Genomic DNA, 72,089 nt, shown 5'->3' with positions numbered 1-72,089 from the left:
GCTCTCGTGAAAGCGGTTGATTCAACATGAGAGAGTGATGAGGATAAACAACAAAGACATTGATAATCTCTTCAAAATGAGCTTTAATTGATTGACATCGATCGATAAATTAAGGAGCTAAGATAGTTGAAAGTCATACATTATCAGGAAGTCAGAGGTGGCTCCAAACAGCTTGATTTCTCGTGAACGCAGTTGATTCTTCATGGGAAATGATGAGGATACACAACAAAAACATTGATATTCTTTTCAAAATGAGCTTCAATTGATTGACAACGAGTGACAAACGAAGGAGATATAATATTTCAAAGTCATACATTATCAGGAAGTCAGAGGTGGTTCCAAACAGCTCAAGTTCTCGTGAACGCGGTTGATTCTTCATGGAAAATGATGAGGATACACAACAAAAACATTGATATTCTTTTCAAAATGAGCTTCAATTGATTGACATCGATCGACAAACGAAGGAGCTATGATAGTTCAAAGTCATACATTATCAGGAAGTCAGAGGTGGTTCCAAACAGCTCAAGTTTCCGTGGAAGCGGTTGATTCTACATGGAAAATGATGAGGATACACAACAAAAACATTGATATTCTCCTCAAAATGAGCTTCAATTGATTGACATCGATCGACAAATGAAGGAGCTATGATAGTTCAAAGTCATACATTATCAAGAAGTCAGAGGTGGTTCCAAACAGCTCAAGTTCCCGTGAAAGCGGTTGATTCTACATGAGAAAGTGATAATGATACAGAAGAAGGACATTGATTTCCTCTCCAATCTGAGCTTCTACCGATCAAAATCGATGAACAAAAGAAGGAGTTATCATAGTTCTAAGTCTTATGAAGTCAGAAAGTCAAGGTGGTTCCATTCAGCTCAAGTTTCCGTGGAAACGGCTTATCCTACATGGAAAAGTGATAATGATACATAAGAAGGACATTGACTTTCTCTCCATTCAGAGCTTCTACCGATCAAAATCGATGAACAAAAGAAGGAGTTATCATAGTTCTAAGTCGTACGAAGTCAGAAAGTCGAGGTGGTTCCATTCAGCTCTTGTTTTCGTGAAAGCGGTTGATTCTACATGGAAAAGTGATAATGATACAGAAGAAGGACATCGATTTACTCTCCAATCTAAGCTTCTAGCGATCAAAATCGAAAACAAAAGAAGGAGTTATGATAGTTCTAAGTCGTACGAAGTCAGAAGGTCGAGGTGGTTCCAAACAGCTCAAGTTCCCGTGAAAGCGGTTGATTCTACATGGAAAATGATGAGGATACACAATAAAGACATTGATATTCTCTTAAAAATGAGCTTCAATCGATTGTCATCGATCGACAAACGAAGGAGCTATGATAGTTCAAAGTCATACATTATCAGGAAGTCAGAGGTGGTTCCAAACAGCTCAAGTTTCCGTGGAAGCGGTTGATTCTACATGAGAAAGTGATAATGATACAGAAGAAGGACATTGATTTCCTCTCCAATCTGAGCTTCTACCGATCAAAATCGATGAACAAAAGAAGGAGTTATCATAGTTCTAAGTCGTACGAAGTCAGAAAGTCAAGGTGGTTCCATTCAGTTCAAGTTGCCGTGGAAACGGCTTATCCTACATGGAAAAGTGATAATGATACATAAGAAGGACATTGACTTTCTCTCCATTCGGAGCTTCTACCGATCAAAATCGATGAACAAAAGAAGGAGTTATCATAGTTCTAAGTCGTACGAAGTCAGAAAGTCGAGGTGGTTCCATTCAGCTCTTGTTTTCGTGAAAGCGGTTGATTCTACATGGAAAAGTGATAATGATACATAAGAAGGACATTGATTTTCTCTCCAATCTGAGCTTCTACCGATCAAAATCGAAAACAAAAGAAGGAGTTATGATAGTTCTAAGTCGTACGAAGTCAGAAGGTCGAGGTGGTTCCAAACAGCTCAAGTTCTCGTGAACGCGGTTGATTCTACATGGAAAATCATTAGGATGGACAAGAAAGACATTGATATTCTCTTAAAAATGAGCTTCAACTGATTGACATCGATTGACAAACAAAGGAGCTATGATAGTTCAAAGAAGTGATTCCGGATTGAGAGGTTTCTTGGGGCGGTGGGTATTTATGATGTCCCAGGCTGCTTTGCGGTTGTTATCAGCAGACATGACAATCTCTGAGGTGAACTTTCTTTTTGTCATGCCAACCTGAATCCTGTACTCTGTTTTAGCTACTGGTTGAACCAGTGGTTTTTATCTTCAGGCATCACTGTTGTCTTGTGCTTATTTATTTATTCATTTATCATTTACAATCAAATTATGATGAAGCAATAGTAACCTCCAAATTCTTCACCTGGGCTAGAGTTTCATCAAACCATGGCCTATTTGCAGCTTGAGTTCCTCTTCTACTGTTTCTTGAATGCTACCTCATTGTCCTTGGGAATACTGTGTTGAAGACATTAACATGACCAGCCAACAGCATATCCAGCATGTATTCTTACTTTGTGAGACCAAAGACCTCTACCAGTTGATGGCCTCAAGCTTCCTGCAAGAATTGGGAATCCTTTCTTCTCTCACTACTAAGGAGTAGCTGAGTAGTTGCCCTTCCACGGTTCCCATGTTTGGTTTCACTTACTTACTCCTCAGCTCTACAGGTCTTTACAACTTTACAACCCTTGGCCGGCCTCCCTGTGTTTGGTCAGTCTTATGTAAACTAGCTTGAACAACAGCTGCGATGTGATCAGATATGAAGGGATCAACCACTCTGGCAGTATACTCCTAGGAGTTCAAGATGGTTATCACAGTGTCCAGACAAGCATCACCCCTGGTGGGACAAAGATAACCTTAATAGATTGACGAAGATATCTCTCTCCTTGGATGGAACTTCAAGGTGTACTTTTTGTGTAGTTGAGAAGTTGATATTGTGGTAATTATTCATATTGAATGAAAGAGACTAAGAAATTGTCAAAAACCACAGATTTATTGATACTTAGAAAGACCGGTTTCGGTTATTACACCATTGTCAATCTCTGATAAACTCTGATAATCTCTGTTTATCAGAGATTGACAATGGTGTGATAACCGAAACCGGTCTTTCTAAGTATCAATGAATCTATGGTTTTTGACAATTTCTTAGTCTCTTTCATTCAATTCAAGGTGTACATTGAAGACAGTTTATTATCCTGTCTTGCTGCCTGCTCAAAATGATAATTTTGATAAAAATAGTCCAAATGAGATTATGAAAACATTTTATAACGGTTTTTTGTCAATAGGTCTTCTTTGTTAGTTTCAACTGCAAATCCTTTCTTCTCTCACTACTAAGGAGTAGCTGATGTAGTTGCTCTTCGACAGCTTCTGTGTTTGGTCTGGGATTGTCCCAATCAGTATATTTTTGACAATAGGTCTTTAATGCTAATTTTAACTGCATTGACAAAGTTCAATATTCATTTCCTTTATCATCAAGCTGAGTAGGCTTTTTCGCTTTTTTCGTTACCATATTCCATGTGGCCTCGTCAAGTTTGGTGAGTTTCTAAGGCTAAGTTGTTTGACATAATCCGTTCAATCTAATAGAATTCATAAGGACGGCAGAAAGTTGTCCATCCAAAAAATCGATGTGTGTGTAGCAGCTAGACTGAGTGCCGGTTGCACAAAAGCTGGTTAAATTTTAATCGTGATTAATTCTATGAGAACCATTCAGAAAAGCCTCCTTCTCTGATTGGTTCTCGTGAAATCTAACCACGATTAAAATTTAAGCGACTGCTGTGCAACCGGGCCTGAGATGTGAACGCATAGCAGTGGTGCAGACAACTTGCTACAAAAAACTTTGAAAGGTGAGAATAATCTGTATAGTCTACAGCTGTTGTAAACGTTAACACGTTTATACGATAAATTGTAAACTAACTAATATTTTCTGTAATTGATGTAGTTGTTTTAGTTTTTTGGGGAAATGAACATTTATTTATTTATTTATTTAACAACCTGTGTGTACTCTGGTCGCTAAGCAGGCTCGCTTCGCTCGCCGAGTTCAATGTTTCCAACCGTGGTGGGGGTGGGGGTCCCAATAAAATTGGGACATCGTTTTTTGGATTGATGTCCTGAAATGATAATGGCATCAGAGGACGGTGGTAAGGACAAAGGAGAATGAAGGACACTTTCTCTTGAAATGATGACTCCCCTGTCAACAGACTGTATCATATTGTGGTGATACTGTATCGTATTGTGTTGATACTGTTGCATACACGATTTTCTCCCTTCAATATATCATTGTGAAAATACAGCATAAGAAGATATGTCATGGTTTTTAGAACTCATTCAAAGTTTGGAAGTTTTGTATCAAATTATGGTTTTGTGTGTATGAAGTTGAGATTATACTGTATCATATTGTGATGATACTGTATCATATTGTGTTGATACTGTATCATATTGTGGTGATACTGTATAAAATATGGTGATACGCCATGGTAAAGGACCGTTATGTTGCAAATATGACTGTTAACTGAAGCCGATAGTCCTAGTAGTTGTTTTGGTGAAGCTATGTGACGCTGGTAGTCTCTCATACTGTGCCCTTCACAGTGCTCTCACACTCACAACAACACACTAATAATAGACAGTAGTTGTCAGTAATCGGAGAAGGAATTTAGAACATAAACGACCTATACCATGGGATATCTTCTTAAGCCATCTTTCCTCTATGCTATAAATAAATTACAAGTGACAAGTGAAAGAGAAAACACAGTCATTCTGTTCTGGAAATTGAAACACAATCATTTACTAGTCATGAAAATAACATACAAGTATATTAAATTATCTGACATATTTTGAAGGAACCAATTCTTTTCAACCTATGGATTTAATCAATGTACCTAAAATACAAAAGTAATCTACTTTTTGAGAAAAAGACTTGAAAGTTGCTCAATTTAACATGGAGAAGATGGGAAGAATAGACTTTTAGAGCACCAATGACGTCACACCGATCATATCTGTCTCTGATCATCAAAAGATCAAGATGCGTGTGACCAGTAACTTATGTATTCTAGGTTCCTTGGATTTAATAATCTTATGTTTGTGTCCTGTTTCAATATGTTGCAAAGAAGTTTATTTATTCAGTTTATCATTCAACAAACTGAGGCGATCAAGCTGGGACGACAACAGACTGTGACATTCTCCATTTCACTCTGACATCAAAGTGTTCCTCAGTAGACCGACAAAGACCGCAATTTCTTGCGACACTGTTGATGCTGACCTCTCCTGGCATGCACCTCACAACAGTTCACCACAAACACACCACGCTTCGGAAACATTTTCCTGCTACCAAATTTCTTTAAATTCTTCGAATGTTTGACAATTTTCCTCCTATCAAAACTCCGCACCAGGCAGAGGATCAAAAAATACAGGATTTCCACCACACTGATCAGACTAAGTCCCAGAAACGTGTCCAGATATGTTACTGAGGATAGTATGAAGTCTTCAAATGTTTTTGATAAAGAGCGTACTTGAGGGTAGAAATAAATGTCTCGGAAAACTGTGTAAAAGTAGGTCCCGGAATTGTTTACAGGTAGGAACTCTCTGTGTCCAATATTGTATTCAATTTCCTCACAACTTGATAAACAACTGCATTGGTCCAGTGATACGGCGTCACCTTGATACACTTCCAGCACATTTTTGATACACTCCTCACTGTGTTGCAAGCAGATCGGAGTATCCTCACTGCGAGGAAGCTCAAAAGATACACAACCACACTTGCGTTGCATGGCATCTGATACGCAGTCCTGGAGACAGTTTTTGAAGGTGTAGTGTGCGAAGAATTTTAGTTTTTTCTCTGTGGGTAGTAGACAGTCCCGTTCAGTGTAGGGTTTGTCTAACAGGTCTTGGTCGAGGTATAGATGGTTGGGGTGTGGCATAGAATTTACATCCCCACTAAATCTTACCTCAGGAAGTCTGCACCATTCACCCCTTGCAAAGGGTATTGCCCAGGGACTGTGGAGAGAGTATACAGGATAGGCCAGATGTGAACGCACCCTTACCACATCACTGTTTTCTCCCAAGATGTTCCCCAACTCATCTTCACTGACCTGTCGATAGATATCATTCAAATGCGACACAAACGCTGGTAGCTTGAACACGATGTTTTTCGATTTGTTCTCAACTAAAACCAATGGCAACCCATTGAATTGTCCCTGAGGTTTCAGCTTGAACCCTTTCCTCAGAAGTGTGTCATCTAGATGGTAGTGGAACGTAGTCGGGGAATAAAACATCGAAGAAGGAACCATGTTGTAAGTGTAGCAAACACCATTGAAGAAATTTATCTGCGGGATTTTTAGGTGGTGTGTGCTGTAAGGGGTGGTCACAGTTTGTATCAACGTTGGGGATGATACTATTAATTTCTGGAAATAATCAAGGAGTTTCCTGTTTGTAATTGTGTAGGATTTCATGTTTTTCCAAGATGAATCAAACACCAAATCTGTGTACAATGGTGTAGGCCTATTTTTGTTTCTGGATGATGAATGATTATGACCCTTCACAAAATCTATGTGGGATATTGAATCTCCTTGTATATCCTGTGTATTTTTGTTGTACCAAGATGAATGATTATGTCCCTTCATAAAATTTGTGTACAATGTTCCATTTTTGTTCTCCCTAGATGAATTACTATGACCCTTCACAAAATCTTTGTATGATGCTTCATTTTTGTTCTTCCCAGATGAAATATTAAGATTCTTCACCAAATCTGAGTAAAATCTTGTAGTTTTGTTTCTCCAAGATGAATTATCATGACCCTTCACAAAATCTGTGTGTGAAGCTTCATTTTTGTTTCTCCAAGATGAATTATGATGAACCTTAACAGAATCCGTTTGTGATTCTTTATTTTTGTTTTTCCAAGATAAGATCTTATCAGGATTCTTCACAGAATCTGTGTAGGATTTTGTATCCCCATGTACATCCCTGAAGACCTCATGGAACAAACCCTGTATTCTGAACAGGTAGCTCACTTGATACACTTCTTGGAGCGTATCTTCCCTTCCGTTGCTTCTCTGTATCATCACTTGCAACGCAGTTCTGTTGACCAGAAAATCGCCACAATACGTGAAAGCCGGGTTCGGCAATGCAGCAATGGAATGAGGTTTGTTGTCGGTGTTGATGACAATGGGTGATTCCCGCCAGGAAACCCACGAGTTTTTGAGCATCCTCAGTGCAAATGTGCTGAAAATTGCCAAAATAATCGCCCAGAACACTTTTTCGAACCGGCTGCGCTGTTTGGAGCCTAGATACTTGAGTCCATGGAGTGACGTCGAGGAGAGGAAGTCGTTGATTACACTCTTGTCCAGCCACTCTATATGTTTACTCATCGTTGCTCGATTCTGATTCACTTTTTCAATGCTTTTAATATTGTTGAATGTTTCTTAGATGACACTATCAATAGTTTTCTTCTATTGTTTCTTGTCCAGCCACTCTATATGTTTACTCATCGTAGCTCGATTCTGATTCACTTTTTCAATGCTTTTAATATTGTTGAATGTTTCTTAGATGACACTATCAATAGTTTTCTTCTATTGTTTCTTGTCCAGCCACTCTATATGTTTACTCATTATTGCTCGATTCTGATTCACTTTTTCAATGCTTTTAATATTGTTGATTTTTAGATTACACTATCACTCTATGTGTTTACTCATCGTTGCTCGATTCTGATTCACTTTTTCAATGCTTTTAATATTGTTGAATGTTTGTTAGATGACACTATCAATAGTTTTCTTCTATTGTTTCTTGTCCAGCCACTCTATATGTTTACTCATCATTGCTTGATTCTGATTCACTTTTTCAAAGACTTGAAATATTGTTGAGAGTTTTGTAGAGTAGTTTAGTTTCACTCAAATGGTTTTAATGATTTTCAACAAAAATTGATTGGAGAGTAGAATATTTATTCTGTGTTTGATCACTTATCTACAGTCGTCAATACCACTCATTAACTTAGTCGCCAATCACTGATCACTAATCACTTATCAATATGCTATTAAACTGGGACAATGTTGAACTATGGTGCAACCCTGGGATGTTAATCAGTTGCTTACTTTATAACTTGAAATTTCTCACTAGAGAATATAACGTCATAGTCTTCACAGCATGACAAACGTATTACTAATGAATTTAATAGCAGGAAGCTTCTAAAGTTCTTATTTCATTTTTCCATGAAATAACTCGACATCACGTGACATATAAATTATCATGTTGCTATACCCAAAGGAGTGATAATGAGTCACAGCACGTATTCCTATAGTGAGGTCCACGTTATAATGGCAGTATTTGATTAACATGATGTTGCTATACTTGTCTATCATTCAACAAAGCAGATAGCAAACGTATCAAATCATAGTGTTGTGTATCAAGTTGAGATGATACTGTATCATGTTGTGGTTGTTCTTGTTCTATAGTGAGGTCCACGTTATAATGGAAGTATTTGATTAACATTGGTTTTGCTAACCTTGTCTATCATTCAACAAAGCAGATAGCGAATGTATCAAATCATAGTGTTTTGTATCAAGTTGAGATGATACTGTATCATATTGTGTTGATACTGTATCATGTTGTGGTTGTTCTTGTTCTATAGTGAGGTCCACGTTATAATGGCAGTATTTTGATTAGCAATTGTATTGCTATACTTGTCTATCATTCAACAAAGCGGATAGCGAACGTACCAAATCATAGTGTTGTGTATCAAGTTGAGATGATACTGTATCATGTTTGGTGATACTGTTTCATGTTGTGGTTGTTCTTGTTCTATAGTGAGGTCCACGTTATAATGGAAGTATTTGATTAACATTGGTGTTGCTATACTTGTCTATCATTCAACAAAGCAGATAGCGAATGTATCAAATCATAGTGTTGTGTATCAAGTTGAGATGATACTGTATCATATTGGTTCAATACTGTATCATGTTGTGGTTGTTCTTGTTCTATAGTGAGGTCCACGTTATAATGGCAGTATTCTGATTAGCAATTGTATTGCTATACTTGTCTATCATTCAACAAAGCAGATAGCGAACGTATCAAATCATAGTGTTGTGTATCAAGTTGAGATGATACTGTATCATATTGTGTTGATACTGTATCATGTTGTGGTTGTTCAAGCTCTTTAGTGAGGTCCACGTTATAAAGTCAGCAACTGATTAAAATTGGTGTTGCTATCCTTGTCTATCATTACACAAAGCAGATAGCACTATCCTCTTCCACTTCCCAGATCGTTTTTGAACAATGTAGAAATATAATTAATCAACACAATATGTAATCTCGATAATGAATGAACAAATCGCTTTGCTCTGTTGCCAGATCGTCGTTTAACAATGTAGAATTGATAATTAACAAAATATTTCATCTTAATTATGAAAATTCATTATGAAATTATAAAGAATATTATGTTTAGTTTAATAAAATATGAATGATTATTTCAAACGAGAATGAACAGTTGATATTACATCAATAAACCTGTATCAGCTACCGTGTATAGAAGGCATTGACAAGACAGAGGATCTACACTGCCATTATAACGTGGACCTCACTATGTAGTCATTAATACATTATTTATTTTCTGTCCATATTCCAATACTATAAAGTTTCACTTTATACTGTCAGCAACATTGGTAGAATGAGAAGCAATAAGCAGTGCTGAGAGATGATACTGTATCATATTGTGTTGATACTGTATCATGTTCTAGTTGTTCTTGTTCTATAGTGAGGTCCACGTTATAATGGAAGTATTTGATTAACATTGGTATTGCTATCCTTGTCAATCATTCAACAAAGCGGATAGCGAACGTATCAAATCATAGTGTTGTGTATCAAGTTGAGATGATACTGTATCATATTGTGTTGATACTGTATCATGTTGTGGTTGTTCTTGTTCTATAGAGTGTTAAAGGAAGGAAATGTGACACCAAAAATATTGTAAGGTACACTCCCTTGAAACATTGCGTTATTTGAGAACTGTGGGAAATAAATTGCATGGTCTGTTCCAACACTGGTATTAAGTTGCTTGACATCTATTAGCTAATGGAGTTGGGAACGATATTTACAACTTTAATTTCTTGTGAAAGCCTTATTATAATTTACCTAGAAAATATTGAGTGAAATGTGGCCCTATTCTTTTCAAATTCTTCCACGGAATGAACAACGTTTTCAAATTAAGAAGTAGCCTATTTATTTCATCACAACTTTAAATCATGAGTTTATCTCAAAGCGTCATAAACTCAACTCCCCATTTATCCGTATATTTTATTTCATTGAATTATTTTATACACAACATGTTCTTCCTGATAATGTATGACTTTAAGTATCATGACTCCTTCGTTTGTTGATCGTTTCCGGTTGGGTTGAGCTCAGTTTGAAGAGAATATCAATGTCTTCCTTCCGCATCTTCATCAATTCCCATGAGTAGAATCAACCACTTTCACGTAAACTTGAGCTGAATGAAACCACCCCTGACATCTTGATAATATATGACTTTCAACTATCAAAACTCCTTCGTTTGTCGATCGATTTTGCTCGGTTGAAGCTTAGTTTGGAGAGAATATCAATGTCTTTCATTCGCATCTTTATCAATTTCAATGAGTAGAAACAAACGCTCACATGAACTTGAGCTGAATGAAACTACTCCTGACTTCTTGATAATATATGACTGTCAACTATCATAACTCCTTCGTTTGTCGATCGATTTTGCTCGGTTGGAGCTCAGTTTGAAGAGAATATCAATGTCTTCCTTCCGCATGTTCATCAATTTCAATGAGTAGAATCAACCGCTCACATGAACTTGAGTTGAATGAAACCACCCCTGACTTCTTGATAATATATGACTCTCAACTATCAAAACTCCTTCGTTTGTCGATTGATTCTGCTCGGTTGGAGCTTGGTTTGAAGAGAATTTCAATGTCTTCCTTCCGCATCTTCATCAATTTTTAATGAGTAGAATCAACCGCTCACATGAACTTGAGCTGAATGAAACCACCCCTGACTTCTTGATAATATATGACTCTCAACAATCAAAACTCCTTAGTTTGTCGATTGATTCTGCTCGGTTGAAGCTTGGTTTGAAGAGAATATCAATGTCTTCCTTCCGCATGTTCATCAATTTCAATGAGTAGAATCAACCGCTCACGTAAACTTGAGCTGAATGAAACCACCCCTGACTTCTTGATAATAAATGACTTTCAACTATCAAAACTCCTTCGTTTGTCGATTGATTCTGCTCGGTTGAAGCTTGGTTTGAAGATAATATCAATGTCTTCCTTCCGCATCTTCATCAATTTAAATGAGTAGAATCAACCGCTCACATGAACTAGAGCTGAATGAAACCACCCCTGACTTCTTGATAATATATGACTCTCAACTATCAAAACTCCTTCGTTTGTCGATTGATTCTGCTCGGTTGAAGCTTGGTTTGAAGAGAATATCAATTTCTTCCTTCCGCATGTTCATCAATTTCAATGAGTAGAATCAACCGCTAACATGAACTTGAGCTGAATGAAACCACCCCTGACTTCTTGATAATATATGACTCTCAACTATCAAAACTCCTTCGTTTATCGATTGATTCTGCTCGGTTGAAGCTTGGTTTGAAGAGAATATCAATGTCTTCCTTCCGCATCTTCATCAATATCAATGAGTAGAATCAACCACTCACATGAACATGAGCTGAATGAAACCACCCTTGACTTCTTGATGATATATGACTCTCAACTATCAAAACTCCTTCGTTTGTCGATCGATTCTGCTCGGTTGAAGCTCAGTTTGAAGAGAATATCAATGTCTTCCTTCCGCATCTTCATCAATATCAATGAGTAGAATCAACCGCTCACATGAACTTGAGCTGAATGAAACCACCCCTGACTTCTTGATAATATATGACTTTCAACTATCATAACTCCTTCGTTTGTCTATCGATGGAGGAGATGTATTAGTACTATACAATGAAGTCTGTCAATAATTTCGCTTTCCATGAAAATGATTTCAAATGAAATCGAGCCCATATAATTGATTTGAAATTAGTGACAAAAAAGCTCAATCAAGATAAGGGTTTTTAGCTTTTCAAGCTCCATTATTTCTCAGTGTTAAGGAATTCCATCAATATAACTACATGATTCAAATGGAAATTCCGTTTTCTTCAAAATTAGTCTGTAGGAAAATTATGTTCTGATCAACTGTTCAGAAGTTATTGATAAAGTATTGTACAAAGAATCTTGTTTTTCAAGCTCCATTATTCCTTGGTATCTGAATATTTTAGCATTATAAGTACATGAATTTGTAGGAAACTTAGTCTTCTTGATAATATATGACTCTCAACTATCAAAACTCCTTCGTTGTCGATTGATTCTGATCGGTTGAAGTTTGGTTTGAAGAGAATATCAATGTCTTCCATCCACATCTTCATCAATTTCAATGGGTAGAATCAACCGCACACATGAACTTGAGCAGAATGAAACCACCCCTGACTTCCTGATAATATATGACTTTCAACTATCATAACTCCTTCGTTTGTCTATCGATGGAGGAGATGTATTAGTATTAAACAATGAAGTCTGTCAATAATTATTTCGCTATCCATGAAAATGATTTCAAATGAAATCGAGACAAAATATTGTTCAAAAAAGCTCAATCAAGATAAGGGTTTTTAGCTTTTCAAGCTCCATTATTTCTCAGTGTTCAGGAATTCCATCAATATATGACGGTCATCAATATATGGAATTCCCGTTTCCTTCAAAATTAGTCTGTAGGAAAATTGTGTTCTGATCAACTGTTCAGAAGTTATTTATAAAGTATTGTACAAAGAATCTCAACCATAATTCTGGTATTTTGTTTTTCAAACTCCATAACTCCTTCGTTTGTCGATTGATTCTGCTCGGTTGAAGCTTGGTTTGAAGAGAATATCAATGTCTTCCTTCCGCATCTTCATAAATTTAAATGAGTAGAATCAACCGCTCACATGAACTTGAGCTGAATGAAACCACCCCTGACTTCTTGATAATATATGACTCTCAACTATCAAAACTCCTTCGTTTGTCGATTGATTCTGATCGGTTGAAGTTTGTTTTGAAGAGAATATCAATGTCTTCCTTCCGCATCTCCATCAATTCCCATGAGTAGAATCAACCGCTCACATGAACTTGAGCTGAATGAAACCACCCCTGACTTCTTGATAATATATGACTCTCAACTATCAAAACTCCTTCGTTTGTCGATTGATTCTGATCGGTTGAAGTTTGGTTTGAAGAGAATATCAATGTCTTCCATCCACATCTTCATCAATTTCAATGGGTAGAATCAACCGCACACATGAACTTGAGCAGAATGAAACCACCCCTGACTTCCTGATAATATATGACTTTCAACTATCATAACTCCTTCGTTTGTCTATCGATGGAGGAGATGTATTAGTATTAAACAATGAAGTCTGTCAATAATTATTTCGCTATCCATGAAAATGATTTCAAATGAAATCGAGACAAAATATTGTTCAAAAAAGCTCAATCAAGATAAGGGTTTTTAGCTTTTCAAGCTCCATTATTTCTCAGTGTTCAGGAATTCCATCAATATATGACGGTCATCAATATATGGAATTCCCGTTTCCTTCAAAATTAGTCTGTAGGAAAATTGTGTTCTGATCAACTGTTCAGAAGTTATTTATAAAGTATTGTACAAAGAATCTCAACCATAATTCTGGTATTTTGTTTTTCAAACTCCATAACTCCTTGGCGTCTGAATATTTCAGCATTATAAGTACAGGAGTTTGTAGGAAATTTAGTTTTCTTCAAAATTGGTTCCCTGTGAAATCATGCTCTGACCAACCGTTCATTAGTTATTTTTGAAATATTGAAACAATCACCAAAATTATCTCATGTTGTCTCATTTTATAATTCCCGCCTTGAATGTGTTAGCATCTAGCGGATTTTTTTGTAACTACTCGACACGAGTTTCCAAAAAAATCCGCCAGGTAGTGTAAGCGTTCCCTTTTTCAATCAACATCTGTTCCAGAGCTGAGAGCTCAGAAATTTCAGCTTTCAGCTCAATGCTCAATGTCCAATTGTCCATTTATATTATCGTTTATCGTTATCGCGGCACAATTATAGGGGCAATACCATTGTAATATGAGTTCCTAGACAAATAGTTGCAGTAATTGGTTACTGATTGCTCAAGTATGTTGTTTAGATAAGTGCCAGACACTCGAATTATCTTATTCTACAATGTGAATTCATCAATAGCAACGGTAAGTTAACTGAGCAACCGACCTAACCTCTATTATTTTGTTTCAATATTAGCCTATTAGCCGTTATTTCTAGCTATTTTACCCAAATCTCAGTGTATTTTTCATGTTTTATGAACTCATTTCAATGACCATTAAGTATTTACATCGATAACATCATTTTTTTATTGGTTTTGTGTTTAATTCCCTGAAAAGTTGACATCAAAATTGGTCATGCTATGAATTTGAAGTAAGTTTTTTGTTGTTTTAAATATTTTGACCGTCTGATATTTAATATCCAATCAATTCTTTATTAAATAATAAATTGAGCAATTTAAAACTAGTTAATTCTCTCAAGTGTAACTCCCTTTTTCAATCAACATCTGTTCCAGAGCTGAGAGCTCAGAAATTTCAGCTTTCAGCTCAATGCTCAATGTCCAATTGTCCATTTTATATTATCGTTTATCGTTATCGCGGCACAATTATAGGGGCAATACCATTGTAATATGAGTTCCTAGACAAATAGTTGCAGTAATTGGTTACTGATTGCTCAAGTATGTTGTTTAGATAAGTGCCAGACACTCGAATTATCTTATTCTACAATGTGAATTCATCAATAGCAACGGTAAGTTAACTGAGCAACCGACCTAACCTCTATTATTTTGTTTCAATATTAGCCTATTAGCCGTTATTTCTAGCTATTTTACCCAAATCTCAGTGTATTTTTCATGTTTTATGAACTCATTTCAATGACCATTAAGTATTTACATCGATAACATCATTTTTTTATTGGTTTTGTGTTTAATTCCCTGAAAAGTTGACATCAAAATTGGTCATGCTATGAATTTGAAGTAAGTTTTTTGTTGTTTTAAATATTTTGACCGTCTGATATTTAATATCCAATCAATTCTTTATTAAATAATAGATTGAGCAATTTAAAACTAGTTAATTCTCTCAAGTGTAACTCACATTCTGACTAAACTCTTCAAACCCCAGATTCTAGTTTTGGAGTGTTACAATGTCAATTTTTTGTTGAGTTCTTATTATTTTACACCTTCCACAAACTATTTATCGGTTTATATCCCTATAGTAGGTAATTGAGAACATGGTTTAAGCTTATTGTTCTTTAATCAACCCCTAAACCTTGAATATTAACTATTAATTTAGCTTAATACATTTTGTTGGATACCTAGCTTATTCATGAAATTTTGAACTTAAGGTAGGCTAATTTCAATGCATTATCATGGAATGATTTACAATCTGAAGCCTGGATACTGTATTTTATTGAAAAACGAATTCTTGTTTATTCATTAAAATATTGTTTCAATTGAAAATAGACGATTTTGGTGTTTGCAGTCAACATTAAACCTATAATTGCTCAATTATTTTTAGAATTGACATCTCTTAGAATGACATCTCATTTTTAGAATTGACATCTCTATTGCCCACATCTATTATATAATATACTATTACATGATACGATAACATTGACCTACAAAAATCCTTGCACAATAGAACCCTAATATAACTATAGTGTGGTCTACGTTATAATGGAATTGGAGGAAGATATGAGACCGGCTTAGCTGATTCTCTGCCTTCACACTGCCTTCTATAGAGTATAGCTGATACCGGTATATCTGTTGTAATATCAACTGTTCATTCTTGTTTAAAGTAATCAATTATATTTTATTCTTCGTGATATTTATTAAATTTAGATGACTAACATTGATTTCAGCTTTGTGGAATGATAGACAAGGATAGCAACACCAATGTTAATCAAATACTGCCATTATAACGTGGACCTCTCTATAGAATAAGAACAACCACAACATGATACAGTATCAACACAATATGATATAGTATCATCTCAACTTGATACACAACACAACGATTGGATACATTCGCTATCTGCTTTGTCAAATGATAGACAATGATAGCAATACCAATGTCAATCAGATACTGCAATTATAACGTGGGCCTCATTATAAAAATCAATGTACAAAGCACCGTAATATAACTAAATCCAAGGCTAAAAGCTAATTACAACTATTAGCTAAAACCTCTTCCAAGTTACCTTATAAGTATGTCCTTAAATGAGTCAGTTTTCTAGTTCAGTTGATAACATACCGGTATTTATGCCATAAGTGATAAATCAATGAATTATCATATTTATTGCTGAGCTAATAGCATGTCACCGTCACCATAGAGAAAAGATAGCATAAGTAGATATCCCATAGTAAGTTCGTTCATGTCCCATATTTCTTCTCCGATTACTGTCGACTACTGTCTATTATTAGTGTGTTGTTGGGAGTGTGAGAGTGTAAGAAGGTCACAGTATGAGAGACTACCAGCGTCACATAGCTTCACCAAAAACAACTACTAGGACTATCGGCTTCAGTTAACACTCACATTTGCAACATAACAGTCCTTTACCAAGGCATATCACCACAAATGATACAGTATCAACACAATATGATACAGTATCATCTCAACTTGATACACAACACTATGATTTGATACAAAACTTCCAAACTTTGAATGAATTCTACAAACTATGGCATATCTTCTTAAGCTATCTGTTATTCATGGTATCACTGATTGAAGTAGCTCAGTTAAAAACCTGCCACTTTAAAGCTGGATTGCCACATTACAGTGACAGTGAAAGTTTCCGGTACAGTAAGAATATTATTACCACAGGTTCAAATAGGACTATTCATACTCGATCGTCCGTACTGATTTGAGACTGATATGTAAATATTTTTCCATGATTTGATAGCCTATCAAATTTTCACAATTAAGTTGAAATACTTTCTTATTTAGTCATATTTCTACATTGTTCAAAATCGATTTGGCAACGTTGTGGAACAAGAACAACCACACATGATACAATATCAACACAATATGATACAGTATCATCTCAACTTGATACACAAGACTATGATTTGATATATTCACTGCTTTGTGGAATGATAGACAAGGATAGCAACAGCAATACTAATGAAATACTGCCATTATAACGTGGACCTCACTATAGAATAGGATAGAACTATCTGCTTTGTCTAATGACAGACAAGGATAGCAACACAAATGCTGATCAGGTGATGACTTTATAACTGTAGAGAATAATGTTAAATCGTATTTCTCTTTTGTTGATGTATAATAATTATATCACTAAAAAATATTTTATACCGGTAATGCATCAATCTATTCATTTTTCCCACTATAGTAAGTTAGGTAACCGCTAGTCTATTGAAATGAAATGAAATGTTTTATTTATTTATTTATTTATTTATTTATAGGTGGATACAATAACAAATCATATAAATATGATTGGGAAGGAACAACAGGCTTGGCCCAAAACTATTCCATTCCCAAATTTTGATTACATGTCCAAAAAATAGGTTATGTTTGTTCTGTAAGAAATAAAAATTACAAATTACAAATTATATTGGCAGAAATAAAAAAAATCAACATCTTAGAAATACATAATTGATAGATTATCAGATAGATAGTAGAGTAATAAATTCCACTTTTGATGACTAACTAATAGCTTAAGAAAAGATTAAAAAAACTGATGATATCTGTCTAATAATTATGTCATAACTTTTAAATGCTGTCATAAAAATATTCATCGCTTGAAAAAACTGATTAATGATATCATTGTATTTTTGTTGCCATAATTGATAATCTCATCTATTGTTAATCCTTTTGCAATTCTTGTTTTATTCGATTTTTTCAAGCTATTTTATAGCAATTTTATTCCTCTTACTCTTTTTCTCTTCTTCTTCTTCTACTTCTTCTTCTTCTGAAGTTGTCAATTTTCTTCTCCTCTTTGTATTTTTTTTCTCTTGTAATTTATTACCTTATTTAGACTTTTATTTTCCCTCAGGTCTATTTGTTTCATTTCCTGTTTTAGCTTATTCGATTTACCCATTTTCATTCTCTAAGTTGTTTATCTTTCTCTACAAAACCGTTTTCCACTTTTTTCTAGTCCTTTTTTCGTATTTTTTTACAACCAGTCTGTTTGAAATTGTCTATTACCGTAGAGAAAAAATAGCATCCAAAGATATGCCATGGTTTGTAGAATCCCTATACACTGTCTATTATTAGTGTGTTGTTGGGAGTGTAAGAGTGTAAGAAGGGCACAGTATAAGAGACTGCCAGCGTCTCATAGCTTCACCAAAAACAACTACTAGGACTATCGGCTTCAGTTAACACTCACATTTGCAACATAACAGTCCTTTACCATGGCATATCACGACAAATGATACAGTACCAACACAATATAATACAGTATCATCTCAACTTGATACACAACACTATGATTTGATACAAAACTTCCATACTTTGAATGAATTCTACAAGTCATGGCTTATCTCCCTATGCTATATGTTCTTCATGGTATCATTGATTGAAGTAGCTCAGTTAAAAACCTGTCACTTTAAAGCTGGAATGCCACATTTCAGTGACAGTGAAAGTTTCCGGTACAGTAAGAATATGATTACCACAGGTTCAAATAGGACTATTCATACTCGATCGTCCGTGCTGATTTGTCACTGATATGTAAATATTTTTCCATGATTTGATAGCCTATCAAATTTTCACAATTGAGACGAAATACTTTCTTATTTAGTGATATTTCTACATTGTTCAAAATCGATTTGGCAACGTTGTGGAGTTAGAATAGAGCTATCTGCTTTGTCGAATGATAGACAAGGATAGCAACAGCAATACTAATGAAATACTGTCATTATAACGTGGACCTCACTATAGAATAGGATAGAACTATCTGCTTTGTCTAATGACAGACAAGGATAGCAACACAAATGCTGATCAGGTGATGACTTTATAACTGTAGAGAATAATGTTAAATCGTATTTCTCTTTTGTTGATGTATAATAATTATATCACTAAAAAATATTTTATACCGGTAATGCATCAATCTATTCATTTTTTCCACTATAGTAAGTTAGGTAAGGAATCCGCTAGTCTATTGAAATGAAATTGAAAGTTTTATTGGCAGAAATAAAAAAAAATACAACATCTTAGAAATACATAATTGATAGATTATCAGATAGATAGTAGAGTAATAAATTCCACTTTTGATGACTAACTAATAGCTTAAGAAAAGATTAAAAAAAACTGATGATATCTGTCTCATAATTATGTCATAACTTTTAAATGCTGTCATAAAAATATTCATCGCTTGAAAAAACTGATTAATGATATCATTGTATTTTTGTTGCCATAATTGATAATCTCATCTATTGTTAATCCTATTGCAATTCTTGTTTTATTCGATTTTTTTCAAGCTATTTTATAGCAATTTTATTCCTCTTACTCTTTTTCTCTTCTTCTTCTTCTTCTACTTCTTCTTCTGAAGTTGTCAATTTTCTTCTCCTCTTTGTATTTTTTTTCTCTTGTAATTTATTACCTTATTTAGACTTTTATTTTCCCTCAGGTCTATTTGTTTCATTTCCTGTTTTAGCTTATTCGATTTACCCATTTTCATTCTCTAAGTTGTTTATCTTTCTCTACAAAACCGTTTTCCACTTTTTTCTAGTCCTTTTTTCGTATTTTTTTACAACCAGTCTGTTTGAAATTGTCTATTACCGTAGAGAAAAAATAGCATCCAAAGATATGCCATGGTTTGTAGAATCCCTTCAAAGTTTTGTATCAAACTATGGTGTTGTTTATCAAGTTATTATAATAATTGTTGTGTTTTTAGTTATAATTATGTGGAATATTTCTTCTATGTTTAGTTTTGAAGCATCTCAACTTGATACACAACACTATGATTTGATACAAAACTTCCATACTTTGAATGAATTCTACAAGTCATGGCTTATCTCCCTATGCTATATGTTCTTCATGGTATCATTGATTGAAGTAGCTCAGTTAAAAACCTGTCACTTTAAAGCTGGAATGCCACATTTCAGTGACAGTGAAAGTTTCCGGTACAGTAAGAATATGATTACCACAGGTTCAAATAGGACTATTCATACTCGATCGTCCGTGCTGATTTGTCACTGATATGTAAATATTTTTCCATGATTTGATAGCCTATCAAATTTTCACAATTGAGACGAAATACTTTCTTATTTAGTGATATTTCTACATTGTTAAGAAGCGATCTGGCAACGTTGTGGAGTTAGAATAGAGCTATCTGCTTTGTCGAATGATAGACAAGGATAGCAACAGCTATACTAATGAAATACTGCCATTATAACGTGGACCTCACTATAGAATAGGATAGAACTATCTGCTTTGTCTAATGACAGACAAGGATAGCAACACAAATGCTGATCAGGTGATGACTTTATAAATGTAGAGAATAATGTTAAATCGTATTTCTCTTTTGTTGATGTATAATAATTATATCACTAAAAAATATTTTATACCTCGGTAATGCATTAATCTATTCATTTTTTCCACTATAGTAAGTTAGGTAGGTAACCGCTAGTATATTGAAATGAAATTGAAAGTTTTATTGGCAGAAATAAAAAAAAATACAACATCTTAGAAATACATAATTGATAGATTATCAGATAGATAATAGAGTATTAAATTCCATTTTTGATGACTAACTAATAGCTTAAGAAAAGATTAAAAAAACTGATGATATCTGTCTCATAATTATGTCATAACTTTTAAATGCTGTCATAAAAATATTCATCGCTTGATAAAAACTGATGAATGATATAATTGTATTTTTGTTGCCATAATTGATAATCTCATCTATTGTTAATCCTATTGCAATTCTTGTTTTATTCGATTTTTTTCAAGCTATTTTATAGCAATTTTATTCCTCTTACTCTTTTCCTCTTCTTCTTCTTCTTCTACTTCTTCTTCTGAAGTTGTCCCTTTTCTTCTCCTCTTTGTATTTTTTTCTCTCGTAATTTATTACCTTATTTAGACTTTTATTTTCCCTCAGGTCTATTTGTTTCATTTCCTGTTTTAGTTTATTCGATTTACCCATTTTCATTCTTCAAGTTGTTTATCCTTCTCTACAAAACCTTTCTCCCACGTTTTCCTAGTCCTTTTTCCGTATTTTTTTACAACCAGTCTGTTTGAAAATGTCCGTAGAGAAAAGATAGCATCCAAAGATATGCCATGGTTTGTAGAATCCCTTCAAAGTTTTGTATCAAACTATGGTGTTGTTTATCAAGTTATAATAATTGTTGTGTTTCTAGTTATAATAATGTGGAATATTTCTTCTATGTTTAGTTTTGAAGCATCTAAATTTGAAAATCTACTTTGTGGAAATACTTGACTGAACATTTTATGAATTGAACAACTACAAGACTCAACCTATTTCGGACTATGTGTAACCTTATCTAAATTTGGGAGAGGAATAGCACAAGGTTACCTTATTTTTTCTCTCCCTATCATTTTGATAATGTACTTATTGTATAAATGAATAAAGAATAAAGTTGATATGATACTGTATCATATTGTGTTGATACTGTATCATTTGTGGTGATATGCAATGATATGGAGCGTTTATGTTGCAAATGTGATTGTTAACTGAAGCCGATAGTCCTAGTAGTTGTTTTTGGTGAAGCTATGTGACGATGGTAGTCTCTCATATTGTGCCCTTCTTACACTCTCACACTCCCAACAACACACTAATCATATACAGTGTATAGGGTGTCTATGTTGCAAATGTGAGTGTTAACTGAAGCCGATAGTCCTAGTAGTTGTTTTTGGTGAAGCTATGTGACGCTGGTTGTCTCTCATACTGTGCCCTTCTTACACTCTTACACTCCCAACAACACACTAATAATAGACAGTGTATAGGGTGTCTATGTTGCAAATGTGAGTGTTAACTGAAGCCGATAGTCCTAGTAGTTGTTTTTGGTGAAGCTATGTGATGCTGGTAGTCTCTCATACTGTGCCCTTCTTACACTCTTACACTCCCAACAACACACTAATAATAGACAGTGTATAGGGTGTCTATGTTGCAAATGTGAGTGTTAACTGAAGCCGATAGTCCTAGTAGTTGTTTTTGGTGAAGCTATGTGACGCTGGTAGTCTCTCATACTGTGCCCTTCTTACACTCTTACACTCCCAACAACACACTAATCATAGACAGTAATCGGAGAAGAAATTTGCAACATAAACGACCTATACCATGGGATATCTTCTCATGCTATCTTTTCTCGATGTAATCACTTACCCGTTAGGGAAATAGCAATCACATTTTTAAATCGTCTTTTGTCTTCCCTCAGTAAAATTCTTTTTTTTCGTTTCTCTTACAGCTAGGCCCTTCAGACGGGTTGGGACTCTGGAAATACAATAAAACTGAAAAACTGGAATTTGGTCTACTAAAATTTCCCTGCTGGAATCAAGTCTTCTAGAATCATGACAGGTAAGTTTTAAATTATATTCTTTTCAAATTCTCCTGTTTCGGAAATTTGTTTTAGAAGTGTAATATATATGGATAAATGTCATTTAGGCTTATTACCTTTCAGCTTACATTGTAGCAATTGGTTGATCAGAAAACAAGACTCATCTAGAGAACTAGTAGCTCTGTGAACAGTAGACCTCGCGCAGTTGAAAACCACAGCCTCCTCTAATACTGTACATCATAGTGAATTATGTCATATACTGACGTATCGGTGTCGGTGTAAAGTTATATATAACTTTACAATTAAAAAGGAGAACTAAAGAAAATAATATCGGAAAATATATTTCGGAGAAATATAATGAATAATATCCTCTAATAACTTCAGTAAATATTCACAACGATTCAGTATAACCATAGAGAAACAATAGCGTAAGTAACTTTTACTGTTATCTCAAGCTGATAGTCCACGTAGTTCTTTCCTGTGAAGCTATATGACGCTGGTAGTCTCTCATACTGTGCCCTTCTTACACTCTTACACTCTTAACAACACACTAATAATAGACAGTGTATAGGGTGTCTATGTTGCAAATGTGAGTGTTAACTGAAGCCGATAGTCCTAGTAGTTGTTTTTGGTGAAGCTATATGACGCTGGTAGTCTCTCATATTGTGCCGTTCATACACTCTTACCCGGTCAAAACAGTAAAAATCGACAGTAATCGGCTTGAGATAACAGTAAAAGTTGCGACATAAACGCCCTATACCATGGCATATCTACTGATGCCATTGTTTCTCTATGGTGTAACTAATAAATTAGAAGAGAACGATATTTGAGATTCAGGAAAGTTAGTGAAGGGGTATATACAAAGAAAGAAGAAACAATTGAAAAAATGAAGAGTTAATAGAGCTCAAAAATAATAATTTAATTGACTGAGCGAAGTGAGGTCTAAGATTCAAGTCGACGGTTTGGCATTTCTCTTAATGTTTATATGTTGCGCATTTACGGCGAAACGCGGTAATAGATTTTCATGAAGTTTGACAGGTAAATTCATTTTTAAATTGCGCGTCGACGTATATACAAGGTTTTTGGAAATTTGCATTTCAAGGATAATATAAAAGGAAAAAGAAGCCTCCTTCATACGTCAATATTAGAGTAAAAATCAGACTAGAATATTATTCATCATAAATCAGCTGTCGACTTGACTATAAATTGCATGCCATGATGCATGCAATTCAATATCTCAATGTAACTTGGTAAAAAATTAGCAGCTGTGTAGACTATAAATTGCATACCTCATTGCATGCCTCATTGAATGCAATTTTTATGCACTATTAAATAGGATGCAAAGAACTTATAACAGCTCGTCTGGGCGCCTAGATGTCTTCTGGTTTTCTCGCGCTAAATTCCGGAAAGCGTTATATGATAATTAAATCTTGTGTAAGCATGATCTGATCAAATAAATAGTTAGTGTATCAGTGTGGATGTGCTTATGGTTTGGGACGTCGTTATAACTGCGCGAGGTCTACTGTTCACAGAACTACTAGTTATCAATTGAGCAAAATAATTTTTCACAAAATTTTTTGAATATTGTAGCGGTCATAGAATTAGGGTGGGCCAAGTAATGGGTTTAGCCTATTGTTCTATTTAGGTAGGAATTGCAATAGTGAGCGGTTCTGACAAACGGTATTTGAAATAGCATATTAAGTCTTATCCTATTCCATGGAACTTGGTTTTACAAATTGATGAAATCTGGCATGAATATATTATTATTTAGAATTTCATATGACAATATCGGGGGGACCGAGCTTCGCTCTGGAGTACAAAAGCATAAAAAGTTTATTACGAAGGAAGAAATTATAATAACATTCATACAGAAATGTTCTATCTAATCACAGTAAATTGAGATTAATTCCCAGAGGAATGCAAAAATTTCCCTCACAAAGGCCCAGTTGCACAAAAGCCGGTTAAATTTCAATCCTGATCAACTTCACGTGAACCAAATCAGAGAAGACCATTTCAAAAAGGTGGATCTACTGGAATTGATCAGGATTGAAAATAACCCGGCTTTTTTGCAACCGGCACTAAGTACCTGATTGAATGATTACAAAAGTTCAACAGCTGAGTCATAATTTTGACACAGTCCCACACACATGAACTCGCTCACTCACTTCCATCACCAACAGACGATCAAATAGTTATCAGCTGTTTTTCCAAGGATGAATAATAATTATCCTTCTAATTTCCTTCAGCGAGTTTTCCCAGGGATGAGACCTACTGCAATCGAATCTTTATATCATAAACCTACTATGTTCTGAATTTTGTGAGAATCGTTAGAGCCGTTTTCGAGATCCGGTGAAATACAAACATAAACATCTAAACAGAAGTTGCTCGTTTAATAGTATAAGATTAATGCGTTAATGGATCTTCTGGTATTCAATTTTGGACTTTAAATGTTGATCTCGAAGTTTCAGTAGAAAAAGCTATTGGACAAAATGTATTATACTTTTTGAAATAAAGATACCTCAATAACTTTTTTTGAATAATCTCCAAATCATGAACGGAAGTGCTTGACGGCATATCGGTGTGTAATCAATTAAAGCTGTTTTGGTTGTTGTATCGACAACAATTCGTTGTAAAAAAAAACTATGCTACTATCATCAAAAGCTTACTGAGTTGAAAGTCGGTAGAAAATAATATGCTACTTCGAGTTATCAATTGCATGCCTCATCGCTTGCAATTAATAGTCCACACAACAGCTGATTTTTTACCAAGTTACATTGAGATATAAATTGCATGCGTCGTTGCATGCAATTTATAATCCACTCGACAGCTGATTCATGATGAATAATTTTAATATCTGTTTTTTACTGTAATAATGTTCGACACTACTTCTGACATATCTTGTATAGTGAAGTCAACTTTATAATGGCAGTATTTAATTAACATTGGCGTTGCTATCCTTGTCTATCATTCCACAAAGCAGATAACGCTATCCTTCCTACCTTTACAAAGTTGCCAGGTCGTTTTTCAACAAAGTAGACACATAATTAATTTACAAAATATATTTAATCCCAATTATGAAAATTTATTATTGAACCATTGAAAATTATATTTCTTGACGAATAAAATATGATTGATTATTTTGAGGGTGTGCAAAGGCTAAAAATAAACTTTCTACTCGTGATATTTTTCAAAGTTTTTCGATTTGTATATCATTAAGCTATCAAAATGAAAAAGTTTTCTCAGGAAAACATTTTTTCCGATCATTACTTTTTGAGATATGAGCGCCTGTAGTGTGAATTTTTGGGACAGAACATTTCAAATTCTGTAAGATATAAATCCATGAGATTCAGAGGATGGTATTGTTGATCTAGTGAAACAAAAAATTTTCCGAAAATATCAATTTTTGAAAAAGTTATTCAATTTACCAAAAATTACCAACTCAACAAAAAGTTATTTTTGGTTATTTTTAGTAAATTGAATAACTATCTTAAAAATGGATATTTTCAGAGAAATTTTGTTTTACTAGATCAACAATACCATCAAGAATCTATCCTCTGAATCTCATGGATTTATCTCTCACCGAACTTGAAATTTTCTGTCCCAAAAATTTAAACGTTAGGCGCTCATATCTCAAAAAGTAATGATCGGAAAAAAATGTTTTCCTTAGAAAACTTTTTCATTTTGATAGCTTCATGATATATAAATAAAAAAACTTTGAAAAATATCACCAGTAGTAAGTTTATTTTCAGCCTTTGCACAGCCTTAAACTAGAATGAACAGTTAATTTTTTATTACAGCCTCCTTATTGAGATATTCCATAGTTATGAGGGTACTTCACGAGCAATAAAATTGTTTCTTGATTGACTTGGTTGTATCTATATCCAGCACGCGTTGGGAGTATTTACAACGAACAGTTTGAGTTCATTAACGCCAGCACACATGAGATAAACCGGTATCAGCTATCATCTATAGAAGGCAGTGGCAAGCCAGAGATTCGGCAACGCTATTCTCCTATATATCCTTCTCCACTGCCGTTATAACATTGACCACACCAAAGTACAGATATTTTGTTAATAGATCAAATACAAATTTCTTTAGATTACTTGGACAGGTGTGATAACAACGCTTTTAAGAATTGTTTTGTCATATGACGTCAGTGCGATGCATGACAGAATATTTAATTCTAATTAAAAAATAATTATTAAACAATATTAGTTCGAAGATAAGTCATACAGTAGTGGTTTACTTTACACTTGTAATGCCGTGTTCTCTCAAACACCAATCGAGCAATTGAAAGTCAACAACATGAAGCTATAGAATAGGACTAGAGATTGTACAGGATGTTTCATAAGTAGTGTCGAACATTTTAGGGATTTAGGGTATTGTTCCTGGATGATATAGTGTGGTCCACGTTATAATGGCAGTGGATTGATTGATTGATTGATTGTGTACTTTATTCATGTAGATTACAATATATACTGGCTTATACACTTATATACAATAGCTTACAATACAGCAAAATTATAGATGAATTTACATAATATAGACTAAGAAAATAATTATTGAACTGTATATGATATGAAAAAGCAATTTGTAATATAATAACTATAGATAATAATTAAATTGTTATGCATCTACATAAATTGGCGGAGTTTTGGACATATCAATGTCCATTCTTCGGAAAGAATATTAAATGGATGGTGATGAATGGTAAAGATTGGTGGATGAAGATAGAAGAAGATGCCGATTCTCTGCATTAATTAATTATATTTCTACACTGTCAAAAACATAATTGTCATCGTTGTGGACCTAGAAAAGGATAGTACCACCGGCTTTGTCAAATGATAGACAAGGATAGCATAACCAAAGTTGATCAAATACTGTCATTATAACGTGGACCTCTCTATAGGAGACTACAAATGTCGTATTTGAAGTGTCCAAAACTCAGCGGTTATCCTTATAGCTGCCATTTTGTTTTTTTCACTTAGGAAGGAATTTTTATCTCAAGAATGAAATGTTGTATTGATATGAAATTTATGCTATAAAAACTCAACTTTGAAAAAAAAATTCTATGTAAATCGAAGCTGATTAATTCCAGTAGAACCATCTTTTTTTAAATGGTGTTCTCTGATTTGGTTCACGTGAAATTAATCAGGATTAAAATTTAATCGGATTTTGTGCAACCGGGCCTTTGTGAGGGAAATTTTTGCATTCCTCTGGGAATTAATCTCAATTCACTGTGATTAGATGGAACATTTCTGTATGAACTATAAATATTATTATAATTTCTTTTTTCGTAATAAATTTTTTACTTTCCTTGCCCTATTACCATAGGTAAGGAAAGTATTGCTTTCCGAAAAAAATTAAGGTGCCCCAATTTCTAAATTTCTATACGTTTCAAGGTCCCCTGAGTCCAAAAAAAGTGGTATTTGGTCTGTATTTCTGTGTGTATATGAGTGTATGTGCGTCTGTGTACACGATATCTCATCTCCCAATTAACAGAATGACTTGAAATTTGGAACTTAAGGTCCTTACACTATAAGGATCCGACACGAACAATTTCAATCAAATGCGATTCAAGATGGCGGCTTAAATGGCGAAAATGAAATGCAAAAACAGGGTTTTTCGCGATTTTCTTGAAAACGACTCCAACGATTCTGATTAAAGTTATACCTAGAATAGTCATCGATAAGCTCTATCAACTGCCACAAGTCCCATATCTGTAAAAATTTCAGGAGCTCCGCCCCATCTATGCAAAGTTTGATTTTAGATTCTCAATTATCAGGCTTCAGATACAATTTAAACAAAAAATTTTGAGTGGAAAAGATTGAGCATGGGAATCTCTACAATTAATGTTCAGTAACATTTTCACCTAAAATTGAAAATAAGCTCGAAATTCGAGAAAATGTGATTATCCAATTATTGCAAACTGTTGCCAACTGTTGATTCTATTAAATGATTCACTATGAAGAAATAACAGACCTCGTGTGTCTCCAGCGTTATTGCCCTGTCACCAGCTGGCTCAAATCTTTGAATAGTAAACTTGAGATGCGCGGGAACACTAGCGTTAGGTGATAAATTTTCATATCGGCAAGGAAAGTTGTGTGAGTGCACCACACCAGATTTTTATGCTTTTGTACTCCAGAGCGAAGCTCGGTCCCCGATATCAATTTGAGAGGTGATACCTCTATATTATCATTAATTTAAATCAGCAATATAATATATTGATTACAACTTCATGGATTGTAAAATACAATCTAATTCCACGTTTTCAAGGCCCCGGACCCCCCTCGTGCCACCCACTTCTAACAGCCAATCGCCGCTACTGGATACAATTTAATTCTCAACTATGAAAGATTGTGTAAGGAACAACAGACTTGAAGCCCACAACTGTTTCTAAACCAAATTTAGATTAAATTATAAATTCCATTAGGTTTGGAAGCAGTTTTATGCTTCCTCACAAATTTAATTATATTATTCCCATTATTCTCTCAAATTTTCTCTAACTTCGCCATCCTAGGTTTCTAATAAAGGCAGCGATTCAATTCAATTCAAATTTGATGAATTTCTTATGTCTAAAAAATTTCATGTTTTTTCATTTGAAATTTCATACAAATTTAACAAATTTTCAATTGTATTTTTTTTGAACAGAAAACCGCTTTAGATACAGTAAACGGATTTTACACACAGGTGAGATTTTGAATGAAAATTTCAAGTCTTTCTTCCAAAGTTTTGGTGAAAAGTTTCTCTTTTTCTTTGCCTTTTTCGGTGGAAAGTTCAGTTTTTTTTATTAAATTTTGTTGAAATTCAAGCTTGAAGCATGATCTAGTTTTTTTATAACTCGCCTCCCGCTTTAATTTACACCCTTAGATAAGAGTGACACCCTAACATTTATTCACCCTAATAAGAGAAGATTTACACCCCAAGATAAAGGCACTTCAATATAGTATGTTACGTCACAAGGACGGGAAGGGGCCTTTTGCAGGCGAGAATGATGTTTCTAGTCAAGGCGTTAGCCGAGATTAGAATTTCATTCGAGCACTGCAAAAGACATTCACGACCAAGTAACATAGACTATTTTTTGTCATAACAATCTAAAGAAGAATAATTGACAAATAGAAGACATTACCTGCTTGTGCTAAAGCTACTGCATGTATTCTAATATAACATAACCATACCCATGTATAAAACATAACATAGTTTACAAATTCCGAATCAGGAATTTTCCAGAAGTTGACAAAACTTCCATCTTGAGCGCTGAAGGTGGTTTTTGTAGCAGTTTTGCTGTTCCTATTTCGGAACTAGGAAACATACTCGACTGTAAAGAAAACATATGGTTTCATTACAGTCGAGTATGCTGTAATGGGAATCATATGTTTATTTGTTCTGCAAACAGCTGTCTACCAGCTTCATTACATTCATGGGAAACAGCTGAGATTGAATGACTATGACAAAAACTAATTAAAAATATATCACATTGAACATATGATTTGCAATTTAATATCTTAATTTTCAACTATTTAGTAAGAAATTTTAAATTGCTATATTTTTATATCTTTTGGCACTATCTTTTTGATTTATTAATAAATTCTGAAATTTTATTCAATTGCTAGTTTTTTTGTAACAATGCATGATAATATCGTCTGCTTCTTGAAGTATTTCTTTCTCTATTTTAATGGTGAAAATAATTGTAATGGGAGAAAAAAATATTCATCTATAATATAATCATAGCCACCTCTAATACAAGGCCGCGGCCTACGATATTGCAACGTCGCAGTGTAGGCCTACAATCTAATACATGATTGGTGAAAAAGATCAGCAGGTATTTTTAAAATCTTTTTAAAAAATATTTTAAAAGATTTTAAAAAATATTTTAAAAGATTTTAAAAAATACCTGCTGATCTTTTTCACCAATCATGTATTAGATTGTAGGCCTACACTGCGACGTTGCAATATCGTAGGCCGCGGCCTTGTATTAGAGGTGGTTATGATATAATACATTCTATATATAGAGAAAATATTTATCTATAATATAATACATTCTATATATTTGTATAATTATACAGGATGTTTCAGAAGTAGTGTCGAATATTTCAGGGTATTTTTCCTGGATGATAGGAGACTACAAATGTCATATTTGAAGTGTCCAAAACTCAGTGGTTATCCTTAAAGCTGCCATTTTGTTTTTATCACTTAGGAATTTTTATATCAAGAACGAAATGTTGTATTGATCTTGAATTTGGCATGCATATTTATACTATAAAGATTCAACAAATTTTCTATGTACATATTCAAATTGGTCATTTTAAATTTTTGATGGCAAATTTCACGAAAACCGTTCACTTTACAGAAAATTTACAAGAGACAGAAAAGTTAGCAAATTGTATCAAGATTTCAAAGATACTTTATTCATTAAGATCGATCAAAGAATAACCGAAAAATTCGTTCTTTCCATACTGCATGAATGCACAAGACAAACAAGATCATCTGAAAAACATTGTAAAATCAGCTGTTTGGCCATATGGAGCCACACCGAGTTCCAAAGTTTCATCTTAAATACAATTGGAATTAAAAATTCAATATGGATGTCTAAATGGTGAAAAGTGATCATGCATGCAGTACGAAAAGTTCTAATATCTCTGTTATTCTTTGATCAATCTTGATAAATAAGGTATCCTTGAAATCTTGATACAATTTGCTAACTTTTCTGTCTCTTGTAAATTTTCTGTAAAGTGAACGGTTTTCGTGAAATCTGCTATCAAAAATTTAAAATGGCCGCCATTTTGAATATGTACATAGAAAATTTGTTGAATCTTTATAGCATAAATATGCATGCCAAATTCAAGATCAATACAACATTTCGTTCTTGAGATAAAAATTCCTAAGAGAAAAAAACAAAATGGCAGCTTTAAGGATAACCGCTGAGTCTTGGACACTTCAAATACGACATTTGTAGTCTCCTATCATCCAGGAACAATACCCTAAAATTTTAAAAAATACCTGCTGATCTTTTTCACCAATCATGTATTAGATTGTAGGCCTACACTGCGACGTTGCAATATCGTAGGCCGCGGCCTTGTATTAGAGGTGGTTATGATATAATACATTCTATATATAGAGAAAATATTTATCTATAATATAATACATTCTATATATTTGTATAATTATACAGGATGTTTCAGAAGTAGTGTCGAATATTTCAGGGTATTATTCCTGGATGATAGGAGACTACAAATGTCATATTTGAAGTGTCCAAAACTCAGTGGTTATCCTTAAAGCTGCCATTTTGTTTTTATCACTTAGGAATTTTTATATCAAGAACGAAATGTTGTATTGATCTTAAATTTGGCATGCATATTTATACTATAAAGATTCAACAAATTTTCTATGTACATATTCAAATTGGTCATTTTAAATTTTTGATAGCAAATTTCACGAAAACCGTTCACTTTACAGAAAATTTACAAGAGACAGAAAAGTTAGCAAATTGTATCAAGATTTAAAGGATACCTTATTTATTAAGATTGATCAAAGAATAACAGAAAAAATCGTTCTTTTCATACTGCAAGACAAACAAGATCATCTGAAAAACATTGTAAAATCAGATGTATGGCCATATGGAGCCACACCGAGTTCCAAAGTTTCATCTTAAATACAATTGGAATTAAGAATTCAATATGGATGTCTAAATGGTGAAAAGTGATCATGCATGCAGTACGAAAAGTTCTAATATCTCTGTTATTCTTTGATCAATCTTGATAAATAAGGCATCCTTTAAATCTTGATACAATTTGCTAACTTTTCTGTCTCTTGTAAATCAAAAATTAAAAATGGCCGCCATTTTGAATATGTACATAGAAAATTTGTTGAATCTTTATAGCATAAATATGCATGCCAAATTCAAGATCAATACAACATTTCGTTCTTCAGATAAAAATTCCTAAGAGAAAAAACAAAATGGCAGCTTTAAGGATAACCGCTGAGTCTTGGACACTTCAAATACAACATTTGTAGTCTCCTATCATCCAGGAACAATACCCTAAAATGTTCGACACTACTTCTGAAACTCTCTGTATGTAATTGAATGAAAAAGACCTACTAGTATAAATTCTGCTGCTCTTGTATTTAGTTTTAGTTTATCAGAGATTGATTGACAATGGTGTAATAACCGACACCGGTCTTTCTAATTATCAATAAATCAGTGGTTTTTTTGACAATTTCTTAGTCTTTTTCATTCAATATGAATAATTACCACAATATCAACTTCTCAACTACACAAAAAGTGAAACTCTGTATGTAACATTGCTCTTGGAAAATCAAAGATTTTCGAGTAAACTTGAAAGTTGAAAGTTGAAAACTCAAATAATTGTGATTTCACCGAATATATTATCTTTGATCCAGTACTTTGCTATTTGTGATCCAATTCTGTTCAACTGGAAACAAAATTGTGTAGAATTTCAAACTCTATATTTTTATCTCTGAACAATTTTCTTGAAAACTGAGTGTTTCCTAGTAAACTTGAATTAAATGTTGGAAATTTACTGATATGTCTTATAGAAAATATCTATGATCCATCATAGATCTGCTGTTTGTGAACCGATTTTGCTCAACCATATATCAAATTGTGCGCAATTCCAAGATCTGTTTTTCTTATCCTTATGAATTTTCTTGAAAAATTGACTGTATCCGAGAAAACTTGAATTAAAGTTGGAAATTTACTAATGTCTTACAGAAAATATCTTTGATCCGTCATAAATCTGCTGTTTGTGAAACGATTTTGCTCAACCATATATAAAATTGTGCACAATTCCAAGATCTGTTTTTCTTATAGTTATGAATTTTCTTGAAAAATTCACTGTATCCGAGAAAACTTGAATTAAAGTTGGAAATTTACTGATAGGTCTTACAGAAAATATCTTTGATCCATCATAAATCTGCTGTTTGTGAAACGATTTTATTCATTCACATCACAAATTCTTGTGCAGAATTTCAAGATCTGTGAGGCTGGTACTCTCTAATACTGTGCCGTTCTTACTCTCATCCAGCCAAAACAGTAATAATACACAGTAGTCGACAGTAATAGGCTGAGTTGGAACACAAAATCGACCACTATTGTCAGGTCCACGTTATAATGGCAGTGGAGAAAGATAGGAGAACAACGTTGCCGATCCTCTGTCTTGTCAATGACTTCTATAGACGGTAGCTGATACAGGTTTATTGATGTAATATTAACTGTTCATTCTCGTTTAAAATAATCAATTATGTTTTATTAAGCAAGTAATTATATTTTCCAATGATTTCATAATGAATTTTTATAATTAAGATGAAATATTTTGGTAATACATTGTTAAAAGACGATCTGGCAACAGAACAAAGCAAGAAAGAGATAGCGCTATCCGCTTTGTTGAATGGTAGACAAGGATAGCAATACCAATGTTGATCGAATACTGCCATTATAACGTAATATAAACTCTGTCCTCTAGGAGAAAAGGAAATAGATTTGCTTCAAAACTCTTATCTTATCTTCGTTTCAAGTTGGTGTAGTGACATATTATTACTGTTCAAACCGTCATCTATTACTACTGAATGGGTAGCATTTAGGTCATTTATGAGAAATGAAGTAAATGTCTCTTCACGTTGAAGAGACTATTTTATTTAATAGTTGACAGTATTAAAAACTTTTTTTTGCGACTATTAGTAAGTCAGTAATATAAATTTCAAGGTGATGTGAAGCTTCAATATTATTTCATTTTCAAAGTTGTAGTGATAATTCACGGAAAGTCCCTGTAAAATATTTATATTTTCAACACTGTGGTGTATTTGTCACTATAGTGAGGTCCACGTTATTATGGCAGTGTTTGTTTAGCAATGGTATTGCTATCCTTGTCTATCATTCAACAAAGCGGATAGCACTATCCCTTTCTCGCTTTGCTCTGTTGCCGGATTGTTTTTTTAACAATGTAGAAATATAATTAATTAACAAAATATTCTAATATAATAATCATTGAAAAATATAATTTCTTGCTTGATAAAATATAATTGATTATTTTAAACGAGAATGAACAGTTAATATTACATCAATAAACCGGTATCAGTTACCCTCCATAGAAGGCATTGACAAGACTGAGGATCGGCAACGTTGTTCTGCTATTTTTCTCCACTGTCATTATAAAGTGGACCTCACCATAGCAACAAAGAGAAAATAAAGCATAAGAAGATATGCCATGATTTGTAGAATTTTTTCAAAATTTGGAAGTTTTGTATCAAATTATTGTGTTGTGTATCAAGTTGAGATGATACTGTATCATATTGTTGTGATACTGTACCATTTTTTGTGATACTAGAGAGGAAAGATAGCATAAGAAGATATGCCATTGTTTCTATAGTTCATTCAAAGTTTGGTATCAAATTATAGTGTTGTGTATCAAGTTGAGATGATACTGTATCATATTGTTGTGATACTGTACCATTTTTTGTGATACTAGAGAGAAAAGATAGCATAAGAAGATATGCCATTGTTTCTATAATTCATTCAAAGTTTTGTATCAAATTATGGTGTTGTGTATCAAGTTGAGATGATACTGTATCATATTGTGGTGATACCGTATCACATGTAGTGATATTTGTTGTATCACTATTTTATCTTAATTTCAACTATTTTTTTCATGTTTTTTTGTGTGTTTCAGGCCCCTCAAGACAGGTGGTAGGTCGGACTTTTGTGACCACTTTGGCAATAGGAATAGTTTTCGGTTTTACGTTTGCCTATGTCTTGCTATCAACGGCCACCTATCATATTGGCAATATGGGTTTCTACTCGCAAAGGTTAGTTCAACTATATTGCATTAATTAAATAAAAAGACTAAGAAATTGTCGAAACCCACAGATTTTATTTATACTTAGAAAGACCGGTTTCGGTTGTCAATGTCTGATAAACTAAAACTAAATACAAGAGCAACAGAATTTATACCAGTAGGCGAGTACGGCTCAACGTTAGTAGACAGAAGGTTGATCACTCACAGGTGAAAGATTCGAAGTGGTGGGGGAAACGCCAGCGTGACGTCACGTGTAGTAAAAAAGTGATAGAGAAACCACACTGAGCATACAGTTTATTCACTGTATCTTCAAATACATCGTCGTTTAATCCCCTCAAGATTGACCTAGAACTTAAAAATTCTCCATACTTATAGCGATTGAATCACTGATTCTAATGATGTTGTTAAATACTTCAAGTTCATTCAACTTATATGAATAAAGTTAAGTTGAAAGTTTTTCAAGAATCTAAAAACGTGACACGAAAAAGTTAATAAGCTGGAAAAGCGTTAGTAGACAACGTTATACTATCATAATTTCAGATTAACCCATAAAAAATCTTGATAAACCAATGCATTGCAATAATCCGATAAACCGATCCCAATGAATCCGAAAAATGTCATTCATATAAATGCACTGAAAATATGCTAGTATTGAGCACATGTTCTACGAGAATCAAAATATCTCATCCCCGAATTTCACAAGCTGATGTATAGCCAAACTACAAAATATAAACACGACCTAGAAGATGAAGAAACCTTAAGGATTTGAATGGGAAGGTTGGGGGGTGGTGTTTTTGCTTTTATATGGCAAAATACTTGTATTATTCAAATGTTTTGATAATTATTGTAAAGCAGAAACAGAAATCTTGCATGTCAGAAAATGTTTGTGTTATATAAATTTGACTATACGTCACCGTATGATTCTCAAGAATGCGATATTCTGCCTACTCTGTACTACAGCCTACGTCACGACTGCAGTTCCCCCACTCCAATTGCATTTCAACTAAAATACCATAGATGAGTGACCAACCTTCTGTCTACAAACTTTGAGTACGGCTATCACCAGAATAAACTAGTATAAATTCTTACTAGTATAAATTAGCCTACCCGTATTATAGGTTAGACCTACTCGTACCGGTATAAATAATATTGAAAGGTTATTTCAGAATTAATCCATTGAAATTAGTCTACTTATTTTTAAATAGGATTTCTATTTTTCTATCATTTTTAAAGGAAATTGGAATAGAATACCTACCAAATAACTCAATTTCTGTTGTTTTGAAAATCTGATTGTTGTATCACACAGCTTTTTAAATTAGCCGCCATTTCAGGTTTGTATAAAAGTAAAAATCTGATCTCAGTCATGAAATCGAATTTTTGAATCAAATTAAGAAATAGTTATTTGTGCAACTAGTGCGCAAAGTGTCAGTTTGCTGCACCGAAAGAAATGTTTACGCCCGAGCCGTAGGCGAGGGGCGGAATGGTTTGTTGAGTGCAGCAGAGGAACTTTGCGCACGTATTTCTCATTAAGTTTTTCCTACAGTTACCATTGAATATGAAAAGTGGGTAATTATGGGTAAAATTGCCTGAAATGCATCAAATGTTTTTCTGTGTAATTTTATTATTGATAAAAACCTTAATTTATTGTCAAATTGAATAAAAATGTTGTCCTTGGTTATAATATATAATGAATAATAATTAGCGCGTTGTGCTTGGTTGCACCTCTGCTCACTATAGCAGCCACAGCAGTCACTGTTACCAACTTCATTTTGATTTTGCTGCACTGTTGCTCCATATAACCTACTAAGTATTTTGCGTTGCCATGTTGCAAATCTGGAGTGCAGAAAAATTTTTCCCGCACTAGAGCGGAAAAGTGATTCTTTGCGTTCTGTAATCAGAGCAGCAATGGCCACTTTTCAACGTAACTGTAGGAAAATATATTTTCTTGATCAATTTGACATTAAATTGATTATTTTATCAAGGAAATGATAATTATTATTAGATTAAATCTAATGGGATGAATTGAGTAACAGCTGTGTACACTCAGTGGCAAAGTGGAGAGACTCGGCATCGTTTTTCTCCTATCTTTCTTCACTGCCATTATAACGTGGACTTCAGTATAGGAAACATACTCGACTGTAAAGAAAACATATGATTTTATTACAGTATAGTATGCTGTAATGAAAATCATATGTTTATTTGTTCTACAATCAGCTGTTTACCGGCTTGATTTCATGGATGTAAAACAGCTGAAATTGAATGACTATGACAAAAATAAATAATCTAATTTAATCTTTGTTTCCTCTTAGTGCTTCTTATTCTATTTTTCTTTCTCTTCTATTGTGTTTCTTTATTCTCTCATCTTTTGGTAGAGAGTTAGTGGGGAGGATATTTTTAATATTCTTTCCGAAGAATGGACATTGATATGTCCAAAGCTCCGCCAAATTATGTAGATGCATAACAATATGATTATTATCTATAGTTATTATATTACAAATTGCTTTTTCATATCATATACAGTTCAATAATTATTTTCTTAGTCTATATTATGTAAATTCATCTATAATGTTGCTGTATTGTAAGCTATTGTATATGAGTGTATAAGCCAGTATATATTGTAATCTACATAAATAAAGTACTCAATCAATCAATCAATCTTTGTGCTCCTCATTGTATTCCGTTTTCTCTCTCTGTGTTGGGCAGAAGTGAGGAGAAACGACATCACCATCACGATCCTCACTCGGCCAGCGACGCGGAGGATGAGGAGGGAGATGAAGAGGGTGTGGGAGGAGGAGGGGTGTACGGAGACGTGGGTGCTCATTCCGATGACGAGGAGTTCCATAAAGGTAGGTGGTAACTGCCGGATCTGGTGTCTACTCTTTTCAAAGCTTCTTTATAACTTATGAGGAGAATTCACAATGTTGTATCAGCTAGCTAAAGTGCTATTTGATAACTCTGGATTGTGAACGCCCTATCTAAAACCAGCTGCTACTAGTAGTTCTGTGAACAGTAGACCTCGCGCTCAGTAAGTTACATTGTCCATGTTTTCTCAAAATTAATAAATAATTTTTCAATTATTAGTGATTTGAGTGTAATATTTTTGTTTTCTATCCAGTTTCTCAACCTTCAAAATTTTTAGTTTCTGCTGTTTTTGAGTGAAAAAGGACTAAATTTCAGAAAAGTGGAATCATGAACTCATTTCGCACTTTTAAAATATTATCTAAATTTGGGAGAGAAATAGTACAAGAGTATCCTTAGTTTTTCTCTCCCAATCAGTGATTTCTTGTAAAAATTAGAATATTAAAATAAATACAAATGAAAATAAATAAATACATTTATCAATTCTAAATGTCTAGAAAAAAACCTAATTAAACATAGAGCTTTCTGTCCTATCGTACCGTGACGTGTCGTCCCGGAATGTGAGTGTGAGCGCTGTTATCAGGTCTGGCTGCCGTCGATACGCCAATCCAATCAACCCATCAGAGAACATTCTGTGTTGTCGTGTTGGCGAAAAATCGGTGTGTTGAAATTAACAAAATAAACTACCATAATGCTGATTTCCTACAAACTTCATTCCTCACTTTTCATGATTTTAGATATCAATTTATTTTCAATAATATTTGTTGCAATTTTGATCATCAGATTAAAAAAGAAAAAGGTAAAAAAAAATGTTTTCTATCAATAACTCCAACCTCTAAACTAGAATCATGGCCTCAGCTTTTGTAAAGACAAAGTTAGTAGACAACTGTCTACTAACGTTAATGGAAAGATGCATTTCCAAGATGTTCAATGTTTTTGAACGGGTAGTATTATCGTCCACTAGACAGCTGATTTATGATGAATAATTCTAAAGTCTGATTTTTACGGTAATATTGACATTCAAAGGAGACTCCTTTTCCTTTTGTATTATCCTTAAAATGCAAAATTTCAAAAAACCGTATGTATACGTCGCGACGCGAAATTCAAAAACGAACATACCTGTCAAATTTCATGTAAATCTATTGCTGCGTTTCGCTGAAAATGCGGAACATAAATATAAACAAAAATATAAACATAAAGAGAAATGCAAAACCGTCGACTTAAATCTTAGACCTCACTTCACTCGGTCAAAAAATCGGTAAATACACAGTCGACTTAAATTCTTGTGTCATCACAGCGGAACGCTTCAAGTGAAAATTTTCTTATCATGGTACATGTAATCATTTACGATATTGTGTATCATCAGGAGTGGACGACAGCGTTGCCAGGTCGTTGTTTGAGCGTGTTCGGGTCGTCTGCTGGGTGATGACGTCACCGAAAAACCACCAGAAAAAGGCTCGACACGTGAAGGCCACGTGGGGCAAACGATGTAACACACTGCTGTTCATGAGCTCTGAAAATGGTAAGCACCGAAGTTTTATCAATTTTTATCTAACTTTCAAATGAATTAGTGATTGTTGCTTTGTGGAGTGAAATGTGTAGAGTTACATGGGAGTTTTCACACTGACAATAGGTGCTGTGTAGGATAAAATGTGTGGAGTCACATGAGAGTGTTCACACTGCAATAGTTGCTGTGTAGGATAAAATGTGTAGAGCTACATGGGAGTGTTTACTCTGGCAATAGTTGCTGTGTAGTATAAAATGTGTGTAGTTATATGGAAGTGTTCAACACTGGCAATAGTTGTTGTTTAGGATAGAATGTGTCAAGTTACATGCGAGTATTCACACTGGAAATAATTGCTTTGTAGGATAAAATGTGTGGAGTTACATGCGAGTGTTCACACCGACAATAATTGCTTTGTAGGATAAAATGTGTGGAGTTACTTGCGAGTTTTCACACTGGCAATAGTTGCCAGTGTATGCATAGTTGCCACAATAAAATATGTGGAGTTACGTGGGAGTATTTACACTGGCAATAGTTGCTGTGTAGGATTTAGGCTCAACTCACACTTAGGTGACTCAGGTGGAGAAGTGACTGGACTCTAGTGGAGAGCATGTGTTTCCAAATGGTGACACTCAGACCAGTCGATTCCAGTCTCCGCGACTATCACCATTTGGAAACAAATGCTGCAGCGAGAAGAGGCTAGAGTCGCAGTCTCTTCTCGGCATGAGTCGCGTAAGTGTGAGTTGAGCCTAAATGTGTAGAGTTCTATGGGGGCTTTCACAATTTTGGGTTGGAATGAATCTCTCAGAAAGTAGGTAGTGTAGATATCCTTGTCTATCATTCGACAAAGCAGATAGCGCTATCCTCTACCACCTCCGCACTGTTCTCAGATCGTTTTTAACAATGTAGAGATTAATTAACAAATTACAAGGTACGCTAAAGAAACTTACTTATTTGAAAAAAATCCTGCGCGGTGAATTGGTCGCGTAGAGTGGCAGGAGGGGGCGCATCTAGAGGGGGAAGTTCTCAAGTTTATCCTCCCTCAAGTAATTAGCCATCATGCTCTGGTCTAGAAAGCAGCGGGCCTTCGCAGTTGAGAGCTTCTTTTCTAATGGTCGATCACTTGTTGTTGCTACACAACGTGCCTTCCGCGCTCGATTTGAAATTCCTCCCCACAGACTCATTCCTGGCCGTAATTCGATTCTGTCGTGGGTTAACTCATTTCAGGAGTGTGGAAGTGTTGCTGAACCCAGAAATGAAATTCAACGAACCATCAGAGCTCCAGAAAATATCGAAAGAGTGAGGCAGTCAGTTGTGCGTTCTCCCCGGCGTTCGGCTGCAAACTCGCAGCTGCTATGGCAATTTCTGACTCAACTGTTCGACGAATTTTCCATGAAGACCTTCAACTTCATCCCTATAAATTGGCTGTTGTTCCTGAATTGACTGAACGCGATTTTGTTGCCCGTCAAAATACATGTGATTCGCTGATTGACAACCTGCCTGAAGACGCGGTCATTTTTTTCAGTGACGAGGCTCATTTCCACATGCGTTTCCTCAATGCGATTTTTTTATGGGGTTATTTGAAATCGCTGGTTTATGTTGATCGACCACGGACCATAGCACACCTCAAGAACAACATTCGCGACGCCATTGCCAACACACCGATTGGTATACTGCAACGAGTGATGGATACAAATTTCAAAAATCGACTTCATCAGTGTATGCGCAATGGGAGTCGCCATTGATCTGATGACATTTTCAAGACTTTTTGAAAAAAAATTGGGATATTGTATACTAATATAAAAAAAGATTCAAACAATAACTAAAGTACTTTCGTTTTTATTGACCTTCCAAATAAGTAAGTTTCTCTGGCACACCTTGTACTTTATTTCAATCATGAAAATTTATTATCTTATAGTGATCTCTGGTCCTATCATTCCCACTGACTTTATAACGTGAATTTCGCTATACAGTAGTTGAAAACTTTAGATGTTTTAGATTATTTTGAAAGTGAAATTGTTTCAGATACTTCACTGCCATCTATAGCTCTCCCAGTGGAGGAAGGCCGTGAAAATTTGTGGGCTAAAACTAAGGAGGCCTTCAAGTATGTCTACAAGCACCACCTGGAAACAGCTGATTGGGTTCTCAAGGCCGACGATGATACGTGAGTAGTTCGGAGCCCACCTAAACATACAGTCCGGGTCCTGTAGCTTTGGCTATCGGCGGAGGGCCACTAGCCTAAAATACTACCCGTTCAAAATCATAGAACATTTTTGAAAATTATTTTTCCATAAGCAACGGATGCTCTTTTGTATCATCTCAAAAGCAACGTGTTGCATCCGAAAAGATACACAAGGAGCTTTAATGTATCTTTCCATAAGAAACAGATGTACTTTTGTATCTTTCCAAAAGCAACGTGCTGCATCTGAATAGATACACAAGGAGCTTTATTGTATCTTTCCATAAGAAACAGATGCTCTTTTGTATCTTCTCAAAAGCAACTTGTTTCATCCAAATAGATACACAAGGAGCTTTAATGTATCTTTCCTCAAGAAACTGATCCTCTTTTGTATCTTCTCAAAAGCAACGTGTTGCATCCGAAGAGGCACATAAGGAGCTTTAATGTATCTGTTGCCATAACCAACAGCTGTCCTTTTGTATCTTCTCAAAAGCAACTTGTTGCATCCGAAGAGATATACAAGGAGCTTTAATGTATCTTTCCATAAGCAACAGATGCTCTTTTGTAACTTCTCAAAAGCAACGTGTTGCATCCGAAGAGGTACATAAGGAGCTTTAATGTATCTGTTGCCATAACCAACAGATGTTCTTTTGTATCTTCTCAAAAGCAACGTGCTTAATTTCACGAGAACCAATCAGAGATATTTAAAAAATAATGAAATATTTCTTCTATGTTTGATTTTGAAGCATCTAAATTTGAAAATCTACTTTGTGAAAATACTCGAGGACTGAAAATGTTGTGAAGTGAGCAACTACAAGACTTAACCTATTTGGGACTATGTGTATCCTTATCTAAATTTGAGGGAGGAATAGCACAAGGTTACCTTATTATTCCTCTCCCTATCATTTTGATAATGTACTTATTGTATAAATGAATAAAGAATGAAGAGAAGGCTGTTTTGAAAAGACGGCTTCTCTGATTGGTTCTCTTGGAATTAATCACTGTTAAAATTTAACCGGCTTTTGTGCAATCAGCACATAGACTGGCTATGTATGTGGCGAATCATGAAATGATTGCCATCTGTGATGCTTTCAACCGGCATAGTTTGTTTATCACTTGTAACAGTTTATTTCAATATTTATCCAGAGTTCAATTTTGTCATTCCAACATTAAAAGATATTTTATCATTCATCTAGTTTCGTTTAATCAATTTCAACATAGGAAATCAACAAATTAAATTCCTATAATACAACATTATATTTTGGTATATGTTTGCATGTTTTCAGGTATGTAATTGTGGAAAATCTAAGATTTATGTTAGCTGAGCATAATGCCTCGGAGCCTATGTACTTTGGCTGTCGATTCAGGCCCTATGTGAAACAGGGATATATGAGTGGTGGAGCAGGTGAGATATTTATCTATTTATTTATACATGGTGACACAGAATAACGGGAACTTTCAAAAACGCCATAAAACATTAGTGGGAAGGACAAAAATGATTTTTCCTCCACCTCCTGTCTAAAGTGCTTACTTTACTCCCTAAAACATAATACTAAAGTGTCACTTTTTCGCTCTCGGGAGGAAAAACAGGAAAACTTCCTAGAGTGTAAAAGTAACTCCATTTAAATAGCATCTCTATTTTAAAAACGTACATTTGAAATAGGTTAGAAGGTCTAATCTCAGATGAGGAAGCATATAGAGTAGTCAGTCATTAAACCAACTAAATTCAATGACTCAACCAGACATTTGATCAATATATGAAATTTATGGTTGTATGCTAAAATTATTACAAACTTCATATCACTATACTAAAAAAATGTATACATTTATTTTATTCCATGTTATTCAAAATACCAGCCAACGAATATTCCTCATTAACTAATCAAATTTGAAACGGGATCTTCATCATAGCTGTAGTTGTGGCGGCCATTGTTGTTACAACTTTTACCGACAAACAACAGCGCATAGCGCTGTCGGCGGAGAACTGTGATTACAAGCCAGCTGTTTCTGTTTACTTTTTAGATTATGTTGGAACACACATTGTTTGGTCACGTAAGTTTCTAAAAATTATTTTATTTGCAGTTTTTATAAAAATGTAGGTGGAAGAAAAATGTTGTGTATATCACGAGTGAAAAATGTTTTTTCTCCCTCAGGAAAATTGTTGCCCTCGGCTTCGCCTCGGGCTTCAAACTTTTCCCTCAGGAAGAAAAAACAGTACTTTTCAATCTAGATATACAAATAACAACTATTATTCAAACTAATGTAAAGTTCAAGACTTGCCATTTGAGAATTATTAATACCATCTATCACTTTTTGACAATTACTTCTTCAAGATGGCTTCCTCCTGCACGAATACAATCTTGAAATCTGTGTTGAGATTCCTGAACAATTGCTGCAACATTTCAGCTGGGATATTGTTAATTTCATTTTGAATTGTCTGTTATAATTCAACCTTAGACCAGTTATTGGTCAAGTTGTGAAAACGTTTGGTTTGAGATAGCTCCACAAACAGAGAATCGCTGGTGGACATATCATGGGACCAGGAGACGCATGTTGCAGCGATCAATGAGGAATCGTCAACACAGATTTCAAGAGTGTATTCGTGCAGGAGGAAGCCATCTTAAAGAAGTAATTGTCAAAAAGTGATAAATGTTATAATTAATTCTTGAATTGCAAGTCTTGAACTTCACATTAGTTTGAATAATAGTATATTTCGCACCTAGGGCCGAAAATGAGACTTTTCCGGCACGAAATCGGTTTTCAAGTCCGAGGCCGTAGGCCGAAGGACTAGAAAAGATTGAGAGCCGGAAAAACAATTTTGCCCATGATGAGAACGTTATTTTTCGCCACACAGAAAAATAAACAATATAAATATGAGAATAATTGTTTATTAGGCACTTTCGAAAGCAAAACAGGAAGGTCATAGCTCTAGCAAATCTGAGGTAATCTGAATATTAGGAAATTGTCCAAGTATTTTTATTTTTTATTCTGATTTGTCTAAATAACCTAAAAGATTTTGTTCAATTATGTAAGAGGTTGAGTTTATACATTTTATTCTTCCAAATGACAATAAGATGATATTATTATAAATGTTTTGATTCTTGAATAATAAACACAAATAATGAAGTTTTTTGATCAGCTGTTTTAGCACACTTGAAATTTGGCCAATCTGAATGTCAACGTCAACAATGCTTGTTGTAATTGACTTCGGAAGTTTAGGTTAGAAGTTCTATCCTACTCTGAAAATCGAAATTGAGTAGTTTATAATATATATCTTATCTGTATTTTATTCATCCAAATAAAATGATGTATCTTATTGCAGAATACTTATTCAATTCTAGAAGCATAAACTGATTCCGTTTCATAAACCATTTTGTAAACACGTTCACATCAAATCAGAATCAGCTGACTTCAAGGTTATTTTACAGCCCTAGGGCCGTAAAACTTTTACCGGCCTGGTCAGAAAAAAATCATTTTCGGCCTCCATATGAAGCACGAAAACCAGCTCATTACATCCAAGTGGGGCGAAAAATCATTTTTGCCCTTCCCACTAATGTTTTATGGCGTTTTTAAAAGTTCCCGTTATTCTGTGTCACGCTGTATTTAGATTCACGTTACGTTAGTGGAAATGTTTATTATCAATCCGTTGATTAGTTTGACAGGGCTGCTTGAATATTAAAATTCACTTGTAAATCTTTCATCAGTTTTCTAGCTTATCATTTGCAGATAATGCTGTGAAGAAGAAAGATAATTAAAGAATCCCAGTCCTTGTCTATGATTCGACAAAGCAGATAGCGAACGTATCAAATCATAGTGTTGTGTATCAAGTTGAGATGATACTGTATCATACTGTGTGATATGCCATGGTAGAGGACCGTTATGTTGTAAAAATAATGTGAGTGTTAACTGAAGCCGATAGTCCTAGTAGTTGTTTTTGGTGAAGCTATGTGACGCTGGTAGTCTCTCATACTGTGCCCTTCTTACACTCTTACACTCCCAACAACACACTAATAATAGACAGTGTATAGGGTGTCTATGTTGCAAATGTGAGTGTTAACTGAAGCCGATAGTCCTAGTAGTTGTTTTTGGTGAAGCTATGTGACGCTGGTAGTCTCTCATACTGTGCCCTTCTTACACTCTCACACTCCCAACAACACACTAATAATAGACAGTGTATAGGGTGTCTATGTTGCAAATGTGAGTGTTAACTGAAGCCCATAGTCCTAGTAGTTGTTATTGGTGAAGCTATGTGAGGCTGGTAGTCTCTCATACTGTGCCCTTCTTACACTCTTACACTCCCAACAACACACTAATAATAGACAGTGTATAGGTGTCTATGTTGGAACACACATGTTTTGGTCACGTAAGTTTCTAAAAATTATTTTATTTGCAGTTTTTATAAAAATGTAGGTGGAAGAAAAATGTTGTGTATATCACGAGTGAAAAATGTTTTTTCTCCCTCAGGAAAATTGTTGCCCTCGGCTTCGCCTCGGGCTTCAAACTTTTCCCTCAGGAAGAAAAAACAGTACTTTTCAATCTAGATATACAAATAACAACTATTATTCAAACTAATGTAAAGTTCAAGACTTGCCATTTGAGAATTATTAATACCATCTATCGCTTTTTGACAATTACTTCTTCAAGATGGCTTCCACCTGCACGAATACAATCTTGAAATCTGTGTTGAGATTCCTGAACAATTGCTGCAACATTTCAGCTGGGATATTGTTAATTTCATTTTGAATTGTCTGTTATAATTCAACCTTAGACCAGTTATTGGTCAAGTTGTGAAAACGTTTGGTTTGAGATAGCTCCACAAACAGAGAATCGCTGGTGGACATATCATGGGACCAGGAGACGCATGTTGCAGCGATCAATGAGGAATCGTCAACACAGATTTCAAGAGTGTATTCGTGCAGGAGGAAGCCATCTTAAAGAAGTAATTGTCAAAAAGTGATAAATGTTATAATTAATTCTTGAATTGCAAGTCTTGAACTTCACATTAGTTTGAATAATAGTATATTTCGCACCTAGGGCCGAAAATGAGACTTTTCCGGCACGAAATCGGTTTTCAAGTCCGAGGCCGTAGGCCGAAGGACTAGAAAAGATTGAGAGCCGGAAAAACAATTTTGCCCATGATGAGAACGTTATTTTTCGCCACACAGAAAAATAAACAATATAAATATGAGAATAATTGTTTATTAGGCACTTTCGAAAGCAAAACAGGAAGGTCATAGCTCTAGCAAATCTGAGGTAATCTGAATATTAGGAAATTGTCCAAGTATTTTTATTTTTTATTCTGATTTGTCTAAATAACCTAAAAGATTTTGTTCAATTATGTAAGAGGTTGAGTTTATACATTTTATTCTTCCAAATGACAATAAGATGATATTATTATAAATGTTTTGATTCTTGAATAATAAACACAAATAATGAAGTTTTTTGATCAGCTGTTTTAGCACACTTGAAATTTGGCCAATCTGAATGTCAACGTCAACAATGCTTGTTGTAATTGACTTCGGAAGTTTAGGTTAGAAGTTCTATCCTACTCTGAAAATCGAAATTGAGTAGTTTATAATATATATCTTATCTGTATTTTATTCATCCAAATAAAATGATGTATCTTATTGCAGAATACTTATTCAATTCTAGAAGCATAAACTGATTCCGTTTCATAAACCATTTTGTAAACACGTTCACATCAAATCAGAATCAGCTGACTTCAAGGTTATTTTACAGCCCTAGGGCCGTAAAACTTTTACCGGCCTGGTCAGAAAAAAATCATTTTCGGCCTCCATATGAAGCACGAAAACCAGCTCATTACATCCAAGTGGGGCGAAAAATCATTTTTGCCCTTCCCACTAATGTTTTATGGCGTTTTTAAAAGTTCCCGTTATTCTGTGTCACGCTGTATTTAGATTCACGTTACGTTAGTGGAAATGTTTATTATCAATCCGTTGATTAGTTTGACAGGGCTGCTTGAATATTAAAATTCACTTGTAAATCTTTCATCAGTTTTCTAGCTTATCATTTGCAGATAATGCTGTGAAGAAGAAAGATAATTAAAGAATCCCAGTCCTTGTCTATGATTCGACAAAGCAGATAGCGAACGTATCAAATCATAGTGTTGTGTATCAAGTTGAGATGATACTGTATCATACTGTGTGATATGCCATGGTAGAGGACCGTTATGTTGTAAAAATAATGTGAGTGTTAACTGAAGCCGATAGTCCTAGTAGTTGTTTTTGGTGAAGCTATGTGACGCTGGTAGTCTCTCATACTGTGCCCTTCTTACACTCTTACACTCCCAACAACACACTAATAATAGACAGTGTATAGGGTGTCTATGTTGCAAATGTGAGTGTTAACTGAAGCCGATAGTCCTAGTAGTTGTTTTTGGTGAAGCTATGTGACGCTGGTAGTCTCTCATACTGTGCCCTTCTTACACTCTTACACTCCCAACAACACACTAATAATAGACAGTGTATAGGGTGTCTATGTTGCAAATGTGAGTGTTAACTGAAGCCGATAGTCCTAGTAGTTGTTTTTGGTGAAGCTATGTGACGCTGGTAGTCTCTCATACTGTGCCCTTCTTACACTCTTACACTCCCAACAACACACTAATAATAGACAGTAGTCGACATTAATCGGAGCATTTTAGTATTTAATTAATTAGATCCATAAAAGGGATCACTAAAGTGAAACCCACTGGGACACGTCAAGAAAAAATAAAAACAGCTGCCCTAAAGGTGCATTTTCGTTTGTGCGTAAATTTCTGCAGTCGACAACGGCAAGCATTGTTGACATTCATATTGTCCAAATTCCAGGTGTGCTAAAACAGTTGATCAAATATATTTCCATTATTTGTTTCTATTATTCAATAATAAAAACATTTCTAATAATATCAACATATTGTCATTTAAAAGTATAAACTCAACCTCCCCCATTAAAACATAATTGAAGATAATATTTTAGGTTATTTAGACAAATTGAATTCTACCCAATGTGAGATCCTCATCCTGTCGTGGTCGACGAAGACATTTACGCACAAACGAAACCCCAGCTTTAGGCAGAAATCAAATAAGAAAATAGGTACTCACCACACTGCTCTCCAACATAAAGAACTAACGGAGTGAGTATAGAGGGTGATCCGTCAGTAGGCTCTTCCGAGTCCCTCGAAACCGCACAGCAGGCAGATTCCTGGCCAACAGAGGCAGCCTGTTATAGAGGCTGATAGACATATATGGGCCAGACCAGTCCGGGTTCTGCTCAGCCTCTGGTAGGGTACATCCAGCCGGAGAAGAAATTTGCAACATAAACGACATTTACCATGGGATATATTCTTAAGCTGCGAACACATATTCGCGCTTCCAACCAGCACCGAGCACGCTGCTCCCTCGTACCGCCCTTGTACCGCCCTCGTACCACCATCGAACCACAGTCGCACCGCCCATGCACCCATCATGAACGTTATGGAAGATGTTAGATCTTCTCGCGTTCCCCGGTCGAACCACTGTTGCTCGCCGGTCGATCATCAATCGCTCTGCTGGAGTGACGTTCGGTTGCGGAGCAGAGCGACAGTCTGTACGCACCTTTATATGCGTCTTTATGATTAGTAGATATTAGCCATTTTTTCATTAACTAAATCTAAATAGGGTGTCTGATTTAGGTAATAAATTGTAAATTTATTTAAGGGCTAACTTCCTCCTATTAAACTAATCTAAGGCTTAAACCTAAGGAATATTTTCAACTTTGAATCTTTTCTCTATAGCATCACCACAATATGATACAGTATCATCTTAGCTTGATACACAACACCATAATTTGATGCAAAACTTCCATACTTTGAATGAATTCTCTACAAACCATGGCATATCTACTCATGCTATCTTTTCTCTATGCCTCTATTCAATTGAATGAAGATAAAAATGAGGAGTAAGAAGGAGATGAGAGGACAACAAAAAACAAAAGAAGAAGAAGAATATATACTATGGGATAATATCTTATGTTTTTTTAGGGCTACTTTTGTGAGTGTACCACACCAGATTTTTAAATAATTTAAAAAGGGTACTTAGATTTATATATTTTTTATATCTTCTTATGCTATGTTTTCTCCAGGATTTTTCATAAATTTTGTTGCAATTTTTGCAGGTTATGTACTGAGTAGAGAAGCTGTGCGGAGATTGGTCGAGGATGGACTCACGAATCCGAAAAAATGTCGAAAAGATGCTGGTGGTGCCGAGGACGTTGAAATTGGTAATATTTTTCTAAATTAATCGAATAAAATGTATCGCTTTCTTCTGAATTTCTTTATCAAATTGGTATTTTTCATTGCATTAAGCAAGAAATTAGTCAACTTTAAGGCTCAACTATAGAGGAACAATAGGTGACGTCGCGGAGACTGGAGTCGACTGGTCTGAGTGTCACCATTTGAAAACACATGCTCTCCACTAGAGTCCAATCTCTTCTCCACCTGAGTCGCCTAAGTGTCAGTTGAGCCATAGAGAAACAATAGCATATGTAGATATCCCATGATATAGGCCGTTTATATCGCAACTTTTACTGTTTTCTCAAGCCGATAGTCCACGTAGTTCTTTCCCGTGAAGCTGTTTGACGCTGGTAGTCTCTCATATTGGTAGAGAGTTAGTGGGGAGGATATTTAAAAAATAAAAACAGCTGCCCTAAAGGTGCATTTTCGTTTGTGCGTAAATTTCTGCAGTCGACAACGGCAAGCATTGTTGACATTCATATTGTCCAAATTCCAGGTGTGCTAAAACAGTTGATCAAATATATTTCCATTATTTGTTTCTATTATTCAATAATAAAAACATTTCTAATAATATCAACATATTGTCATTTAAAAGTATAAACTCAACCTCCCCCATTAAAACATAATTGAAGATAATATTTTTGGTTATTTAGACAAATTGAATTCTACCCAATGTGAGATCCTCATCCTGTCGTGGTCGACGAAGGCATTTACGCACAAACGAAACCCCAGCTTTAGGCAGAAATCAAATAAGAAAATAGGTACTCACCACACTGCTCTCCAACATAAAGAACTAACGGAGTGAGTATAGAGGGTGATCCGTCAGTAGGCTCTTCCGAGTCCCTCGAAACCGCACAGCAGGCAGATTCCTGGCCAACAGAGGCAGCCTGTTATAGAGGCTGATAGACATATATGGGCCAGACCAGTCCGGGTTCTGCTCAGCCTCTGGTAGGGTACATCCAGCCGGAGAAGAAATTTGCAACATAAACGACATTTACCATGGGATATATTCTTAAGCTGCGAACACATATTCGCGCTTCCAACCAGCACCGAGCACGCTGCTCCCTCGTACCGCCCTTGTACCGCCCTCGTACCACCATCGAACCACAGTCGCACCGCCCATGCACCCATCATGAACGTTATGGAAGATGTTAGATCTTCTCGCGTTCCCCGGTCGAACCACTGTTGCTCGCCGGTCGATCATCAATCGCTCTGCTGGAGTGACGTTCGGTTGCGGAGCAGAGCGACAGTCTGTACGCACCTTTATATGCGTCTTTATGATTAGTAGATATTAGCCATTTTTTCATTAACTAAAATCTAAATAGGGTGTCTGATTTAGGTAATAAATTGTAAATTTATTTAAGGGCTAACTTCCTCCTATTAAACTAATCTAAGGCTTAAACCTAAGGAATATTTTCAACTTTGAATCTTTTCTCTATAGCATCACCACAATATGATACAGTATCATCTTAGCTTGATACACAACACCATAATTTGATGCAAAACTTCCATACTTTGAATGAATTCTCTACAAACCATGGCATATCTACTCATGCTATCTTTTCTCTATGCCTCTATTCAATTGAATGAAGATAAAAATGAGGAGTAAGAAGGAGATGAGAGGACAACAAAAAACAAAAGAAGAAGAAGAATATATACTATGGGATAATATCTTATGTTTTTTTAGGGCTACTTTTGTGAGTGTACCACACCAGATTTTTAAATAATTTAAAAAGGGTACTTAGATTTATATATTTTTTTATATCTTCTTATGCTATGTTTTCTCCAGGATTTTTCATAAATTTTGTTGCAATTTTTGCAGGTTATGTACTGAGTAGAGAAGCTGTGCGGAGATTGGTCGAGGATGGACTCACGAATCCGAAAAAATGTCGAAAAGATCCTGGTGGTGCCGAGGACGTTGAAATTGGTGAATATTTTTCTAAATTAATCGAATAAAATTTATCGCTTTCTTCTGAATTTCTTTATCAAATTGGTATTTTTCATTGCATTAAGCAAGAAATTAGTCAACTTTAAGGCTCAACTATAGAGGAACAATAGGTGACGTCGCGGAGACTAGAGTCGACTGGTCTGAGTGTCACCATTTGGAAACACATGCTCTCCACTAGAGTCCAGTCTCTTCTCCACCTCAGTCGCCTAAGTGTCAGTTGAGCCATAGAGAAACAATAGCATAAGTAGATATCCCATGATATAGGCCGTTTATATCGCAACTTTTACTGTTATCTCAAGCCGATAGTCCACGTAGTTCTTTCCCGTGAAGCTGTTTGACGCTGGTAGTCTCTCATATTGGTAGAGAGTTAGTGGGGAGGATATTTTTAATATTCTTTCCGAAGAATGGACATTGATATGTCCAAAGCTCCGCCAATTTATGTAGATGCATAACAATATGATTATTATCTATAGTTATTATATTACAAATTGTTTTTTCATATCATATACAGTTCAATAATTATTTATTATTTAATATTTAATATTTAATATTTAATATTTAATATTTAATATTTATTATTATAATTATGTAAATTCATCTATAATTTTGCTGTATTGTAAGCTATTGTATATAAGTTTATAAGCCAGTATATATTGTAATCTACATAAATAAAGTACTCAATCAATCAATCAATATTGTGCCGTTCATACACTTTTACCCGTTCAAAACAGTAAAAATCGACAGTAATCGGCTTGAGATAACAGTAAAAGTTGCGACATAAACGGCCTATACCATGGGATATCTACTTATGCTATTGTTTCTCTATGGCTCAACTCACACTTAGGCGACTCAGGTGGAGAAGAGACTGGAGTCTAGTGGAGAGCATGTGTTTCCAAATGGTGACACTCAGACCAGTCGACTCTAGTCTCCGCGACGTCACCATTTGGAAACACATGCTCTCCACTAGAGGCCAGTCTCTTCTCCACCTGAGTCGCGTAAGTGTGAGTTGAGCCTTATTGAATGATTCATTCATTGAGGCCAGATTTCACCGGAAATTACGTTTTTCCAGGGTTCTTACCCCTAATTGTACAAAATACGTAAGGCTTGGCTTTGTATAAAATGAGCGCTGCTATCCAGAGATTGTCAGTTTGGTGTAAGGGTGAGCATTCCTGACCGGCAGGTAGGAGGTACCGGGTTCGATTTCCGTGCTGATAAATAAGTTTTGAATAGTAGCGTTCATAGAATTTCCATCCAGCTGTTTACCCTGTTGTCAATATTTGCAGTAGCAGAAGTCTTCGGGGTGATTTACAGCATTCAATTGTGATTTTCGTTTAATAATAATTATTAGTCAACTAGCTGGCCCGGCGAACTTTGTACCACCAAATAGATTAATGCATCGCATAACAAATTTTAGCTGGATGCACACCTGAAGAGGCGCGATGTGACATTTTATTTTTATAGATAATTTTCCAACTATAATAATAATAATATCGAGTGACCTGGCTGGCTCAGATCTAGTGTCAGAGTTTTCAGGTCGCAACTGATCAATTTCAGGGCCTCTGACATGACCTAAAGACTACTTTTTAGGCAGCCGGGACCTACGGCTTAACGTGTCCATCCGAAACACGGGAGTGGCCCGAGATAAATATCTTGCCCGGGCCGGGATTTGAACCCGGGCCTCTGAATCACAAAGCCAGCATCTGATCCACTCGGCTACGGCCACTCCACAAAAAATAAATAATTTACTGAAAATCAATTAATTCTGAACACCGAAGACAGCACAAATATTCGAAACAAAGCAATGTGTTTAGAGCATATCAGTCTTTAACCTGAGGCCGCACTGCTGGATGGTTACACACACAACAGTCATTTTGTTTTTAGTCGGGGCGTTTAGAATAAAATACATGGGCGGTTATGGAGCAGCACACACTCTTGTCTACTATGGCTGTTGTATGACGCAATTATTATAACAGCTGATTTTTCTTTCTGTCTTTGGCCAGCTCACAAAAATCTTATCCCATAAGGATTACATGTAAACTTTGAAGGACCGTAGGAAAGAGTCCTGAAGTCGGATCATAAATTTGAAAGGCCATAAACCTGGTCCTGAACATAACGAACACAACTAAAAAAAAATCATCAAATTCGGTGCACACATGAAAAGTTATTGAATGTCAATATTTGAGGCTCGATTTTTATTTATATAGATTTGAATTTCTCAGTTCTTTATCTCTGTTTTTTTCCTATCTAGGCAAGTGTTTAGAGAGAGTGAAAGTGCTTGCAATGGACTCTAGAGACTCGATGGCGAGGGGACGATTCTTCCCGTTCATTCCCGAACACCATCTGATCCCTGGCCACTCGGATCCCGACTTCTGGTACTGGAAATACATCTACTATCCCAGTCCTGAGGTAGGAATAGTTATTTGTGCAACTAGTGCGCAAAGTAACAGTTTGCTGCACCGAAAGAAACGTTTACGCCCGAGCCGTAGGCGAGGGCGGAATGGTTTGTTGAGTGCAGCAGAGGAACTTTGCGCACGTATTTCACATTAAATTTTTCCTACAGTTACCATTGAATATGAAAAGTGGGTAATTATGGGTAAAATTGCCTGAAATGCATCAAATGTTTTTCTGTGTAATTTTATTATTGATAAAAACCTTAATTTATTGTCAAAATTGAATAAAAATGTTGTCCTTGGTTATAATATATAATAGTAATAATTAGCGCGTTGTGCTTGGTTGCACCTCTGCTCACTATAGCAGCCACAGCAGTCACTGTTACCAACTTCATTTTGATTTTGCTGCACTGTTGCTCCATATAACCTACTAAGTATTTTGCGTTGCCATGTTGCAAATCTGGAGTTCAGAAAAAATTTTCCCGCAATAGAACGGAAAAGTGATTCTTTGCGTTCTGTAATCAGTGCAGCAATGGCCACTTTTCAAGGTATATGTAGGAAAAAATATTTGTATTACAAATTACATGAGTAATCTATTGGTAATATCATAGAGAAGAGATACCATAAGATGATTTCCCATGGTTTGTAGAATTCATTCAAAGTTTGCAAGTTTTTGTATCAAATTATGGTGTTGTGTATCAAGTTGAGATGATACTGTATCATATTGTGTTGATACTGTATTGAGAATAGCGTAGCCGATTTTCTGCCTTGCCACTGCCTTCTGGATAGCTGATACCAGCATATCTGGTGTAATATTAACTGTTCAAAATAATCAATTACATTATATTTATTATTATAATTACATTTACATTTATTTCATTCCTTAATCACAACATCAAATTAATGATTGGGATAGAATCAACAGGATAAACCCAAAACTGTTCCTCTCCCTAATTTTGATAAAAATAGTCCAAATGAGGTTATGAAAACACTTTTATAAAGATCACAAAAATTTACAGTCCAAATATACATTATACTAATTTATATATATATATATATAATATATATATATATATATATATATATATATATATATATTCATTAATAAAATATATTTCTTAATGATGTAATTGTAAATTTTAATAATTTACAATAAATCTTGTAATAAGTTAGTAAATTTCAATAACTGACAGTAAATATTTTGTTAGTTGATTATAATTTGACATTGTTAAAAATCGATATGGCAATATTGCTGAGCTAGAAAATAGAATCGTTATCTGCTTTGTCTGCAGATAGACAAGGATAGCAACACCAATGTTAATCATTATTGAATGAAAAAGACTAAGAAATTGTCAAAAAACCACTGATTTATTGATAATTATAAAATTTCTTAGTCTTTTTCATTCAATATGAATAATTACCAAAATATCAACTTCTCAACTACACAAAAAGTTAATCATTATAACGTGGACCTCACTATAGAACAAGAACAACCACAACATGATAAATTGTGTCAACACAATATTATGATACATGTAACAATTCAAACACCCCGCTCTCATAGGATATTAATTATTAGAATAGCGGAGTCATCACTCAGGCCACCAAATTGGACTTTTGTACTGGTGAGCTGAGAGAATGATGACCGCGTAGAGGCGAAACTAGAGGGAGAACGTTCCGAGACGCGCTAGAGGAAGGTTGTGCGTGAGATAGTGAGATGTAGTTTTTAGTAATGTGATTGAGCAGTGATTATGTTTAGAGAGAGAGTATAGATGTTTGTTATGGGATTTTTTCAATAGAGTGAGATTGTTTTGGTGAATTTGCGTATTTATTTAATAATATATCCTATAAAAGTAGCAGAGCCCAGGACCCTAAAAACCTGGTGGTGGCAACGCTACTGGAGAGCACTGTCATGCTCGCCACGCACAGTATTACCACACATGATACAGTATCATCTCAACATGATACACAACACCATAATTTGATACAAAACTATCAAACTTGATACACGACCACACTATATTTACAGATTCTTAATTACTATCCTTTCAGTCTGTTTATAAATTTTCTTTTTTTATTTTTCAGGGTTTGGAGTGCTGTTCAGATCATGCCATATCGTTTCACTATGTCTCACCCAATATGATGTATGTCATGGAGTATCTCATTTACCATTTGCGACCCTATGGTATCACACACACCTACCAGAATCCGCGAACAACGCCGCCATATTTGATTTCAAACAACAACAGCAACATTTCTGCAACATCAGCTGATTCACAACAACAGCCGAATGGCCGGTAGCTGGATGACAACAATTTGGGAAACCAGCTGTTTCCCAAGGACAAACAGAGGACAACATATTGAAAAATAATCATTTTCTCAAGGTCAAATAGAGGTGGAAACTAATTTGAAGAATCAGCTGTTTCTCAAGGTCAAAAAGATGACAACTTCTCAAGTTCAAATAGAAGGTGGAAATGTATTTGAAGAATCAGCTGTTTCCCAAGGTTGAATAATGATTTTGGAGGTTATGTGCGCAGTGAATGAAGACCAGCTGTGGTTCAAGGACAATGTGAAAAGGTGGGTTATTGGAAGATTTATTACTACATCAATTTTGAGGTTATGTATTGGTCAAGTTTATGAATGTTATTGTTGAAGATTTCCAGATGCTTCATTGTGGTTGACAGTTTTTGGAGGTTATTTAGAGGTTAAGAGTCAAGTTCAAGGTCATTTGAAGATTCCCAGATCAGCGGTTTTTTGAAACATGTGTGTTTGGAACAGCTGTTTCATGTGGAAGACAGTCTTTGTAGGTTATTTAGAGTTTAAGAGTCAAGGTCAATACCATTTGAAGATTCCCAGATCAGCTGTTTTTTGGAACATGGGTGTTTGGAACAGCTGTTTCATGTGGAAGACAAATTTTGTAGGTTAATTAGAGGTTGAGAGTCAAGTTCAATACCATTTGAAGATTCCCAGATCAGCTGTTTTTTGGAACATGGGTGTTTGGAACAGCTGTTTCATGTGGAAGACAAATTTTGTAGGTTAATTAGAGGTTGAGAGTCAAGTTCAATACCATTTGAAGATTCCCAGATCAGCGGCTTTTTGGAACATGGGTATTTGGAACAGCTGTTTCATGTAGAAGACCTTAGACCAGTTATAGAAAAGACACGCTGGGAAGTCTAGCCTCTAAAGCCAACATCTACTGCCATATCGCCTCATCGTGATGTCATAATCGGATTGAAAACTTTCAGATTGTATCATATTTCAGAAGGATGTAAATTATTATTCATTAAAATGGTGAACTTCCACTGAAATAGACTCAATCTGCTATGGAAAACAATGTAAACAAACTCTACAGAAAAGTTTTCTATCTGATGCTGACGTCACGATTTGGAGATATGGCAGTAGATGTTGGCTTCATCGACTTTCAGTATGAATATACAATAGACCGTGTCTATTCTATAACTGGTCTAAGTAGAAGACAGTCTTTGTAGGTTATTTGGAGTTGAAGAGTCAAGGTCTATACTATTTGAAGATTCCCAGATCAGCTGTTTTTTGGAAAATGTGTGTTTAAAGTTTATATAAGAGTCAGGAGCCCAAGTTTATTTCAGTGTGGGGTTATTCTTGGATCATATCTGTGTTGTGTGTTCTAGTGTTGTTCTTTTTCTTTTTTGGTGGATTGTTTTTTTAATTATGTAGAGGGGTCAAACCAAGGTCATAGATTATGTTCTAAAGAAGACGTTATTCTGCTTTTTGAAGATTGATTTAAATGAAGACAGAGGAAGACAGCCTATGTGAAGTAGTAAAGGAAGAAGAAGAAGATGATGATGATGATGATGATCACGAAGAAGAGAAGAGGAGAAGATGCAGACTTTTTTGAAGATTGATTTATAAAGAAGAAGAAGAAGAAAATGAAAATGTAGAAGAAGATGAAAGGAAAAGATAGGGAAGAAAAAGAAGACAACAAAAAAGTAGAAGAAAAGAAGGAAAAGAAGAAATCTTCAAAATGCAATACATTCTGACTGACCAATCTTATAACCATAGATTAATTCGTTGCTATTTAATTTCTAGATTGTTATAACGTTTCCAGCTACCCAAAGACATTGATCATTTCAAACTGATCAAATAATGAATTGTCTGACGATTTTTTTATTATAAAATTGATGCTAATCCAAAGAATATTTGTAGTAGTCTCAAGGCCGGGTTTCTAGGACACTGATTGAATCTAATGATCATTAAATCTACTGGTAGAGTTTTTTCAAGTAATAAAAACATTTAGTGTGACAGAAGACCACCTGTTATCCAAGGCTTCAACTTTCTGCTTTCTGAACATAATTTGTTGTATTTGTCTCCAATATTTCCAATGTAATGCAATTTAAATTGGTAGGAGCGGTATCTACATCGGTTGATTCTGATACTCTTTCGTTTCGTTTTTAAGGGAATCTGTTATATTTGGCCAGTTCATTTTCTTATAGCAGTTTTGATCTGAGTTGTTAGTTTTTGAATCGCTTGAATTGATATTGAGGCATGTGAGGTATTATGATGTCTGTATTCAGTATCGAAGAGTAAGCAAAGCAGTTTTTTGGAAGTGAGATGGAAAAATGAACTATACAGGTTGTGGGACGAGTTGCTTTTCAATGCATGCTAAAAACCCATTTTCATATAAAGGTGCGTACAGATATACGCGCCGCGAACATGAGCAATTCACTTTTAATCAGCTGATTGGGCCTTTATCTTTATTTTTACAGAAACGGTAAGATACAGTTATAGAAAGCTTGGCATTAGCTGATTAAAAGTGAATTGCTCATGTTCGCGCCGCGTAAATCTGTACGCACCTTAAGATATCCAGGTAACGCTCTTCTTGTAAATTGGGGTTTAGAATTATTTATTCATCATTTTCGTGTTGTGCCCTCGACCAGAGACATTATTGATCTGAAATCTGAAACAAATTTTACTATCGTCAATCTAAATCTTATCGTCAATCGTGTGTTGTCTTTTCGGTCTCAAAATTTTAAAGTTTTTTTCAAAATTTGGAATTTTCTAATTAATTGTGATTGATTTAATTTAATTTAGAATTATTTTTTTAGTTTAAAAATGGGTTTTGAGTGTTTTGAATTGTAAATTGAGTGTGTAATTGAAGAATGTTAAGTGACACATAACCTAGCTACATTTGGACTGTTGTATAAATTAGAATTGAAACCGTTTTGGGCTCATAAGCCTGTGGTACTTTTCTGTTAGTTATGTAACTCTGAATGATTAAAATGATTAAATAAAAATGTCTGCTTTCTCGTAGATTACTAGTGTTGAAGAACCATGGTCTTGTAATAACAACTCTCGAAATCAACTTAAGGACAAAGAAACAGACTACAGTCCAAAACCTCTTTTCATCCCAATTTCCTAAAATAAATTGTCCAAATAAAGGTTATGTGCGATTAATCTTTTCAATTCTTCACTAACTTTCACATTGAAACAAAACACAAACACTTGAAACAATTAATTTTGAATTTAGAAAGATTAAGATCCGAATTGATATCAAAATTCCTTCTACTTGGCACTCAGAACTGTAAAATAAATATTAATTTCAATGTCGCAATTTATATCACCGGCAACGATTTTCAAGCTCCTTCGATTCGGCGCCACAGTGCTGAATAAGTCCTCCAGTCCGTTGTTAAAAACTGATAGTGATGAAGACTGGCTGGGATAAATTAAGTACAGGAGGCCATCTTGTTCTCCTTGATCATAGTCCTCGCCTTGTTGATAAGGATGCACGTTTCTTGCGTTGAATATTCATTCAGGTAGATCATTGCGTTTGGGAAATTTCTATCAATTTCTTTAAAGCTGGGTTTTTGTTAGTGCGTAAATGCCGTCGTCAACCACGATAGGGAGAGAATCTCAGATTGGGTAGATTTCGATTTGTCTTCTTCTTCTTCTTTGGCTGTGCCTTATCCCATTTAATGGGGTCGGCATTCCTTTCTGCCTCTCCACAAAGCCCTATCCAATGCTTGCTCTCTCCTCCAACCACTCTCCCGCAAGTCAGCCGCTATTCTATCTCCCCACCTCATCCTTGGTCTACCTCGTCCTCTCACACCATCCAAAACCAAATCCTGCACTCCTCGTCCAACATAATCCTCCTCCCGTCGCTGTACATGCCCAAACCACAGTATACATACAGTATGGAAACTTGGCTATACCCTGACGCCAAAATCCGCCATCTTGTTAGGAAGCGCCGCATTGTAATAGTATTGATGGTAGGTTGGGATCACTTTGATGATCCGGATCAATTGATCTCGTTCACTGCCATGAGCCAATCAGAAGACCAGGATTGGAACTTCCCAAGGTCATGTGACGTGTTTAGTATTGGCGTCATGTAAAAAGCATTGGTTAGATAGGCGTTTGATTACAAGTTTCCATTCTGTATCTATTCTGTGCCCAAACCACCTCATCCTTGTCTACTGCATTTTCTTTCCCAGTAGATTTCAATTTGTCTACATAACCTAAAACATTATGTTCAATTATGTTTTAATGGGGCAGGTTGAGCTTATACATTTTAATACTTTTAAATTGCAAGATGTTGATATTATTAGAAATGTTTAATTCTTTAATAATAAAGACAAATAATGAAAAGTTATTTGATCAGCTGTTTTAGCACACTTGAAATTTGGACAATATGAATGTCAACAATGCTTGCCGTCGTCGATCTTAGACCAGTTATAGAATAGACACGCTGGGAAGTCTAGCCTCTGAAGCCAACATCTACTGCCATATCACCATATCGTGACGTCAGCATCGGATAGAAAACAATGTAAACAAACTATGCAGTAAAGTTTTATATCCGATGCTGACGTCACGATATGGTGATATGGCAGTAGATGTTGGCTTCATCGACTTTCAGTATGAATATACAATGGGCCGTGTCTATTCTATAGCTGGTCTAAGTCGTTTACTGCGGAAATTTACACATAAAGGAAATTGTACCTTTAGATGCATTTTCGTTTATGCGTAAATTTCCACAGTCGACGATGACGACAAGCATTGTTGGCATTCATATTGTACAAATTTCAAGTGTGCTAAAACAGCTGATCAAATAACTTTTCATTGTTTGTGTTTATTATTCAATATTCAAACATTTCTAATGATATCAACATATTGCCATTTAAAAGTATTAAAATGTATAAGCTCAACCTCTCCTATTAAAACATAATCTTTTAGGTTATTTAGACAAATTGAAATCTACCCAATGTGAGATCCTCACCCTGTCGTGGTCGACGATGGCATTTAAACACAAAGGAAAACTCAGCTTTAGGTGTTTTCTGAGATACCTAGCATGGAGCCATTCGTTTCCAGTATTTGTTGTGTTTATTCGACCCTTTCTTCCTCATCTTTGTTTAGATCATTATTTTTCTGTTCTATTTTTTTATATACTTTAGTGAGATTATCTTCAAATTTTCAGAATTCCTTATAGCTCCAATGCTTCCTATTCTATCAATGTTGAAATCTTGAATTTTCATTGAGTTTCAATTTTTAGTTTTTCCTCCCATTTTTCTTCCAATTTATGTTGATTTTTCTGAACACCTTACATCAATCGAAAATGGTGCAATTGATTATGTTGAATTTTCACATTATTTGTGTGGAAATTTTATGTTTTTTCCCTGTGAATATTTTACGATAAATAATAATAATAATATCGAGTGACCTGGCTGGCTCAGGTCTGGTGTTTTTAATTTACGATAAATTAGGATAGTTTTTATGTTGCCATATCAGTCACTAGTGAGATACACACTTTAAACTGTGAGAATTCCTTTTAAATATAACATTAACGCTTTTTATTTAACTAATGTCCACAGTTTGAGGTGAAACTCGTCGAATTATTCTAGTTCAAAAGCTTTTATTTTTGAAATTGGAGCAAATGGAAAAATTGTTTGAACCTTTATCAATGAGTTACTAATGGAATAAGAAATGCTCAAACAATTCTCAGATATTGTCTTTTCTCTTTAGGGCTACTTTTAATATAAATAAAAATATAAATCTCATTACACTTTTAAATTATATTGTCACAACATGTTTCAGACCTAACCTAACCTAACCTAACCTAATGCCATTTTCAAGTGACTTGAAAATAAATGAAGAGTATTTATATTGAATACTGTGATTTATATTTTCATTTACATTCTTAGATACTATCACTAATGTGTCATACATTCTATTTTTTAGTTATTTTAGCAATAACTGATCGAAACTAAACTTTTTGGATATTTCAATTTTAAAAATGGTGTCCAGTGTAGGAATAATTTATTCACTTCACAGCTTTGTTGTGTGTATATTTTTAAAGACATTTTAATCCAGTTTTCAAAAACCTCCTAGTCTTAGTTCTCCAATAAATTATTATTGTTTTGTAGTTTTAATATTTTCTAAGCTAGTCATATATGCATTAAAGTGTGATTTGTTTGTCAGATTCAATCTATACTGTCAGTATTAATTGAATGGGTAGCAGCGATGTTATCCCATAAGGAATACTGACAGTAAATTAAGTGAGTCACACTGTAAGATTGGAAAATGTCAAAAATGTTTGTTTTGTAGATTTAAAAAAAAATAGTTTCTGAAGGAATGTGTGTGTGTTTTTGTATTATAAATACATTGTTTCAATTGTTTATCGATGTTGTTATCATTTGATGAGCACAATTATAGAAATCTATGTACAAGAATACATTTCAGTTGTATTTATATCAACTGAGTATGAAACACAAAAATATTGTAATAGGAAAAATTATATCAATTGCAGTCATTGAAATGAAAATTGATGTTTGTAAATACAATCATATTGTAGTGTACTAGTTTCATACATTTTGAAAATATGTATCTGAAGCATGCTTAATATTTAGTAAGCTACATCTATGACTGAACACTGTATTCGATTTATTGTGAATAATCGATTTTAGTGTATTTTCTGCGTTATTTGTTTAATCTTGTGCTGCTCATTTTAAGTAGAGATATTTGAAATTTTTGTATTTTTCTTATTGTGTAGGAACTGCTGTATGTCTATTTTAAGTTACCAAATAATATTTAATTAGTGTAGTCGAGTAGAATAATAAATTATTGAAATTGATAAGTATTCTACCAAAGATCGGTACTATTAAATGGAAATTTACCAAGAGATTGTAGTAATTTTCATTCTGTTGTCATCTAACACTTATCAAGCATGGGTGAAGCAGTTGGAATTTGGTGTATTTGAGAGAGACCAAATGCTTGAGGGTCAAGGTTTATTACAGTGTTCAGGGGTTTCAGGATGACGACTTAACTCAGATTTTGGCCTTTTAGTTATAGTGATGTCCACGTTATAATGGCAGTGGAGAAAGATAGGAGAACAACGTTGCCGATCCTCTGTCTTGTACATACCTTCTATAGACGGTAGCTGATACAGGTTTATGATGTAATATCAACTGTTCATTCTCGTTTAAAATCATTGAGTAGTCTATATTTTAGTTAGCAATAAATTATATTTTTCATTAATTCCACAAATTATTTTTATAATTAAGATGAAAATATTTTGTTTATTAATCATGAATTCTACATTGTTAAAAGACGATCTGGCAAAGTGAGAAAGAGATAGCGCTATCTGCTCTGTTGAATGATAGACAAGGATAGCAAAACCATTGCTAATCAAACACTGCCATTATAACGTGAACCTCACTATAGGCATGAAATAGTGTATTTTGTTGTTTGAATCCTGGGTTGGATACCACACTGCACCAAAAACCTAATATATCTTAATCAAAAACATGTTTTAATTGACCGAGCGAAGTGCGGTCTAAGATTCAAGTCTACGTTTTGGCATTTCTCTTAATGTTTGAATGCTTATTATGTTGCGCATTTAAGGCGATACGCGGTAATAGATTTTCATGAAATTTGACAGGTATGTTCCTTTATTAATTGTGCGTTGACGTATATACAAGGTTTTTGGAAATTTTGCATTCCAAGGATAATATAAAAGGAAAAAGGTGCCTCCTTCATACGCCAATATTAGAGTAAAAAACAGACTAGAATTTTATTATCTTTATCTATATATATAAAAATGTTATGTTGGTTTGTGTGTAATGCAAAAACTCCAAAAGTACTGGACCGATTGAGTTGAAATTTTAACATGATATAAAATCTGCATCAAGGATGGTTTTTATCTACTTTTTACAATTTTCAGGGGCGCTACGCTCGCCCGAAAATTTTTAACTTTTTTGTTTATGGATTTTTCCGATTTTTGACTTCACATTCGGGGTCAGCTCGCGAAAATAAGTCGATTAAAAAAAAAAATTGACCGGGCTCGCAGGGTGGCCCGGGGGGAGGGGGTGAAACTTTGGCCATTTTTGGCCAGATTTGAGCTGAGCGCTGCTGCAATCAAAGTGCAAAATCTGACCGCTAGATAGCGCGCATGTTTCAAAACGCAGCTTCAACAGGTTCGTGAGATATAGAGTACCGGTAAACTACACTCTTGATTACCGTATGTTTTCCGGTACAATTATTGGATTTCAATTACTTTCGCAATTCAGAACAAAGAAAGCATACCGATGCTTTTTTTTCGATAATAAATTCGTGTTTCAGTGCAAATAATCGTGTTACTTGTGTTAATATTGTAGTAATTTCAATCAGTGAATGGATCGATACCGGTACCGTGCTACAATCAATTGGCGATTCAGTCGATAGTGTGAGTATAATCTTATCGATGTAAATCAATCTTGTAATGAATAATAATTATTGAGGCTTTTATTCTTGCATTTGTGTATTCATAATTCTCAATTGTCAATGTTTCATAATCCTCCAAACCTTAGTTCATAAGCTGATCGGCTTATCTTATAGTTTCAATATCTTATTTCTATTTCATATTCATGCTATGTTTCCTTCTATCATAAAACAACAAGAAATAAAAAAAAATTCTTATCTCTTTTCTACTAACATACCGGCATTTGACAACAGTGTTGTTGATAATACGATCTGGGCTGTGTTGCATGCTAAAATACAAAGTAGGCTAATATTTTAGTAGTCAGCTGGTTATTTTATCATATAAACAAAATGAAGGGATTACATATTTTAAGAGACTATTCTCAAATATTTTTTTCTTTTAGAATCTAATTTTTTTCCATCAATAATTTTCTATTTTATATATAGGTATTCATTTACTCATTTTAATTTCTTTTTTCTAAAAATTTTGCTTTTTTTCATTTTATTTCTCACATAAACATTATTTTTCCTTTTAGTTTTGTAATTGCACAATAAACCAGATTTAACAGCTCACATAACACAGATGTTCATAATTTATTTAACAAGCATAATATTTGTGGTTTCCCAACACATTTTTTATATATAGTGGGGGCCACAGAAAAAAAAAATAAACATTCAATCACAATGTGCCACTGCGAAGCGTGGCAGGGTACAGCTAGTTCATCATAAATTAGCTGACAAGTGATTACACAGATGTGTAGAGAAGCCAGTCTATTGCTGTATTCCCATAAGGTCTATAGTTTCAATCAGGTACTTGTGGATGAGAATACTGCGTGAAGTCTACTATTTACAGAACTACTGGTTAATAGTGTTTTGTTTATGACGCCATCATTTTCACAAGTGTTGGTAGATAGACAAAAATGTTATTAACGTATTTGTCGTCTCAGTTTGACGGTATTAAAAAGTCGTCGTACCAGCTTGACGGAGTTCTAAAGGTACACTGTCGTTGTCCCACTTTGACACATTCTCCATCCTCTCAGATACAAATAGCAGTGGCATTATTTAGAACGAGGAAGCTCAAGAAAGCACTGATAAACTTTTCTGCTTTCGTTTGTGTTTTGCTGTCGCCCATAAGCTCCAATGAAATTTAGGATTTTCAACTAAAAACTTAGTGATTTCCTTTATCTGTGGGCGTAGTTTTGATAAAAAAAATATTTGTTCCAATATCCAGAGTTTATACTCTGATATTTATTCATTTCAAGCCAGAAATGATCAGTTGAACTGGTAATTTAAAACCGGTAAGTTGACTTGTTCCAAAGTTTGAGGCTATGGTACAGTTCTAAAAGTTTTAATTTCGTTTTTTCGTATATAAATTGTGTATTTTCCTGTTAAATAAGTGCACATTAACTCCTATTCTATTTAAATTTCATCAACATTATTATTTCATCTTCAAGTTTCAATTTTATAACCCCCAAATTTTATTTTTGTCAAAAACTTTCCTGTAAAATACGCTACCACTTGTTGAATCTTGTCTTCTTTTGATTTCAGTTAAATAGGAATAATATTCATTGTAGCCTCCCGATTAATAAATTAATATTCTCCATCACTTTAGTAGGGTTTATAATTTAAAATTCATTTAACAAAGCTTGAAATAAGTTTCAAGCTTTATTTCAGTAGGCAAAATCTACTGTTGTTTCATTGCCTACGTTAACAAGATACATCCTGATTAGGTTGTACTATCAATAAAGGAAATTGAAAGCTTTAAACAGTTGAATCGTTGAATGAAAGTATAACTGAATAAAAGTAATGTAGACTTACATTAATTTTTTCAACAAGAAAAATTCAAATGTTCACTTGATAATGCCTATTATATTTTACAGTTGATTTGGAATTGAATGAAAAGAAACATTGCAATCAATGAAAATTCTCAATTTTAAAATTTAGTAATTCTTTTTAGTTCTGGTATACTAATAAAATAAAAGTTAATTAACATCGATCTAACAAACCAACATTTTTAAAATAATAAGTTAGTTGAGCTACGGTACAGCTAATTTCACTGAATCTAACCACAGAGTTTGATATTAGATATAATGTAACAAACCTACAGGGCATCTTTCACTTTTAATTTTTAAAAAATTTTCACTTTAAATTTTTAATTTAGAAGTCCTGTAATACAGGAACAGCTGATTTTATTGGCTATATTGAGCATGTAATTGGAATAGTGATTCTCCTGTATTACAGGACTTGTAACTTTTATGAAACAGGCCCCAGGTCAAGCAGTTGATTGCCCTGATAACTGGATACTGTAATCTCTTCAATTTTATACACTACGTACAATTTTATCGTACGATGTTTAAATACTTTTAGGTTAATTTTATAGTGAAGGAGTGATCTGTGGTCTAGTGGATAGTGTGCCTGCGTAGCAGCCTGGAGATCTCAGGTTCAAACCCCGTTTGTAGGCAAAAGTTTTTGAACAGGTCACTCCCGTGTTATCACGGTATGGGCACGTTCAATTGTCAGTCCCGGCTGAAGTATGACAGTCGTAAGGCCCAGTAATGGCAAGGTCACCCTGGTCAAGCACTTGGCAAAAGCCCTTGCTTCACCAGCTGGCTGGTGAGTCTGGGTAGTAGAGGTCAGGGGCCTGTTTCATAAAAATTTAGAAGTCCTGTAATACAGGAACAGCTGATTTTATTGGCTATATTGATCATGTAATTGGAATAGCGATTCTCCTGTATTACAGGACTTGTAACTTTTATGAAAAAGGCCCCAGGTCAAGCAGTTGATTGCCCTGATAACTGGATACGGCCAGTTCACTAAACTCCCTTAGCTCAAAATTGACAATTTTCGAGTTGGAAGTCTTCCTCCCAAGGTGCGATAGGATTTCATCATGATTAGATTCCAATTTTTATGAAATTGTTTTAATTTCCTCAGGTTTAATTTGTTTTTTTTTCTCGATTTTTGAACAGGAATTCACGATGATTGGAGGGTTGTTTGTGTACAACCATAAGGGTGAAGTGTTGATATCACGGGTCTATAGGGATGATATAGGCAGGAACGCAGTGGATGCGTTTAGGGTGAACGTGATCCACGCCAGGCAACAGGTCAGGTCACCCGTCACCAACATAGCTCGCACTTCTTTCTTCCATATTAAGGTTAGTAGCAAAACTAATATCAAGGTCAGTAACTATTTTTTTTTTGTGTAGTTGAGAAGTTGATATTGTGGTAATTATTCATATTGAATGAAAAAGACTAAGAAATTGTCAAAAAAAAACCACTGATTTATTGATAATTAGAAAGACCGGTTTCGGTTATTACACCATTGTCAATCTCTGATAAACAGTAATATAAATCATAAATATATAGTGATATACACAGATATAAATCAGTGGTTTTTTGACAATTTCTTAGTCTTTTTCATTCAATCAGTAACTATTATTAAGGTCAGTAAACTATTATCAAGGTCAGTAAACTATTATTAAGGTCAGTAAGCTAATATCATAGAGAAACAATAGCATAAGTAGATATCCCATGGTATAGGGCCATTATGTCGCAACTTTTACTGTTATCTCAAGCTGATAGTCCACGTAGTTCTTTCCAGTGAAGCTGTGTGACGCTCGTAGTCTCTCATACTGTGCCGTTCATACACTCTCACCCCAACAAAACAGTAAAAATCGACAGTAATCGGCTTGAGATAACAGTAAAAGTTGCGACATAAACGCCCTATACCATGGGATATCTACTTACGCTATTGTTTCTCTATGCTATTATTTAAGTCATGACCGGCAGTCGCCAGACAGACTTCGTGAAAGTTTAAAACAATTGAAACACAAATAACTGCAGATTATTCGTTTCATGTGGTTCTGTAGAAGACTGCAATTCTAAATTATGAAACAGCCTCAAACTGTTGCACAAGTCCACTGGTTTCATCATCTCTCAGTGAGTATAGAGGGTAGCTGATGAGTTTATCACGTACCACCCTACTAAACTTCCTATACTCCAGCTTAAGCTCTAGCGACTTTGCCAACTCTAGCTAAGTCAGCTGTAGCATAGAAAAAATATAGTATTTATTTATTTGTTGATACAATTACTAGTAGTTCTGTGAACAGTAGACCTCACGCAGTATTCTCATCCACAAGTGCCTGATTGAAACTATAGACCTTATGGAAATACAGCAATAGTCTGGCTTCTCCACACATCTGTGTAATCACTTGTCAGCTGATTTATGATGAATAATTCCATAGTCTGATTTTTACTCTAATATTGGCGTATGAAGGAGGTTCCTTTTTCCTTTTATATTATCCTTGAAATGCAAAATTTCCAAAAACCTTGTATAGGCCTATATGTCGACGCGCAATTAAATAAGGAACATACCTGTCAAATTTTATAAAAATCTATTACCGCGTTTCGCCGTAAATGCGCAACATATAAACATTTAAACATTAAGAGAAATGCCAAACCGTCGAAATGAATCTCAGACCTCACTTCGCTCGGTCAACAAATCATATGATTCGGAAAGAACAACAGGAATAGCCCAAAACTATTCTGTTCCCAAATTTTGATAAATAATAACATGTCCGAAAAATAGGTTATGTTCTTACTGTGAAAAATTAGAGTTCAATTTCTGTCCAAAAATATATATATGAGCTAGAAATTTTGAGTTAATAATGTTTAAAGATTAGTAGCCTATAAAAAGATATCCCATGATTTGTAGAATTCAAAGATTGGAAGTTTTTATCAAATTATTAAGGTCTTGTGTATCAAGTTGAGATGATAATGATACTGTATCATATTGTGTTGATACTAATTAATTGACCGAGCGAAGTGAGGTCTAAGATTCAAGTCGACGGTTTGGCATTAATTTCTCTTAATGTTTGAATGTTTAAATGTTTATATGTTGTGCATTTACGGCGAAACGCGGTACATAATAGATTTTCATGAAATTTGACAGGTATGTTCCTTTTTTAATTGCGCGTCGACGTATCTACAAGATTTTTGGAAATTTTGCATTTCAAGGATAATATGAAAGGAAAATGGAGCCTCCTTCATACGCCAATATTAGAGTAAAAATCAGACTAGGCTATAGTATTATTCATCATAAATCAGCTGACAAGTGATTACACCGATGTGTGGAAAAGCCAGTCTATTGCTGTATTTCCATAAGGTCTACAGTTTCAATCAGGTACTTGTGGATGAGAATACTGCGTGAGGTCTACTGCTCACAGAACTACTAGTTATTAAAAACATTAAAATATTTCATCGACTAGTTTCGACCATAGCCACCTCTAATACAAGGCCGCGGTCTACGATATTGCAACGTCGCAGTGTAGGCCTAGAATATAATACATGATTGATGAAAATGATTTGAAAAAATACCAGCTGATCTTTTTCACCAATCATGTATTATATTCTAGGCCTACACTGCGCGACGTTGCAATATCGTAGACCGCGGCGTTGTATTAGAGGTGGCTATGGTTTCGACCCTAACTTAGGTCATTTTCAAGTTGAAAGTTTTTAATAATAAAGGGTACTACAAGGTTTTTATATTGTTTTTATTAATTTGTACAAAAGTAACCCATGTAAGTAAAGTGTTTTTGTGTTGATACTGTATAATTTATGGTGATACCATAGAGAAAATATAGCATAATAAGTTATCCCATGGTATAGGTCGTTTATGTTACAAATTTCAAGCTGATTTCTTGTTAACTCAAGCCGATTACTGTCAACTACTGTCTATTATTAGTGTGTTGTTGGGAGTGTGAGAGTGTAAGAAGGGCACAGTATGAGAGACTACCAGCGTCACATAGCTTCACCAAAAACAACTACTAGGACTATCGGCTTCAGTTAACACTCACATTTGCAACATAGACACCCTATACACTGTCTATTATTAGTGTGTTGTTGGGAGTGTGAGAGTGTAAGAAGGGCAAAGTATGAGAGACTACCAGCGTCACATAGCTTCACCAAAAACAACTACTAGGACTATCGGCTTCAGTTAACACTCACATTTGCTACATAACAGTCCTTTACCGTGGCATATCAACACAATATGATACAGTATCAACACAATATGATACAGTATCACCACAGTAATTGATTTAATATGAATAATTACCACAATATCAACTTCTCAACTGCACAAAAAGTATCACCAAAATATGATACAGTATTATCTCAACTTGATACACAACACCATAATTTGATACAAAACTTCCAAACTAATTTGTGTTGAACCAATGAATATATTTTAAAATGTTTGTTTTTCAGCGAGCAAATATCTGGATAGCAGCGGTCACCAAGCAGAATGTGAACGCTGCTATGGTTTTCGAATTCCTGCTGAAGATAATCGACGTCATGCAATCTTATTTTGGGAAAGTATCAGAGGATAATATCAAGAACAACTTTGTACTCATCTACGAGCTACTAGATGGTGAGTCGGCTCTATTTTGACTGTTGGTTTTCTGGTTATTGAGGTTTTCCGAAAAATCGATAAATCTTGAAAATTAAGACCGATATAAGATCATTTTTTGTTGCAAATTTAATGTAGAATCTACATTATACTAGTAGTTCTGTGAACAGTAGACCTCGCTCTCAGTTAGTTACATTGACCTGTTGTTATGTTTTCTCAAAAATTAATAAATAATTTATCAATTTAAAATGTCTAGAAAAAATCCTAAATAAACATAGAGCTTTCTGTCCTATCGTACCGTGACGTGTCGTCCCGGAATGTGAGTGTGAGCGCTGTTATCAGGTCTGGCTGCAACTGTCTACAACGTTGATGGAAAAATATAATTTTCAAGATGTTCGATGTTTTTGAACGGGTAGTATTATAGTCAACTGTCTACTAACGTTGATAGAAAGATACATTTTCAAGATGTTCGATG

At 34.7% G+C, this 72,089-nt stretch overlaps 2 protein-coding genes and 1 pseudogene across 9 annotated transcripts; 2 read left to right on the top strand and 1 right to left on the bottom strand.

Moving 5' to 3' along the window:
• Positions 1 to 5,163: 5,163 nt before the first annotated feature.
• On the bottom strand, positions 5,164 to 7,317 carry LOC120354295 (sodium channel protein Nach-like). The gene is made up of 2 exons (XM_039441205.1): positions 6,961 to 7,317; positions 5,164 to 6,354 (listed from the first exon to the last, which is right to left on the bottom strand). The coding sequence occupies exons 1-2, from the start codon at positions 7,315 to 7,317 to the stop codon at positions 5,164 to 5,166; spliced, it is 1,548 nt and encodes a 515-aa protein (XP_039297139.1).
• A 6,732-nt stretch (positions 7,318 to 14,049) lies between these two features.
• Positions 14,050 to 59,480, top strand: LOC111048904 (glycoprotein-N-acetylgalactosamine 3-beta-galactosyltransferase 1). Of its 8 annotated transcripts, none has more exons than XM_039441019.1 (11): positions 14,050 to 14,219; positions 22,457 to 22,566; positions 29,198 to 29,236; positions 35,233 to 35,368; positions 38,062 to 38,204; positions 39,584 to 39,739; positions 41,747 to 41,885; positions 43,187 to 43,305; positions 50,052 to 50,156; positions 54,366 to 54,523; positions 56,593 to 59,480. In XM_039441019.1, the coding sequence occupies exons 2-11, from the start codon at positions 22,560 to 22,562 to the stop codon at positions 56,806 to 56,808; spliced, it is 1,218 nt and encodes a 405-aa protein (XP_039296953.1). In that variant the 5' UTR covers positions 14,050 to 14,219; positions 22,457 to 22,559; the 3' UTR covers positions 56,809 to 59,480. The 8 variants fall into 8 exon arrangements, with proteins under 8 accessions (XP_039296953.1, XP_039296958.1, XP_039296959.1 ...); XM_039441021.1 differs by lacking the exon at positions 14,050 to 14,219 and adding an exon at positions 14,429 to 14,445; XM_039441022.1 differs by lacking the exon at positions 14,050 to 14,219 and adding an exon at positions 14,640 to 14,820 and having other exon boundaries at positions 38,065 to 38,204.
• A 6,821-nt stretch (positions 59,481 to 66,301) lies between these two features.
• Positions 66,302 to 72,089, top strand: part of LOC111048914 — a 19,360-nt pseudogene continuing 13,572 nt past the window's right edge.

The sequence above is a fragment of the Nilaparvata lugens genome, chromosome 14 (assembly GCF_014356525.2).
Source record: "Nilaparvata lugens isolate BPH chromosome 14, ASM1435652v1, whole genome shotgun sequence".
Classification (NCBI taxonomy): Eukaryota; Metazoa; Arthropoda; class Insecta; order Hemiptera; family Delphacidae; genus Nilaparvata; species Nilaparvata lugens.
The sequence above is the reverse complement of the archived record's forward strand: the minus strand, read 5'-3'. Positions and strand labels throughout refer to the sequence as shown.

What these genes read in the sequence shown, in the direction of transcription:
- LOC111048904 (XM_039441019.1), top strand. An exon ending in CTCAAGGCCGACGATGATAC is followed by an intron (nt 41,886 to 43,186) that starts GTGAGTAGTTCG and finishes GCATGTTTTCAG; the next exon opens with GTATGTAATTGTGGAAAATC. An exon ending in ATATATGAGTGGTGGAGCAG is followed by an intron (nt 43,306 to 50,051) that starts GTGAGATATTTA and finishes CAATTTTTGCAG; the next exon opens with GTTATGTACTGAGTAGAGAA.
- LOC120354295 (XM_039441205.1), bottom strand. Translation starts at nt 7,317, where the DNA reads ATGAGTAAACATATAGAGTGGCTGGACAAGAGTGTAATCAACGACTTC. An exon ending in CGCTCCAAGAAGTGTATCAA is followed by an intron (nt 6,355 to 6,960) that starts GTGAGCTACCTG and finishes GATTATTTCCAG; the next exon opens with AAATTAATAGTATCATCCCC.